Source organism: Mya arenaria, chromosome 14 (genome assembly GCF_026914265.1).
Source record: "Mya arenaria isolate MELC-2E11 chromosome 14, ASM2691426v1".
NCBI classification, from domain to species: domain Eukaryota; kingdom Metazoa; phylum Mollusca; class Bivalvia; order Myida; family Myidae; genus Mya; species Mya arenaria.
In genome coordinates, this window is record NC_069135.1 from 30,471,241 (window position 1) to 30,533,719 (window position 62,479).

At 34.8% G+C, this 62,479-nt stretch overlaps 4 protein-coding genes across 5 annotated transcripts in view; 1 reads left to right on the top strand and 3 right to left on the bottom strand.

Annotated features, from left to right (window-relative positions):
• Positions 1-19,825: 19,825 nt before the first annotated feature.
• Positions 19,826-31,178, bottom strand: LOC128218604 (pre-mRNA-splicing factor 18-like). Its single transcript, XM_052926315.1, has 10 exons — positions 31,043-31,178; positions 28,629-28,739; positions 28,041-28,106; positions 27,423-27,536; positions 24,946-25,104; positions 23,696-23,764; positions 23,233-23,376; positions 22,160-22,231; positions 21,472-21,627; positions 19,826-20,913 (listed from the first exon to the last, which is right to left on the bottom strand). Exons 1-10 carry the CDS (start codon positions 31,106-31,108, stop codon positions 20,827-20,829), a joined length of 1,044 nt encoding a protein of 347 aa, XP_052782275.1. The 5' UTR covers positions 31,109-31,178; the 3' UTR covers positions 19,826-20,826.
• A 101-nt stretch (positions 31,179-31,279) lies between these two features.
• Positions 31,280-38,193, top strand: LOC128217670 (uncharacterized). 2 transcript variants are annotated; one of them, XM_052924974.1, is made up of 5 exons: positions 31,280-31,441; positions 33,575-33,758; positions 34,065-34,277; positions 35,606-35,826; positions 37,296-38,193. In XM_052924974.1, exons 1-5 carry the CDS (start codon positions 31,310-31,312, stop codon positions 37,980-37,982), a joined length of 1,437 nt encoding a protein of 478 aa, XP_052780934.1. In that variant the 5' UTR covers positions 31,280-31,309; the 3' UTR covers positions 37,983-38,193. The 2 variants fall into 2 exon arrangements, with proteins under 2 accessions (XP_052780934.1, XP_052780935.1); XM_052924975.1 differs by lacking the exon at positions 35,606-35,826 and having other exon boundaries at positions 37,296-37,419.
• Positions 38,194-40,682: 2,489 nt separating this feature from the next.
• LOC128218599 (uncharacterized) lies at positions 40,683-50,642 on the bottom strand. The gene is made up of 5 exons (XM_052926307.1): positions 50,432-50,642; positions 47,463-47,621; positions 45,148-46,121; positions 44,387-44,490; positions 40,683-43,332 (listed from the first exon to the last, which is right to left on the bottom strand). Exons 1-5 carry the CDS (start codon positions 50,539-50,541, stop codon positions 42,340-42,342), a joined length of 2,340 nt encoding a protein of 779 aa, XP_052782267.1. The 5' UTR covers positions 50,542-50,642; the 3' UTR covers positions 40,683-42,339.
• Positions 50,643-60,167: 9,525 nt separating this feature from the next.
• LOC128217765 (protein starmaker-like) overlaps positions 60,168-62,479 on the bottom strand; it is a 4,617-nt gene continuing 2,305 nt past the window's right edge. Inside the window, exon 3 of the mRNA XM_052925136.1 lies at positions 60,168-62,387. Within this exon, the coding sequence (XP_052781096.1) occupies positions 60,334-62,387 (2,054 nt within the window). The 3' untranslated portion in view covers positions 60,168-60,333. The remainder of the gene's footprint in view (positions 62,388-62,479) is intronic.

The following is a 62,479-nucleotide window of genomic DNA, read 5'->3' on the forward strand; positions in this document are numbered from 1 at the left end:
TTTGATATTTCATTACATGGAGATTTCGATAGTTTTATAAACACGTGCAGACTTCGATTCGTACTAATTTGAAAAGGGATCGAAGCCAACATGTAGTAAAAGAGTTCTTACACGGTACCAAATTCTCCGATTTTTGAATTATGTCCATTTAATAAAACTAAATCAGATAAAATATATGTGATACTCACGTGTGTACAAATAAACAAAAGGCATAGCTGCAGCTCGGAAGGTTTGACAGCTCATTTTCTTTGCACAACCGTTCAGTGGTGGGGCTGGCGTTTTGTAGGCGTATAAAAATTAAGCATGGTTTAACATATACATGAAATGTAGTACAGATATTTTTATCACATACTTTTGTTCTTAAAAAACAATTATGCTACACATATGCGCTGTGTCACTATATAGTCATTAATCTGTGAAAGTTTGGTAGAAATTGCATGAAAAACGTAAGAGGAGTTGCGAAGAAACCAATTTTAAATGTAAAAAAGGGCAATAACTCTTTCAAAAATGGCCGAATCGCAAAAGCCCGACAATATGCGCTGCGTCACTATATAGTCATCAATCTGTGAAAGTTTGGTAGAAATCGCATGAAAAACGTAAGAGGAGTTGCGAAGAAACCAATTTTAAATGTAAAATAAACAATGGGCTATAACTCTTTCAAAAATGGTCGAATCGCAAAAGCCCGACAATATGCGCTGCGTCACTTTATGATCATCAATCTGTGAAAGTTTGGTAGAAATCGCATGAGAAATGTAAGAGGAGATGCAAAGAAATGAATGTGGGACGGACGGACGCACACACGCACGTACACACGCACACACGCACGGAATCGCACCTACTATTACTATATCCCCTCACCTTTTCAAGGCGGGGATGATAACCAAACGTTCTAAAAAGGTGAATGCCCGAAGTCAATGTACAATGAAAATAATTTTTCATTATTTTTTTGCTTTTGTGTATTTTGAAAATACTGTTCAGCGCTCATAAATGCAGTACATCATACAGATATCCGCTTTTGTGTGTAATCATTCATTTGGGTATGGTTAGTACAACACTGTCAACGAATATATGACACAGGCAATCAGGAATATATAGACGATATACATAATTCCACATAAGGAGTTTCATATGCCAAACTGCAATAACAAACTGCAATAAAAATGAGTGGGAAAATATGGATTTTATTTTTAACAAGTATTGTAAATTGATTGGGCCTATGCAAAAGGTAAACTACCACAAAAAGGTAAATCCATACCAGAATGCCCGCATCATTTAGTGTAAATTCCTTCAGATGCATTAAAGGGACTCGCTCATGTTTTGATAAATACATTTTACATGACAAAAAAGTGTAAAAAAATACAAGAATTGTTAAAACGGATAAACATGGGCGACTGGAACCTTTCAACAAATGATGATATATGCTCAAGTTGGCGACCGTTTTTTAATGTACCAGCGTGGGTTCTCTCCCCCCCCCCCTTCCCATAAATCAGGTGTGTGTTTTTGGAAATTAAATTGTATATTTTTTTGCAAATTCGGTTTCAAAGAGTTAGTAGTTATAATATTAGTGTGTCAGATGCATTGCCGTGATAATGGTTCAAAAACTTGATCGAGTACCTTTAAAGGGCCTTCGTTATCGGTTCGTTTTGTTCTTGTTGTTACGATTCGAAAATGTTAAGTCTGTTCAGGAAATAAAGACGTATTGTATAATGTTTCAAAATGGGCGTAAACGCCTCTACATGCGAGAATCAAGTATGTGAAGCCTTAACATTCTGGACGCTATGTGTTCAATACAAAATAAACAAAGTAAGAACGGGTCTTTCTTTATCGACTATTAAACTATCTGTCGGATGCTATCAGTAGAATGGGTATTCTTTTGTGCGATTGTTGAATGTATCAATATGAAATCGTCGTTTACAACGCGTCTACCGTAATTTCCTTTAGGTGTTCTGTCTTCTTTATAAACACTAAATAAACCTCCAACGGTATGGTATAACAAAGGCTAAATTATAGTTGATTTATTTCAAAAGTACATGCAAATAAACCAAGAAAAATGGGATGAACATTCGTTTGTATCATGTATTATTCGATATTTTTATCAGTATTGCCTCGCATTCACCGGCTACCAGGCATACTGGATATATTAAGTGCAGATAGTTTGTATATATACAATGGGGTCTTCAGGAGCAAGCCAGAAAGCAAAGTTTCAACGTTGTTGTTAATAGGGGCTTGTTCACGCTTTTTATGAGGTCATACATCAACAAATTAATTCAGTGACACGGTGTGAAAAGTGAAGGAAATCATTGATTCAAAACTAAGAGTTCAAAATAAAACTCTATCGACTATACTTACATTGTATATATAAATTAACGTGATTGAAAATGCTCTTTAGTAACGCTATTGAAATCTCATGCATTTTTGGCTTAGATTTATAAAATGATGTTCGAACGAGTATCTACCAGTTTGCTGGTTGGTGGTTTTATTCCTAAACAGTTAAAATAACTTTATTTCGACAAAGTGTAAAAACAATAGTTGTCTAGACGCACAACGTCACAATAACAACAACTACACTAAATAATCAGCGTCAATAAATGTTTGGGTTACGCCTTTGCAATTGGAGAAAACATAATTATTATAGTTTCAGACTCAGACTCAGAAAGCGTAATTCTTAAAGTGAAACTCTTATTCAAAATCATTACATACACATGTATAACAAACATACATTATGAGGGATATACCTTTAACTACTTACTAAATAATGCATTTATGAATAATAAAAATTACAAGATTGTAACCGTGTATTTAACAGCTGCAAACGCAAATGATTTGTGAATGCTAAAAGATGTACTATGGTCTCATAAGGTAGAACTACTGTGTTCTCTGCACCATTCTTTCAAATTAAATTCGGTATCCTTCATAAGAACCATTGTTTTCGACATTTATTCATCTTTTTTGGTATGTTAAAACAAGTGTGTTAATTGTTGTAAATCTTATAAGGGAGTAAGAGTGCATCTTTAAATGTTCAATAGAATGAAAGTAATTTTGACAAAATATGTTGGCTGGATTGTAGAACAGTTCATTTGTTACACAGCAATGTTTACCATATTTGCTTCTATGAATGCTATTAAACATCAACATTGACATTTTGCTTCTCTGAGTCTGAATTTTAAACTCTGAATCTAAAACTCAGACTCAAGACGTAAGTAAAAACGGGCACAGGGATTAGGGAGATCCCATCGTAACAAGTTTCCAAACATTAGGAACTTTAAGGGTTGTTATAAGACTTTAATTAAGGGTTCATGATTTGAGCTATTTTTCACGGTTATGCATCTGAAAACACTAGTATTTTACTCTCTGATACCGAAATTTCAGAAACAATACTTAGAAAAATAACAACAAAACATGTCGCCCACAAGGATAAGTACATCAGCTGAGGAATAATTTAACCTTTAAGCCTTTTTAACATTTGTTGAAAAGCGTAATTAACGCTATAACAGATCGTTTACTACACTATTTGAGGATTTATCAACATATATTGAAGAGTTCCAGCCGTAGGTATCTTAGTTTTTTGTGCGAGTCCCTATAAAAATAACTAACAGAAAAGTAAAAAATTAAGGTAAAACAAGTACCCAAGTAAACCAATTCGAATGACTTGACGTTATTTGTGGATGTAGTGGCTTACAATCGGAAGGTTATCGTTATGAGGGTCATGTTAAATAACAAATAGGTCAATCGTAAAATACTAAACAAATCACTTGCTAACATATGCGTTTTATTTTTTGTGGGCCAATGATAATGGAGAATTTTTCAAAATTCCTGTTCATTTATCTTCTTACATCGATTCTGACGAATTCAACAAAAAACGTTTCATAGAGATTTGTTCAGGCAGTTAAATTTTCCACCAAGGCTTACTGCATTTGCTTAGTGCTAGCATTTTTGTGTGGAACAATGACAAACCAGGGCTTGGCAAAGGTTCTGTTTATTAATTTAACGCATAATTTATGACGAATGCACCAGCAACACCAACTAAGTAAGAATCCAATTTCGACGATCTGTAGAAAATAGAACGGGCTACCTCGGCCTGCAGTGGGGTGGCCATAACAAACAGAGCCATTGGCAAAAACATCATATAAACATCAATACAAACACAAGAGTCAAGTGGTTTACTATATAGTATATATAATTGCGAAAATGTTCAAGTTAGTATTTAAAAGAAGAAACAGTTTAATTTCCAGGGAAGAGTTGTTGTTTTTTAAATTCCTTAAGACCAATTCATAAGACAAATTAACACGGTTATATTTATAGAAGTCCAGGTTGTATAACCTATACAGTTAGATCTTTGTCTATTGTAAAGTGTACGACACATCATAAAGTGAAACTCATCTTCTAGCACAGTTAAAAAAACAACGTTTACATTTAATATCGACTCTTCAATGTTACATACTAGTTGTTATAAACGTATGCCATTCATGGTTTTCAATAAAAAAAGAAAATCTTTTAAAATTGAGGTGTCAAATAACTCCTATTGAACATGATAGAAATTTATAAATATATATTAGTGTAAAATTGATGTCCTATTGAAACCCATTATTCGATCTTGCATTAAATGCAAAGTTAAAGTTTCAAAAAATAGTCTGGCAAATTATGTTCATTACTTCATATTGTATGCATATCATTCGTTTGTTGCCATAGTATTGTGATTTTAGTATATCGTCTCATAGTACTCATGCTATGAGTGGCAATACATTTTATTATTTTATCGTGAAATGTATATATATATGTTGTTTTGGTGAGACTTTTTATAAACTATAAAATTATCTTATTTCTTACACTCACTAGCTGTTGGAATTTTTGACGCCCTTTCTACTGATAATCTTTGTAATTGATAAATACTGAGTCATGTTTTTCAAATTGTGTTTATCTAGGGTGAGCGGTGGGCATACGGAGGACTTCAGACAGGTGGGGAAATCCCGATTGTTTACGTAACTCATCCATCATAAATACAAAACATGCTATCAGAAAAGTTCCATTTTTAAGAACAAATTGTTAAGTTTGAATGTTTTTAAAGTGTTCACCGATACTTTTATATAAAAGCATTACCTTGTTCAAGAAACACATCATTCATAAATACAAAACATGCTATTAGAAAAGTTACATTTTAAGAACAAATTGTTCAGTTTGAATATTTTTCACCGATACGTTTTATATAAGCATTATGCTGTTTAAAACACAGTAATAAAAATGGCTTATACTTATAGTAATCTATGCAAAAATAATGTACTGGTTTATCATTATAAATTAAACATAGAAATAATTTCGATGTCAATATCTAAAATGCATTAACACCTTTTTTCATGCTTACCTTAGCTCGAACAGTCCCGTTCTGTTTCAGTTTTGGCACGGCACGAACTGATCTGAATACGGAAACAATTCCTCTTTATTATTGCATGTTATTATTATTATATGCATACCATCAATAAAAGCGAATGCATTATAAAAATATGTTGTAATTTGAAAAAAAAAAAATGTCAGATTCAGACATTTAGAATCTGGCTTCACTAAAATAAAAATGTCATTCTGCAACCAATTGTATGGAGCAGGTTAACTCTTTGGTTTGATGTAAGTTAGCCCAAATATAATATATTGGTCAAATATATTCAATTATAACTGAAGATCAATCAAATTGCTTTTTTTGTGAAACAATCCAAAAGATTACAGCCGGATAACTTATCCATCTTATGTGTAATTTGTATAATTGGCTGTTGAACCATTTGTTTATCGTTTTTACGGAAACTCATTTCTTATTTTTTCAGCGGTTATGGATCACTATTTGATTCCACTCGTAAACGTTCGCGTTAATCTCTCTTGTCAGTCATAATTATTAACGCTTTAAATGACAAAAACATGTTGTTGTTTTTATAGATTATATTTAGTCCGCTCATCGCCATCTTCAAAAATATGAATTTGCACGCGTCGCAAGTTTAAGTGAAATAAATCGTTATATACGGGATTGCGAATTGTGATAGCAACTCTGCAGCACATGACATCATTGACGAGGCCCAATATGTAAGGTACCAGGCCATTTTGGCCTTCATTTTAAGAGGTTAATAAATGATGCTGGTGTGTCCCTAAAATAATCCCTTATCGAAAATGACCCTAGGGCTCTAGCCATTACTATCACCCCGCAGTGTCATAATGGACAAAGACCAAACCTTTTCTGTGTTTAAACCTTTTTATTGCGTATGTGAGTTATTTACCTTGTCGCTATGTAAACATTTTAGCAAACACATTTCTTCACAAATTGTCTTAACGCATACATTTAAAGTATCTTTCAGCTGACAGTATCCACGAAAAAAATCATTTTAACAAACGATGGAATTGAATGCTTATGCTTTACTACCGGAATACCATTTAGAGTGAAAATGATGCGTTCTAAAATTTAATTATTTGCGTCCCTGGTCAATTTCGTATATTAATAATTAAGATATATAACAGACGCATAGCGAAAGGAAACTAGTCTTTGTCCGGCAAGAATACCATAAAGAGTGTGTCCGGCATAATTGCAAAAACAAGTATTACATTTCCTGTTCTTTATTCCCTTCCCACCGAAAGCAAGAATTAAGAATTATTATATACGTAATTTTAACCATGAACAATGTGAAAGTGCTTAATACACTGTATACATCACAAGCGAGTGGAGCGAGCGAGCAGAACAAATCGGATGCGCTAGTAGCTTTTTATCAAGCGTTTGTGTATATTACACGTACCAATTATTGGATTTTAAAGATTTTTTTATAAACTTAGCCTTGTTATTTCTCAGAATTTGGTGTCTGTTTACTTATGAACGTTGTTAACGTGACCTTTGTTTCCTTTCAAATCTTTTCGGATCTCGACGTATATAATGAACACACTTGTGATCTGCACGTTTTGAGACAAAAGTTCCAGCTTATTTTATTTGTTTAAAATGAGTACATTATCAAAAAGTTCACGATTAAAGATTAACAACGATCTTGTTCATCAGGTTTTAACAAATCTTAACAATCGGCCCATGATCAAACGGGGAAGGGAACTTTAACTCTTGCGGATTTAGAGGGGCACGCCTACGCTAAAATTGTCCAAGTGAACTGGTTTATATAAATGTCAATATCGGAGGAAAATATATCGATAAAATATACTAAATCGCACCATGTCAAACTAAAAATAACTAAAATGTTCTTAGGTATGAGCATCCAATTACACTTGCAATTTCCTCCTCAGGAAATTTCTGTATGTTTTCTTAGAAATTGGTTTCAGTGTAAAAAAGCTTTTTTGCTACTATCAATTACGTTTTTTTTGTTCTCGAATGCAATCCGTTTCAAGTTTGCTTTATTAGTGGAATCCGCTTTGAGTGCTACATATGTGCCGTTTGAATTAGTTAATGCAGTTCGTGAAACGTACTGTAAGCTTTAATATGGAACACACTGTTCTCTAGTAAAGATATACTGCGTGCAACAAACGTCATAGTTGACATTTTTGACAAAGAACAGATTTGATAAAAAAGAGGAAACAAACTCAACTAATGCACTAGAGTTCCCAGTTTCATTCATTAAACCGCATCAATATATCAGCAATAAACTGTACTTTTCACAGCATAGACATCTCAGCATATGTATTTATTGGTTCTAACAACCATCACAGTCTTAAAGGCCAAGGTTTTTTTTATATATTTGTTTTAGTCCGGCAATTTTAGTTCAAACAGATTATCATTAGTATATCAAGTTGAGCCACGAATCCCATCTTCAACAAATTGTTGGAAACCAAAGATCGATACATGAAAGGGAAATGCAGTATATCGATTTGGGCACTATTGGGATAAGGGCTTAAAGACGGAACCCTGAGTCTTAAGTATTCATTCTCGTACACCAGAGCGATGAAGTTACGCGTACTACAATCGCCCCGATTCTGAGTGCAAACAGGGAACAATTCAGCCATTTAGAGACCTTTCACCGTTTTATATTAATAGACACGCTTGGTGCCACCAGACCGTGCTGGTGGACTATAACCTGTTTTAGCATAACCAATGAAAAGAGTCTTAAAAACGCATTTTGTATTAGAAGTCTAGTCAATAACCGACCTGAGAAAAGAGTCAAGCTTTTTATACCTCTCGTATGATGATTAACTTGCACGTATACCGCATATTTTGTTCTTATATCTTCAATCCTCAATTGGAATGTAAGTACTATTTAGGCTTAGAATAATATCAGTCAATGTACTGGAATGTCTAGATCCCAGACACAGAAGGCATCGTCGTTTTGATACGTTCCGGAAACAAAGCAAACATGCAAAAATAATTTCAAAAAATGTTTTAAAAAGGTGATCAAAGGTAGCCAGTACTAGCCACTCACATGCAGAAACTTTAAGATCTTTGAAACTTGTAAAGGAAGATAAACACAAACCTTAAATCTATTTTTCTAAAGTTGTCCTCAATGCCTTTGATTATCTATCAGAAATGAAGATTGATAGCAAACGTGGCCTAGAAGCCACTCGGAGCAGCACCATCAATTCATTTCGGCTCGTGAAATCTAGACATAAATATTTAAACCCCGGGGTACATCGGTATATATCAAACTCAATTATTTGTATACAATTGGGTTTTACGGCAAATTTATGTGGTTCATATCCATTCGCACCAAAGGACCTTGGACGATGTATATCTTCTATCTTTATTCAAACAAGTGCGTTATGTTTTCGAACTCGAGGAGTACGACACATTTATGCATATTTTATAGTCTTGAACAGGCAGTTGTCAGACTTTATAGATCCAAGGTTAATAACTCAGGTTCCCATGCTAGTCTGCACAAAAACTGTTCGAATATTCTCTGGTAAATTGTTATCGCACAAATGGCATTCAGAACAAAGCGTAGTGTTTCTATGGAAATACCTAACAAAGCGTAGTGTTTCTATGGAAATACCTAACAAAGCGTAGTGTTTCTATGGAAATACCTAACAAAGCGTAGTGTTTCTATGGAAATACCTAACAAAGCGTAGTGTTTCTATGGAAATACCTAACAAAGCGTAGTGTTTCTATGGAAATACCTAACAAAGCGTAGTGTTTCTATGGAAATACCTAACAAAGCGTAGTGTTTCTATGGAAATACCTAACAAAGCGTAGTGTTTCTATGGAAATACCTAACAAAGCGTAGTGTTTCTATGGAAATACCTAACAAAGCGTAGTGTTTCTATGGAAATACCTCGGAATCAAAACGGCATCTTATGATCGTTCTAGTTTTTCCAACTATTGTTTCGAGTCGTGTTTTGTTGTCTATTTACAGTGCCAATAGACGCATTAATTAGATAATTTCTTATTTTATAATATTTTGACATTCTTATATATGGCTATGTACGTTACTTGAAATATATATTTCCATTTCACCAAATATATTATTTCACTATTCTAATTTTATGTTCATGAACACATATCGTGCTTTTAAAATATTAACTTCGATATTTTGGTATTTTGAGTACTCAGTATTTCTATTACATGCGAACCCTAAATAACAAATTGTTGAATTTATGACAGCCAATTTGGGTCGGGTCCCTTTTTATAGATATATTTTTTCAACTCCATATATTTCATATATAATAGCATATGCATATAAATTAAATAATCAATACGATTTAAACGTATATCTCCTATTGCCCAATTGTTCAAAGACACCGACCGATCTTTATATAGTAAGACGGGTCACAATTGCATTTTTTTGTACTTTGAATTCAATCAAATGAATCCCCATGCAAGCCATTTCATATTCTGTGCTCTGTACGCTTTTTACCTGAGGATAAATTAAGACCACACTTAATACAATTTTATCTGAAAATATATCACGGTTGTCAGCTCACAGTTGAGCATCATCTAAAACAGATAAACAATCACTAAAAATACCCAGAAGCACCAGATAGTCAACCTTTCATCGCTGTAATCGGAATACGCTCGCCAGAAACGACTTTTTCAAACCTATATTTATGTCTGTAAATCAATGTTAAGTTGACGTTTACTTATCTTTATTCTTGAAAAAACAAAAATGTTATTTTTCTGATGTATAATATTGTCTGTACTTTGTGAACTGTTCAGAAAGTAAGTAGGTATAGCAGCATATAAACTGGCATACACTTTTGAATTAGTTGGTACGACGGGGTATTCAGTATGCATTAGAAATGTAACTAACTAGTTGAGTTGAAATTGTCTTAAAGGGACACTCTTATTCAAAATCAATACATTCACATGTATAACAAACATAAATTTTGACTGATAAACCTTCAACTTTTTACTAAATAATGCATTTATGGAAAATATTCATTACTGATAACTAGTTTGTAACCGGGTATTTAATAGCTGAAAACGCAAAAATATTAAATAATTGGTGAATGCTAAAAGATTTATTGCGATTTACTATAGTCTCATAAGGTAGAAATACCGTGTTTTCTGCACCTTTCTTTCAAATTAAACTCAGTATCCTTCATAAGAACCATTGTTTTAGACAGTAATTTATCCTTTTTGGTAAATTAAAACAATTGCATTAAATATGGTTACTCTTAGTTAGGAGTAATAGTGCATCTTAAGTTTCTTTAGGACTAGGTTCCCGTGGTCTGATTATAGTGGGTATATAAATATATTGTCATACTTCTGTTATGTGCTATTTGTTCCTATTACGTAATTGTAACTTAATAGTGGCTTTACAAGAACAAATTCAATAGTTTTTATTCAACAGTTTCCACAGCAAGTATACTATTGCTTAATTGCATTACATACGGAATGATCGTCGTGTTTTCCTAAAAATATTAAAATTCTTACAGTTGGTTTATTTTCAACAAAGCAATACCGAAAACATATAGTACTTCGTGTGACAGTTCTTTCTATCTGCGATAGCATTCATTGCGGAATACAAATACTAGGCCATGGAAAAAAAGTCATTAAAATTTTAAAACCTTTTGAATGAGGTCTGGGGTAGGATTTGTTATTGGTCCCAGATGAGGTGTTCTATCATACCATTCAAAACTTTTTAAATCATTCGTTTCATGGTAAATGATTAGTTCATTCCAGATTCAATAAAACAACTAATAAAATGGCTATTATAAGAACATAAATAATACAAAAGCACAGCTTTAATTCACACTTTTAAAAAATTACAGCAACTATGAAAGCCATCGGAACGTTAAATATTGGCACAATCTTAAATATTAAAATGCCATAAAATAATATAAATCTTCCTTCAGGCGAAGGAACTAATAGCCATTATTTTTTACTAATTACACTTTAAAGTACAACTGAACCTTTTTTTGACACCCATTATTTTCAATAGATTGATAATCTTCGATTAAATACAATTTATCAATAAATATACATTATTTTCAAAGGCCGTTGGGTTTTTTAAAAGTCCCTGTTCCGCAGCGTTTTCCGACATGTACTACTAACTTGCCTCCCTTGGCGTTGAATTACGCGCTGTAGTTATCCCCCTTCGTACTGGCGCTCGGTTTTGCGATATAAAATGTGTGTGAAATGCCAGTCAATTGACATATCAACATCTGCGTATGCACATTTCAGAACAATTTAATAATAAAGGTTGTTCGTCCCCAAACTTTTATAACAAGTAAAACATAAGAATTCGGATTGTTCAATAGAAGTATAAATGCATGTAGATGCCATGTGAATTGACTCTTTCCAAAAAGTCAAACTGACGTTGTTAAATCCTGCCTTCCTAAGCCCACTGAAGACTTGATCAATTATTAAGTGTTTCACAGTTCGAGAATTTTATGTAGGGCTAGGGTGTTAGGAAAAGAACAACCCCACTACAATATTAGCCGGGAACAGCTTTGCCTTTGACAAGACGTGATGTGGGTGCTTGGAGACCTATAAAGAATTACACATCTGCTTTCAAAAGTCATGGTATTTATATACCTATGATACCCCAACGTGTACGGGACCCGTACACGAATACGTATACGGAACACCACGTGTACGGAGTTCTGTTATGAAGAAACGATGACATTGAACGAACTGAGTGGCACCTTGTTACCGCCACAAAAGGAACGTCTATGTAAACAAACATGGTAGCTTATAAAAACCTAGATGTATTCAGCAGTTAAACATTGGAATGTCTTACAAATGGAATACTGAATCTTCAAAATGGTCAAAGAAACAAAGGCTGTTACTAACTTTCAGCTTACCAACCGAGTAACTCCCCTTAGATGTAAACAAGCCAAGTATTTACTTCATTTATTTTTTATTTATTTCAAGTAAAAGTTATCGACGTCAACGTGACCCATTTTTAATCAAGGTTTGGGGGAGAAAACCTGTACAAAAATGTTAGTTCATTTAGCAGAAATATATAACGTAGTGTATGCATCTTAACAATATATGCAAAATAAGCGTTTATCGCGCATTTCGCAAAGAAATAACTTAGCTCATATCTTGATAATCTTCTAAAAGATTGTGGCGAATAAAGGTTTTTTGTTTCCACTAATATCTCCAAAAATTAGCTTATGTAGGTAGGTCATTCTATATAAATCTAATGTATTACATATTCACTCAGATAATGACCCGGTGCCCCCCCCCCCCCCTAAAATTTTCCAAGTATATGCAAAATTATTAATATCGTTCCATCATTGTAGATAGCTTTTAAGGTTATGATTTGCTCCACACAAAAAAATAGATCTCGATTTACCGCGGTTGTATCGAACATCTATTTGGCCACATTGGACTCTTACGAAACATATTTGGTCCGAGACGTTGTGGAACGCTCTTATCGATTAAATTATCTATTATGACGTATTCAGTAGAATGTATTAGCGTTTGGCTATCCTCCGTTTTTACGGCTATACGAAGGAAGTAAAACGCCGTTCAATCGGACACATGCGTATTTTTGTAGTGAATATCGGACGGCTGAAATACATGCGGGGAATATCGGACACAACAGTTATCTTAATAAAATATGTTCTGGTTTTATTCGACATTGTGTTGAATGTATTAACCCTGAGAAGTCAGTGAAACAGACGTTTGCTCGTCTGTTTCACTTTTCGGATCGTTCGTCATAATGACTAAATACAATGTACAGAATAGCACCCAGCAGACTACGTTCTGTGCAAACATTTTTTTTTTTATTTGTCTTCACATTTCTATGACTTTGGAAGTATTTTAAAGTTTATTACTATAAGCGACTGTCTTATGCTAAACAAATCTGTTCGAAAGATTGATATGGCGGGAGTGTCAAACAGCTTTGAATCATATCAGACGCCGAGTAGCTTGTCGTCTTATATGGATCCAAGCTGTTTCCGTATTAATTATATCATCAGCCGGAAAGGAGTTAATATTTCTCTGAATATATTCGCAGAAGTCAGTATAAAGCGACTTAAAACAATAAACTAGAAATGAATGGCAGTAAATTTAGAATAAGATCAGACGCTGCTTTGGATGTACGGCATATGATCTGACTCTGCACTGTTAACAACTCAAAATAACCACATGCCGTCTACATTGATAAGTTAAGACCCTGCTCAGATCAGACGACACGTAACGTAAAACCTCGATTATTCAAATTGTGGGGCCTATTTTTACAAGCCTGAATCACCCAAATTCGCACCTTGGATGATTCGGACATTTAAAAAGTGAGCTCAAACCTTGATGGGAATACATAAAGCAATAAAAACTTAATTTTTGGTTCCGCTTATAAATTTAAATTGTCTGGAATTCGAGTAATCCGAGTTCGAATAATCAAGGTTGGATTTTTCATGATTATGTTATCTATACAAATAACTATGTACTTGATTTGGATCCAAGCTTTTAAAACTCAAACTACATGAAAATTTAAAAAAAGGAAACATGTATTTTGAGCAGGCGACACTTTTCGATGTAGACTACGGGAAACAGTTGGGAATTGGAACTGATTCGACTGCTATTTTCAAAGGATGTGCTCGAAGAGATATGCCGTTAGATTTAAAGCCTGAACACGGTAATGTCGTTTTTTTTGTGCTCGATTCAGATCCGATTCCGGTTTCCATAGCTCCCAAACTGTAATGGTTTAACCCTCATCCTGCCTTCAAAGAAATAGTCCGCTGAATTATCATGTGTTTGGTCATTAAAACTTGTTTGGTCCGTCTGAAAACTGGTAAAACAGTTGACTGAGTGTAAAACAGCTTGGATCCAGATCAGACGCCGAGTTAGTTCGTCCAAGCTGGTTAACTTTAAAATTACTATGGTCGCGATCGGTATGATAAGGGTCAACACTGTTTATAGCGGTAAGGGACAATTTACGAGAGGCAATTCATTTAAACTCATAAAAAAACCAATTTCCCACTATGGCGTCAATTTCTATCTGCTCGAGATGCTAATACATGCGTATATATGAATTAATGGGTAATTTCGATAAAGTTTTGTTTGTAACCCTAAGCATGCCGATAGCGACCGTAGTGATGTCGTCAACCAGATTGGATCCGGATCAGACGCCGAGTAACTCGGCGTCTAATCCGGATCCAAACCGTTTAGCAATCCAGTAACATTTTCACCAAATCCGATAATATGAAACAAGATTAACTTAAAAGATCAAATACACGAGAATTCAGCGGACTACTTGCTTAAAGCAGACACTTTCACTCGGTGTCACTGAACAAACATTAAAGTTTGCCCAATAACTGTATGAATTACTTTTTCAATTTTACCAAGGTCTTTCAATTTATGCGGGGAAAAAAACTTGATCTATAGGGAGGTGACGATCAGCTTAACGGCGTTACTACGTTACAAAGTGTCTCTCGCAGTTCAAGCTTTGTAAAAACAGTGTAAACTATGGAACGCCGGGACGCAATGCTTCTTGCGAAATGCGAAATACTTCATGCTTTTTGCATAATGCTTAATGCTTTTGCAAAACGCTTAATGCTTTATGCGAAATGCTTTTTGCGAATTGCTTAATGCGAAATTCTTTTTGCGAAATGCGAAATGCGAAAAGCTTCGATTCAATATATTTTACCGTTGTTAGCATAAATTGAGCAGAATCATTTTGTATGAAATGAAAAAAGGAACACATTAATTTGAAAAATACTTTTATCTGCATGTAATAGAGGTGAAATATAATACGTTTGTTGTGTCTATTCATTAGAATAACATATATAAACACACCAATACAATATAATATTCAGAAACGGTAAAGTAAAGAGGTGTCCTAGAGAAAATATGCCAGAAAGTCAGTTAGATTGCGAATAGCAAGATGTGCAACTCTGTATGTTGCTGTAAACGCGTTAGGTTAGAAAGAGTATCGTTTCTTCCACCGTATAATAATATTTCTGTAGCAGTATCTTTAGCCTATGTCTTACATCCCCTTCACTGCCGGGAGCAGTTCGGAACGTGCACAATATTTCGTCCGATTCAATTTGATTGTGTTATGCCATATGCGAAATGCTTTTTGGGAAATGATTTTTGTGCAAAATGCGAGATGCTATATCCTTTTAAAATGCTTCATGCACAATGCGAAGGAAATCCGTTATTCAGGAGGTGTTACTATATTTAGATTTCACATAGTACGAGCTTCCGTAATTCCGTACATGGCCATTCGATTGGTCGAAAATGAAACTATTGTTCTATATATAGCATTTGCATAACGCATTTCGCAAGAAGCATTGAGCCCCGGCGTTCCATAGTAAACACATGCAATAGTTTAAGAGCTTGAGGCCGTCGTGAAGGCCTCCGACCCCCTGAATTACTATGAAAACACATGGGGGGGGGGGGGGCCTTAGCGGCCAACAGAAGTCAATTTCAGAAGTTACGCCCCCCCCCCCTAACTGAGAAACCTGGATCCGCCACTGTGAACACAATGTAGGAATTAAAGAAACAAATCCACACTATCACCTGTGCACACTATGGCAAATAAAGAGTCGAGTTGGGTGGAACAAATAGGGTCGGTCGATATAGTAGAAACAATCATGTGTTTTTTGTTTACGGCTGAGACAACTTTCAATTTCACTTAGTCACTCTGACTCAACAGTTCAGTAATTAAAACATTTAATTAAATTAATTAACAAAAGTGAGAAATACTTCAAAAGTAATGAACGTGACCTGTATTCAATGAAATTACCATGCACTGGAAGATTTTCTGAGCCATTGCACTTGTAGTCTATGGTACAGTATAGCAATGTAATCTTTAAGTTAAAAACAGTTTCATCTGTCAAAAGTTTGTCTGCTTAATGCACCTCTCCACTTTTATCTGTCCAACGTGGAGTGCGATGCAACATTCCATTAATTATACTGACTAAAAACAGCCAAATGCAAAGCAATTTTATGGCATGCTGGTTGTTACAATTCCCTGTTTAAAACACATTTCCCATGTCTGATTTTTCAATCTGTGCAAGTTCGTAAAAATTACAATTGAATGACACTTTAATTTTCCCATTGGGAATTCCATCCAATTCAAACAATTGCTTTAAACATACATTCACTGCCGTAGAAGTTTAAGAGTGTCTTACTTTCATACTCACTTCCTTATTTTGTGTGACATACTCTGTCTTTGACGGTGTCTGCAAGTTCTGTTACAATTACTAGGCTCCATTTTACATGGTATATTTTCACCAAAGGGAAGTAACACGTGTTTGGTTATCGCAAGGAAACAGACTGTCTTTAGTTCAGACAATTCGTATCGCCATTCGAAAACATCCATTGGATGTTGACGATATCAGAAACAAAAACATTTTCGAGAAATTAAAGCAATGTATTATGGTAACAGAGGGTGTTAATACTGTGTCCCATCATTTTAGGGGTGGTTAATTTATCCATTCTGCAAATAATAAGTAAGAAGATTTCACTAGATTTAAGTTAATAAAATACAATTTTATTCAAAATTTTCACGCAAACGAACTAAAACGACATGGTTTGTTTTTGGGCTCAAAATGTTGAAACTGTTTGCTGTGCCCGTGAGTGTCAGCTTTTGTTCAGAAAATATCACGATTTCTAAAGCTGCGTAACATTGCGTGACAGAATTTGCTTTGATTATTTTTAAGATGACCATAAGATGTATGCATGACGATGTGCTTGTATTTAAATAAATGATCTGTACGTGACATCACTACCGACGACTTATGAAAACGGTGACATCACACTATTCAGTCATTATTGTGGCAATTGAATTGTCAAAAGTTGACCAAATGCACCTCCCAGACTCAAACATTTCTTTTTCAATCAATGATTGTTTTTTAGTAAACAAGCAGATCACATTGTTCATACCAGAGCTATGACCCGTGAAATCGTCGAAACTTATTTCGTTGATTAAAGCGTATGTTGGTAGGCAACGCCGTGCCATCAGAATCGATCAAGTAATGCGTGGGTCACGCGAATGATATTTCAAAGGTATAAAAGGTGTGTTTTTTACTTTCTTAATTATTTCCCATGCTGCTATAAATGGACCAATATACATTTAATCATTGATTTGAAGTGATGCCATACAGTTTTAAGCCTTTTTTATGAAAAGGTATGGAATTAATATGAAAATATCTTCATTCACTATGACGCGTAACTTGTTACGATTGATTTTGTTTCAACCATTATGGCGATATATTCGTTCAAATTTTAGTCGTTACAATTACCAGAAAGTGCTGTTCTCTTTAGACCATCTGGATCATTTTAACATATTCACATAAATTGAAATATCTAAAGATTTTGGGTGCATAGATCGACGTTTTACATTTTTTAAATATTATTCTTTATTTCCTATTCTAATACATATATATCAGCCGCTCTTTATAATGATAAGATCGATCATTAATGCAAACTTTGGTATTTAAATACGATTAAATAAAGACCATGCAAGCCATGTTATAATTAAATGCACTAGACCTACCTAAAATCTTTTGGAAGACTCCTTCACATGGGGATATCTTTAATCAAAAATAAATACAATCTAATCTTAAAATATACAATGATTGTCAGATCACAGTAAGGTTTCATAAAAAAAGATAAAACAACGACTGGAGTACCCATTACCATTAGATAGTGGATTTTTTCATCGCTGAAATCCCAACACTCCCGCCGAAATCGACTGTTCTGAAACTATATTTATGTCTGTATATCAATGTTAAGTTGACGTTTAGTAATCTATATTGTTGATAAAACTAGATCGTGATTGTTCGTAGTGTCATGGAAGTACTCCGTAAACTCACAACAAAGCATTTATCAAATCGTAATTATATCTGGCGTCCGCTGACGGAAAGATTTTAAATGTTCAGATCGAAAAATCCAAATCGTTTTATATGATCAGCGATATTGCCGAATATCTTTTATTTCCTATAATATATAATTTTCTTTTACCATAATTTCGGCTTCATAACACAACTGTTATCAATATGCTTCCTACTTTTAACAGTATTCGTGGCTTTTGATATTAAATGGTGCATTAGAGTGTGATTCCCATGAATTCATTTTGCAGTGGAAACCTCTGTAACAATGATAAATACCAGAAATCGGGCTCTGGCGTCTCTATTCTACATTGATTATCACTTATTTAGTATGCATTTGTTTGTCGTTTGATTTTCAGAATAGCTAAATAGGTTTTCGTGCAAAGGGTTGCCGCTATAAAAGATAAAAACAGTTTGCTATGGTGTGCTATGGCCTGTTACAAGCAGATAGGTAAAGCCCTGCGTTCAGTAAAGACTAACAGTCGCTCTCGTGAGGAAACTGTTGTGTGTGTATCCCTGTATATTACAAAAGGAGAAGGAATCGCACGCGTTAGCAATCGTGGGAGTCTGTTGGCGTTTACGGAATTCTGGGCCGGAATGGAACTGTAAAAACATGCAAATCCAGATTACGTAGGGAGGGACGTCACACGGGGGCCCATGTGATAGGAGTTTTACACTGATCTACGTTAAAAAAGAATAGTAGCTCTAAACTTACCAGGGTTACATCTTGTTTGAGCTCCATAGCTTTTAATCTTATAAGACTTATCTGTCACTCGGTCCGACGCCGATGGCTGAATTTCCCGGTGGCGTCGTGAAATATACGCAGATACCCCCATATCTTATGCAGTGTTACACAAAATGTAACTGCAATTTATTAGACAAAGTGTTTATACAATTTTGATATATTTAGCAACTTTTTTAAAATGTGTATTTACATAGGTAAACATTGGGCCGATTGTTCTGAATATTGTTAAAGTTAACAACATGATTAACGACGCCGGCTGAACTTTACTGTAGAGGTGAAATATGTTATGGTGTGCTTAAACATTTGAATAAAATAAGTACAGCTTAAATTCTTGTCTCATATCTTGTTAGAAATATTCCAGAAGTGTATCCATGAAAATTCTGCAAAAGCAGTAAATATTACTTGAACGTTAAAAACAATGATATCAACAACATTGTTTACTCTATGTTCTGAACAATCGGCACATTTAACATACACACACGAACAGTCGCGATAATACGAGTTGAGGTCAACAGTAAGGCAAAAACACTTATCACCTTTCCTGAGCTGTACATGCATGCAACGTAGGTTATTTCGTGGAACCATGAATATTCAATTATATTTAGAAGTCACGCTACTGCATGGTACCAGAAAGATAGATTTTGATAATAGAGCAATCAATGTTTTTGTAAATTTGAAGAAAAAAATATGTTTCTAAATAAAAAAACGATAAAAAAAATCAAATATGATATTATCTTAACTAGATGTCCTAAATGTTTTTTTTATGAAAATTTGATTTTCAATTTTAAGTGGAGCTGACAATACGAGTCACTGTATCTGAGGTTCTGCAAGTCAGTGTGCATTGCAGGGTCGATAAAACTTTGTATGTACATAATTAAAAAAAATCCCAACAATATAACATTTTTACACATTTATTATAAATAATTGAGTGACCATGCACCAACAATTCGACAGCTTTATTACACTAAAAAAGAAGCCCATTTTCATGGAACAAGAGAAAGTATGAAAAAACAATCAAAACAGAGAAGCATACCTGTTTCTACCTTTTTCTAAATGTTTACCCCAAAACGTTTTGTTTCTAATAATAAATCGTACAGAAAATAGAATCCAATCGTATAAAGGGTAATCCCGTTGCGCCTGCGCAATGATTGCATGGAAATTTTCCCTCGGTTCGATGTGATCACATACACAAGTAATAATACCATTTTTATACATGTTTTAGCCAATTATTTTATTTGATTCGATCACATACATAAGAAATAATATCATTTTATACGTGTTATTCCCGAAGTCTAGAGAAATAAATATTAAGGTTTAAAATAAAATGTCAGGCTAAGATACAAGCAGCGTGGACATAGCCTGCCAACCTCCTGGTTTTGCGATTGAGGCTATTGAACTTTGATAAGGCTTACACAGCTATATTAATGTCATAACAAAACATAGGTCATCTGTTAAATGAAAACAATGGGATTAAGAGATCAGTGCATTATTATAATACACAGCTATGAATCCATTTCTGAAGTTGAATGATTTATTTTCAAAAAAAATCTTTGATTCCTTCCCAAGTGTTTTTACCTGACACAAGGACTTACAATATCAGTCTATTTGCTGGATCTCATCATTTATTACCAGCTACAGCCCAGGACTGGCAGACTTGATTATAATATTAATAGGAAATGCCCTATGATCCAAATAGACTTACAAGCAAGATTTTGAAACATTTGTATTTACATGTATCTAAAAACCGTTAAGGTCATATGATGTGTGGCAAGGTTTTAACTTTAATATTTCAGCCAAAGTTGATAACATATGAATGGCAAACAACAATGGGTTTTTCACCCAAAATCATAGTTGTACAGTATTTTGGTTGTATGTAGCTTTTTGCATAGTATAATGGTTCAATGGTGAATTGGTTCAAAGTTAACACTTCTGGAGGGGTCAGTTGGGAAAAATATCTGTGCCTGGGTCATGATCCTTTTCAAACCCTGAAAATAGAAAACATCGAACAATTACCCCGTTCAGAACTAACATTACAAATGAATATAGTTTTTCTAGCACCTGGAATCATAAATAAATGATTTTCTAGCCAAATATTGCCTAAAACTGCCCCTTTTTTCAAAAAGTATGATACAACCTTTTTTTCTCATCAACTATTCATTCAACTGCAAAGAGTATTCACTAATTGAGACAATTTCAACAATGAATATCTGAGGAAAGCAAGTGTCTTTTCAGTCATCATTTCAAAGATAGATTCTAAACTGGCTGCTTAATGGATAATTATCTCCTATGCAGTAACATCCCTTTGAAATTTAAAGGATATAGAAACTCAATGGCAATGAAGTTTAAAAAAAATAATTGCCAACATGAAATCTGTGAGTGGGTCCTTTAAAGTTTAATAAATAGGGGGAGCACATGATTTATTATTTTAAACCTAATGATATGGTTAAGCCTATCAACAATGTTACATTTTCTTGAAAATAACTAAAGAAAAATGAAACCAAGAACAATTATTTTACTATTACCTGAATATATTTTAAAATTACCTGAATATATTTTCTCTGTGTTTCATCATTGAGCACATGTGCTACATATCTTGAAGAAATCTTTTCTCGTCCTGTTCTGGCATGAATGCCAACCATAGTGACCCCAATAGGCCATGGGGCATTGCCAATAGCCATTTCCAAATAGGCATCGTTGGCCTGTTGAAAGAAGATTATTATGATAAATTTTTTTAAAAGTGCACCATGATGTGGCTTTGCTTACCTCAGAGGTACTTCAAAATAAATATACAAGCACCCTGGGTAAGAATTTGACACACACTTTTGGATTTAATGTGTCCTTGTGACCAAGGTTTCAAATCAAGCGCCCCAACGACGAAGCTCTATAACGGATCAGGGAGGACCCGAATATCAAGAAAGCTTAAAAGGTCATCATGGTCCCATATTGCCCATTGCTCATCTAATAATTGCTCTTGTCTTAACTCAAAACATGTTGTTTTACAATCAGTTTGAATGCAAACACAAATAACAGGAGGTATAAAAGATATTAAACATGGCAGTGGAAATACACTAACTACCTTGACATTGCAGTTATTTCTTATCACATAGATGAATTGAGGCCCTTTCATTTAAAAAAATTCAACCAGGATACTACATCCCAAATCATTTAAATGTTTACCACACACCTTTGACTTTTCAATTTTTCGAACAATATAAAAATTCTGTTGCTCACTTTAATGTAATGTCGATCCAGCTGGTGTCCAATAATCTGCACCAAACACTCTAGAATGTCTGCCTGCATTGACTGAAAGAAAATACAAGTTTTTTCCATAACTTTAAATAACAGTACTTTTTATAATAAATAACTATTCTAGCCATAAGGGACCTTCTTAAAAACGATCAAATAGTATTATCATTTCTGAGCAATGTTAGATCCAAGAAGAAATATAGTTTAAAAATTACAGGGATGCAAATGAACTAGCAGCTAAAGGGCCAAAACCATTTTAGAAAGGAGGCTGCTCTAACAGGAAGATGATCCTGGAGCCATCAGATCATCAAGTTTATATGCTGACAAATCAAATCCCTGTTTAATCAATCATGTTAGACACTGCTAATTCGAAATGAAAATTTAACCAAAAAAAATCATTGAAATGATAACCCTTCCTTGAATAGGTCATGTAAATAGCACGGAAATCACATGTTGGTGAAATTTTCAAACTGAAACATGCAATATGGCTGCAGAGTGATTGTCTCTTATAAACATTGGATATGAGGTATGAGTTAGCTTGCAAATGTTTGAAGTCAAAGAATATTGTATACATTGTATTAAGGGCAAAATTATTGCACAAATTTAAGATTGAAGCAAATATATTGCCTCTGTTTGTTCTCAAGATATCCTAAGAATTGACCTAATGATCTAGTTTTTGACCCTGATGTGACCAACCATTTCAAGTCTACCAAGACTACATCAAGGGGAACACACATATTGTTTATGTCCCAAGGAAGAATTTGTAAAATGTGATTCTATAATCAAGTGATTTTGGTCTCCTAAATATAGCAAAATATGTCATTTTAAGTCTGATTTAAATCACATAAAAATTACCACATTTTTGCTAAAAACACGAGTAATTCACACTATATTGCACAAAACATGGTTTAATCACCCTATCTTTGCTCAAAACAAGTGTAAATCACCCTATATTTGCACAAAACATGGGTTAATTAATCTTTGCTAAAACATGGGAAAATCACTCATTATTGCTTGTGATGGTGCCTTATTACTAAGTATTACTTTTTTGTATTTACTTTAGTTTTAAGTTTTCTAAACATTGGTTTCATGTAGACGACTGTTTGCTGGTGCATGGCGGCGTTCAGTTTACCCTTGAAGCTGCGTTTTTCTGACTCTGTCTTAACGTGGTTTATGTCATTACCCCAGGTTTTTAAAACAAACTGAAATAGAAAGTTGTACAAGATATATGTTTGTCCTACTATTATCATATGTTGACAAAATTGGTTGTTATTTATAAAAAAAAATCAGGACAAGAGAATCAATTATGCTGGGGATTAGAATTTAACTTTTTTTTATGTTTGACCTTTTGTATTGATTAATTTTCCTAAGGAAAACAATTCTATATGTTTTGATGTATTCACCTGGCTTTGAAATTCTAGCATTTATTTAAATCCATGAAACCACTAAATTGACAAATTATTGACATTCCAGCAAATATCTACAGTTATCTACAATAACTTAGAATTATGATTACTGTACCTTTAAATATCGTAATATAATTTCCTGGTCCTTATTGCTGTCCCCTTTTCCAAGTTCCTGCTTCCATTTCTGTAAGAAAGAAATACAGGTTCCAAACTTTACAGTAGAAGATATGGTAGAATAGATAATACACGGATGAACAAGTGTGCCGCCGAGCGAATAACAGTTGAAGTTGTGTTTTCGCAGTCAAACAAGAGGCTTGACTAGAAAATTATAAAAGCCCTAGTTATTGGCAGTATCACAGTGGCATGAATTTGGGAAATCAAATAATATTATGAACAAAATTTGTGTTGTTACCATAAGTCAATATTCATTATTCCATCTACAAATTAATCATTATATATGCAATGTATAAATGTGTACCTGATACTAGTAACTATACATGTCTAGCTTCTAATGCACATTTATGTTCTATATTATTATTCTATTTCTAAACCTCGAGCCACTTTGGGTACTATGCGTGTGTGTATTGTTACTGGCAATATGGGTACCAAGTTTAATTGAAAATCTTGAACAGAGTTTTGGCAAAGTTTTTATACTACAAGACGATGATGCCATCGCAAACGAGGACACCCTGGCCATTATTATAGTTTGACTGTTTTTGTTAAAATAAAACAGGCGAGCTAAACAATTATCTTGTTAAAACTCTTAATACGATGTACATAGGCTTTGGCATTTCAAAGAAGTAGAAAAAATAGCAAATAAATAGCCTTACATATATATACACTGTAAATATTAAATAAAATATTAAATTAAGCTAAGGGAACTGCGTTAAAAAAAATATGATTACATTATACATGTAATGTGACAATTCTTAGCAAGTACATTGGTGTGAAGTTAGATCCTAGAGTGCTGAAATGTCAATGCAAATTTAATATCCACAAACCAATCAGTAAAATAGGATGTTGTTCATAAATGTTATAAAGCCTTGATGTTGGAAAAATCAACCTTAAAGGAGATGAACTCAAATACTGGAGTGTTAAGTATTAACTGCATATCCAAGCAAAACAGTATGGGATTGGATGATGTACTTCATATTAAAAGTAATAAAGCTTTGAGAGGATGGACAAATCATCCTCAAAGTTGATCACGTGTTTACCGGTCAATGGCCCCTCTCTAACTTTGAACTCTTTAATTTAATCACAATGTCTCAATCACACAATCCTGAATGTAATGCAAACATGTTCTGTCCAAACCGTCTAGGCCTTGATATGTTTCTTCCCTCATTTTCTATATTTGATCCAACAAACCTCAATATCCTCCAGTGTGGTGCCATCATCCTTCACGGAGACAATCTGTTTACCACCCGCTGACCCCTCTCCATCCGCAGACTTCATAATCTCCTCCATATACTCCTGGTCCACTCGATCCATAGCAGCCTTGAAGTCATTCGACCCTGCACCCATACCCTGAAGAAATTTCCAAAACACGTCATTAATGACCAAACAGTATTGTATACCACACTGTGAGAGATTGGGAAGGGGCAAGTCTATTTTCTATTGTTTGGAGTCACCAGGCCCAAATTTCTCAGAAGTTCTGAAGTCCTGTATATAAGGATCAAGCTAAAGCTTACTATTTTTTTCTTTCTTAAATCTGAGTCATATTTACTTCTTTAAGAGTTTTTAGATCTTAAATAGAAATAATCCTTCCGATATTCACAATAATCCATTTTTCATTTATTAAAATCAAATTTAAGTATTTATTTTGGCTTATTAAGCTAGTTAAGCTTTAAGTTGTGATGAATTTGGGCCAGGTCTTTCAGAATCCTGTCAATCTTCGTGCCACCAGCCCCAATTATGAGGCAAACAGTTAATAAGTTCAAATGGAAGTACCACTACTCAGTATTTCATGCCAGATATTTATGGCCTATGCCTAATTTTCAGACAAGGTTTATGAAGTACATAACCTGTATAAACACAGGCCAGTGATTCATTCTGAAATCTACTTAAATGGGTCTTTATAGGACTAACAAATGGTTTCTGCCAGACCTTAATGGCTTGTTGGGCCCAACATGCCATCCGCTGGCAACGGTTACTACCAACATGCGCTAATTGTGCAGACATGCTATAATCTGCACAGTAACAAGCTTTATCAAAAACAATCATCAATTATAGATATTTTGCAACGATTGCAATGGCTGACTGACAGCCTTAAGGTATATCAGGAGTACTACGATATATGTATCAGCCAATCAGGATTAACGACAGCCAGAAGGCGTGTTGGTATGGATCGATGGTGCTGTTAAAAACACCACTCATTGCGACCTTCATCCTTATAATAGCCTATGATTACAGCAGTCTCAAGTCTGATATCAGACTGTAAATCATCATTTAATTGTAATTTCTTTCTAGTTGAATTTGATGATAAAATTTGCTGAATTTTATAACTGTTCTAATTATTCACATTTATTTTTGAAGAACAAATGGAATAAACATAATAAAAGTGCTTTTTTGAGTGTGAGTCTGGACTTGGACTTGAGACTGTTTATAATCATAGTCTGGACTTGGACTTGAGACTGTTTATAATCATAGTCTGGACTTGGACTTGAGACTGTTTATAATCATAGTCTGGACTTGGACTTGAGACTGTTTATAATCATAGTCTGGACTTGGACTTGAGACTGTTTATAATCATAGTCTGGACTTGGACTTGAGACTGTTTATAAACATAGTCTGGACTTGGACTTGAGACTGTTTATAATCATAGCCTGGACTTGGACTTGAGACTGTTTATAATCATAGTCAGGACTTGGACTTGAGACTGTTTATAATCATAGTCTGGACTTGGACTTGAGACTGTTTATAATCATAGCCTGGACTTGGACTTGAGACTGTTTATAATCATAGTCTGGACTTGGACTTGAGACTGTTTATAATCATAGTCTGGACTTAAGACTGTTTATAATCATAGCCTGGACTTGGACTTGAGACTGTTTATAATCATAGTCTGGACTTGGACTTGAGACTGTTTATAATCATAGCCTGGACTTGGAATTGAGACTGTTTATAATCATAGCCTGGACTTGGACTTGAGACTGTTTATAATCATAGTCTGGACTTGGACTTGAGACTGTTTATAATCATAGTCTGGACTTGGACTTGAGACTGTTTATAATCATAGCCCAAGCAGAACAAATTTAGAGTCACAGGCATAGTAGCTTTATGCACAGAGTACATACTTTATACTGTAATTTATATGATATAGGATGTGCATCAAAATGAATCACGAAGCACCTCTGACCAGAGGAACATGATTTGAACATAAGTGGTAGAGGACCACTATTCAAAGCTACAAAACTTTCTGAATTACAGAAGCAAATTAAATGAGGTCTCTATTTAAGCAAAATGTATTAGTAACATTATCACAAAGGGCAAAAGCTCAAAAAATATTGCAACCAGAGTTATGGTTTCTCTACAATGTCTTTCTCTGAAGTGTATTGTAAATAACTCAAAGACTCAAAACAAAAAAAATGTTTTGAAAATGAAAATAACTACTAATATCTTGTAGCCAGAGTTCATGTGCAGTGCACTTTCCTTCAATAACATCTATCTGTATATAAGACTAAAGTAAATACATCAAAGGCTTTTGGTGTAATGCTCTGGACAAAAATGCATGAAATACACACGCCTACCATTTCAATATCCCCTTCGCCTTTAAAAATGTACTTGTATTCTTTCTATATTATTGTAGAAAAATACTTATTTTCCTTCATTCATGTATCCATTACCTTACTAAAATCTGGTTCCATTGATTCTAGTTTTTTCAGACGGACAAATGCATCATACTCAGACTCCCCGAACAGCAGAATCGGCTCATTTATTTCTCTTAATCGTCTGATCACCTGAGATAAAGGAAACACATGAAAACATTTTTAAAATCATTTATTTATCTTAGTCTTTTTATTTGAATACAACTCACAATAGATTAAAGCCACGATACAAACTAATAAATCCAGTTCATGAGTTTTAAATCTGAACCTTTTTCTGTGAAATAATCAATTTTCTTGCTTTTCAGAATTAGAGAAAAGACACTTTAGTACATTTTCAGGTAATATTTACATCCATGCCATATTTCTTAAAGGCTTCTCAGTGGTTTTGCTTAGAAAACCCGGTACTATGCCCTTGTCTTAGGAATTTTCATAGATGGTCATTATATATATACATATATACCGGTATATACTGACAATGTTTGGTGTGTTCTACTTTTAATTGCATTTTATACAAGCAATCAATTCTCTTTAACTGAAAAACACTTTATGAAGTATTTTTGTGGTATGGATTTATGTATTTCCATGGAAGTTAAGCAGTTTCTTAAAATACAAAACTCTTAACAATTCAGTACCTACCTCCTTCCTATGTAACATGACCTGCTCCTGTGTTTTCTCATCAGTCTTTTGTTCTGTCTTTGAGTCCTATAGGGAAAAAGTATCAAAAATTAAATATTATATGGCCCTCTGCTTTAAATGTTATATACTTGCTCAACTATTCCAATGCTCTTGGTGTTTGTTGTATATTATACTGCATATTTATAAAAATGAATATTAACAGAAACTGGGGGATGATAAAAAGCAAAAAACAACTCTTTGTAAATATCTGAAGTTTTCAATTCCATGAATGTGACAAGGGATATGAAAGGTTTATCTGAGGCAGGAGATAGGGTTCTATGTAGAATAAAAATAAGAAAAAATTCTGTTTAATTATCTGTACAGGTATAGGGGCAGGCTGTATCACACCTCTATGACTAGTATACGAAATCATGAAGTACAATGAAAGTAAAAATCTAACGGTTCAAATTAGCTTACTACCATTATTGTATATGTATTTGCTAATAATAATAGAAAGAGGGTGTGGTCATTATAGAGGTTGTTTATAACCAGTCCATGCACCTGATACCTGTAAACTTATTTAAATATTTGACTCAATATCAAACTCACCTCTACTGCCTCCTCACTGTCTACACTGATATGACGTTTATGTTTGCTCCAGTATGCTTCCTCTTGCTTTGCTGCCAGGTCACCTCGCTTGAAGTACTTTTTGTTTGGAGCCTGATTGGAAAAGAGTACATTTTTCAATCAAATAATGATTTAATAAAACATGCTGCTTAAACAAGATACAGTAGTTTCAAGCCTTGTCAACTCAATATGGTGTAGGTTTCCAAACTGTAGCAGAAATCCAATTAAAAATAAACACACTATCGCCAAAATGTCGCCATACACAGGTCTTTTCGACTAATTCTACTGCTGTTATGAGCGCCTGAATGATCCGATTATACCATCAGGATCATTTCATGCGCTCATAACAGCACAATTTGGAATAACCGATAAGATTGTCGCTTCATTTCGATGTAAAAATGATTATTCTTTGCGCAAAACGCAGTGATATGCTTAGGATTGGTAAATTACAGTACACTCCACGCGGAACTACCACTTTCCGTTTTCCTCGGCGGATTTTGGTCATCGCGGACACGACATCCAATTGATCATAATCCTCTTTCCTCGGCGTTTTTACTCGTTCACCCACCGAGGCTGATCAGTGGACCTTATAATTACAATCGCCGCGTTACTCGGAGGTAAAAACACCGCGAAACTCGGAGGAAAACCGATAAGAATCTCCCACTGTATCTAATTTTGTTTAATTTATTTGATAATTTTTGCTACACCCGTAATTGTTTATAAAAATAATTTATTTCGCGTACCTAATTTTCGGACACCCAAAGGACATCAATCGTAACTTTCACACTTACCAAGTTTCACAGACGAAGATTATTGATTTTCATCTTTTATCCTGGCTAGATTACCTAACCGTATAGTACACCACTGTGACAAGTTAATTAGTAAATACCCATCTTAAACGATGTATTGCATGTAGAAAGAGAAAGTGTGAAATATTTATTGGAGGATTAAATAAACAACAAGGGCAATCAAGGGATTAAGAAAACAAAGACATGACATTTTTGTAAAACAATCTGCCAATAAACTTTAAAACTTATACCACACTTATAGACTGTATGAAGCAATTATGTACAGTTATACTTATTGAATCATCAATAAAAGTCAACACATTCAATGATATAGGTAACTAATTAATGTGATGAATTAAAGTTGGAAATGCAATACTCCAGTTATATTCGAAAACACCACTCAGACACGTTAATCCTGCATAACAATATACATGCTCTCCATGAGATCCTCGTGGGTAAAACTGTGAGTTATGTGACGTCACACAGAGTGACTGTTTGATCTAAAGCCGACAGAATGTGTTATTCATTTCAATGCATGTATAAAATGGTGTTTAATGGGATTTTAATTAACTTGATGAAGGATTAACACTTATATGCGTTATAAATAAGTTTAGAACCATTGATAAGTACGGATAAATTAATAAGTCAGGTAAAATGCAAATTAGGAAAGAATATTCACACTTACAAAGTTCTCAACACCTTCATTACTCCAATCTAATCAAGTTCTCAACACCTTAATATAGTAAGAGAAAGATGAAAATAACAAACACAAACGCACGCTATGGTATACCTTTCAATTACATAATGTGAAAAACAACAGTTGTTAGACGATGCTGATGAAAATTGATATGGAAATTTTCAATAATTGTTTTTAAAAAGAAACTTACTGTACTTTGAAAAATTAATTATCTAATTTTCAATACTGTTTTAACAGAAGCAATGTCTGTAGTAGCTATGCACAACACGCGGAGTTCCGCGATTAGGTCAATAAATCGATTCGATCACCGGCGCTACCGGCAATAAAACCCTCCATAAAGAACGATTAACTCGGTGCAACTCGGCGAAATTTAGCGAGGAAAAAGGTTGCATACTCGGCGGAAATCCGCGATAATTTAAAAACACCTCCGAGTCACCGAGGAAAGTGGTAGTTCCGCGTGGAGTGTACTGTAGGTACAAAATTTGTCTAACTGGACGTTTACATTTTCATAACAAACTGTGTCTGGGAAAATTTCTTCTCTTGTCAATTATCTAACCGTAGTGGATATTTAGATTTTATAGAATGTTGAAATATCGACCGACAAATCATGATTAATAGTTGTATTGTGTCCTATGACGTTATAGCAGCATGTTGTACTTAGCTGAAAATGTTGTATTTTTTTCATTTTCAGGATCAAGACTGATTTTACCCAGCTGAGGCCACAGGCAACTATTTAAAGTAAGCCAGGGGCAGCTGTTGGGATCTGCAGCAAACATTCAAGTCTCTGTGTTTGTAACATGTCTATCCGAAAGTTTTGTCCGAAGTTCATAGCCTTCATTCATTTAAAGATCTATTGTAGTTTTAAGAAAGAATTTTAGAATCGTTATGCAAGAATGAAAGCATCGTCTTACTACAATGTCGCTATTTTCCTTTATTTGGCGTTTCTTTCTTTCTAATTCAGCCTTTAAAAAATCCATTTTGTTGAGTTTATTTACTTCTTTATTTACGTTTTTACTAAAATCTCAGACAACAGGTGCTTGAATGTAATCAATTTTGATTGGGGATTTATGACGTCCCTCTATCATTTTGTCCAATCATATTTAGTGTTACAGATTTGCTTTGGCTGTCTTACATTTGGAGTCCCCGGATGACAACATCTATCAAAATATGAAACAATCATGCAGTTGCTTCCTACTTTAATTGCTGTATCGATAGCTATTGGCAATGTCAGCTGTTTGAAGATAGCAACGTACAATATTTGGAACTTGATGTTTAATTGGGAGATAAGAAAGCACCACATTTCTGAACTGGTATTTTGTATATTCAATTATAAAGCATTTAGTAAAGGACAAGTATTTCAGGTTTCCAGACCAATCATTATTTCATCCAACCCTGATTTATTTTATTGCCACGTAACATTTTTTTGCCTTATCAATCAACGTCTAATGATTTTTCTCGACTTTTAGGGAATAGGGCTGTTATGTTATGAAGAACGACTGCATGTGTTCTAACTATTTATTATTGATATGATATTAGTGAGGAGGGTACAGCTCTGACTGCTAGAGATAAACTAATGACTCCATGCCGAGTAACTCATCCTTGACATTTTCTTGTAATGCTATAGGGACCTTTCTTGGGGGATGCACCACAGGCTGGACAATGGGATTAATGTGAATCTTGCATTCACCGGCTAGCAGACCAATGCCATCAAATACTTTCTTGTATTCCTTTAATACCATGTCCTTAGTGAGGGGGTTGACCTGGGAACCTGACATAACTGTGTATGTGAGATTTATGAGTTCAAAGTCAAGGGATGATTGGAGACTTAGCAAAGGACTTGAATGTGTGTCAACTACATGAAAGTAAACATCCTTTGTTTGGCCAGTTCCAGGATGATTACGCCTTAAAGTAATGCATCCCTTTACATTTAACGTACTTCCGTCATAAGCTGAAAGCTTTGCATGTGAAGCTTCCAGAACTAACTTTATGCCCATGCTTCTAAAGGTTTTGTATGGCAATATATTCACTTGACTACCAGTATCAATCTTGAACTGTACGGACAAATTGGAAGGACCTACCTTGAACTCTGCAAACACCTGCCCATTCCTAACAGTGGACTCCACATTGTCAATCACTAAATCCTTGAAATCGTTAGTACAAGAATTGTCATTGTCAATAATTTCATTTACACTTCTACACACTGATGCAAAGTGGTTCCATTTTTGACATTTGTGACATTGTTTTCCTTTTGCGGGACACTGGTGTTGATTTTGGTGTTTCCGCCCACAGTTTTGGCAGGTCCGGGTAACGTCTTCTCCCAATGTGACGTGCTGTTGTCTTCTCTGCTCCCACTGGCCTGAGGTGTTATGACCAGGCTGGCCTGAGGTGTTATGACCAGTAACCCTTCTTGAACGAACCACATTAACGGCTGCTCCTTGCGATGGTGCCTGCATTTCCCGCAGTTGTGCTTGAGCGTATTCAAAGATTTGACATATTTGAATAGCCTTGCTCAAGGTCAAATTTTCTCCCAAATTAATCAGTTTTTCTCGGATTTTTTGTGATACTATTCCAAACACAATCCTATCCCTGATCATGTCTTCACTGTACTTATAATTGCAATCCTTCACCATTACTCTCAATTTGGTCAAGAATTCTTCGAAAGAAAGTTCTCCCTGTGTTATATTGTTGAAACGATACCGTGCAAAAACGGGTAGGTGTAGGTGTTTTGTAATCGCTTCACAAATTGCTGACAAATGTTCTCTGTCGGACGCTGACAGTTCTAGTGTTTTGTACAGGTCCCGACCCTTTTCACCCATCCAAAGTTGCAAATAAGTGATGTGTACATCCTTATCCTTCCCTTTAAGTGGACCCTTAAAAATAACCTCACAGTGCTCTGTGAATTTCTTCCAAGCTTCCGGAAGATTTGAGCTATTCCAATCCATGCACGGTGTTGGAACACCACTTAACTCCATTCTCACAGTGAACAGATTATTAGATGCTTAAACTATTAAGTAACGATCCAATGTTAAAATAATCCACATTTAATACTATATGAGCGATGAGTTCTTTTCTGACACCATGTTATGTTATGAAGAATGACTGCATGTGTTCTAACTATTTATTATTGATACATATGATATAAGTGAGGATGGTACAGCTCTGACTGCTAGAGATAAACTGACCGCCTGTGTTGGCTGGCTGGCCTTATCATACAAGGTGAACTATAAATAGCGGGAAGAATTAATTCATTGCCGTATAATGTTACAAGGGCCAGGGTGCTTTCATTTCAAAAATAATTTGAAAAAGCCAATTTTTTAATGTTATTTATATGAAGTATTCAGAAAGGGTATACATATTTATGTTTGGAATTTAGAATGGGGTTAATTTCAGCCCAAATTTAGTTAAAGAAAAAACCCACCAACATCTTGTACATCCCTTTTCAGATTGTGCAAACAGATGCAGATGTAATTGCCTTGCAAGAGGTTAGAAGTAAAAATGGCTCATCAAGAAATCAGTTGTTAGAGCTTAAAGCATTACTTCCTGCTCAATATAGATGGCACTTTTTCAGAGCTGCCAACATTGTTTCATTTCCAAAAGAGATGATAGATACATTCTTTGATGGTGAAGGTATGATATTTAGATGATAAACTTGCATTAATTAGATTTCATTTATGGTAGATCTTTTCTTCTCGTAAGGCAGTAGTCACTAGGATTTTTTTGTACAAACAGTTTGCTAAAACGGATATACCGTAAAAAAAAATGTTGTGGGGAATTAACCAGAGTTCCCAAAGAAAACCAACTGGTCTGCCTTGGTAATCAGCAAACAAACTCACTGCTCAGGCTGGGAATCAAACCATGGCAGTGCACCGTGGTGAGAAGAAAATACCCTAACAGGACAATCTTGCAAGAGAGTTATCTTTTGTTTTATTTCAGGAATTGGTATAATCAGTAGGCTGCCAATCACTGGTAGTTCTGTCACCTACCTTCTGCCAAGCCCTCAAGATCCTGATAAAAACAAGCGCATAATTCTTCATGTTAAGATTGAAGATGGACGTGGAAAGGTGTACAACGTAGTGGCCCTTCATTTTTCATACTACCGGCAGCAACAGTGCAGCAACATTGCTGAGGTTGTTTCGTATGTAAAAAGTAAGTACAAAGACTATAAAGTTATGAACCGTATATCTGTATATCCTACGCTCATATTCATGAAGCGTCTTACATGTAGGAATATAAGTTTTTATCTTAAGTTCTCATAATTGTTCATTTCTTTAACATAATAATTACTATTATTTATCTACCCTGACATGAGTTTTTAATCATTTATATGTATCTTATAGCTCTCATTTGTTTAAAAAAAGAATTTTATACCTTTCTTAAGTTGCTAAATGTGAATACTAGATTAGATATTCAAGTTTTTGAGCCTTCATGTACATAAAAGAATTTAGAACTTTTTTAGAATCTTTATACTACCTACCTACCCACTACTATTGTCTTATACCCAGCCATTTACAGTATTTTGGAGTTTATGTTCTTATATTATGTTATCCTATCTGGATGAGGCACTTTTTCACAGATTTAATGTTGCAGATTAACATGTATGTGTTGTTGTTTTTTTTCAATTTTACAAATTTAGTTATTTTACTCGAAATTGAAATAATTATCATTAGGTCTAACAAAATATGTTTGTTTCTGGTTTTGGTTTAAACCCCCCCCCCCCCCCCCCCCCATAAAAAAAGAAGAAAATAAATAAATAGGGTAGGTAAATCAGATTTCATATTTTCTGTTACCCAAAACTATAAATTACGGTTATATGCTAAAGAACATAATATATACAATTACTATCAGTATAAGCATCGCTGGTATTGCTTATAGCCTAAAACATATCATTTTTAAATTTTAAACGAATAAAATCAAACAAATGATAACAAATATTTCTCAGGGCAATAAAAAGGTTTTGAGGCAAAAAAAATGGGTAGATCAGGAAATCGGAAACAAACATTTTTTTACGCTTTAACAAACAAACAATTAATAACTGACACTTATTTGAACAGAAATTCGTAAATTCAAGATTAAATTTCAATAGCGTTTCTGAAGCTTGTTGGCAACAAAAGTATTTTTTATAATCTTTTAAAAACATACACATTAAAACACTAGTGTTAACAATGAGTTGTAACTGTTGTTATATACTGTGAGTTTGTTCACATTGGATATATGAAATAAAATATTTTTTTGTCTGACCCCTTTTCTTTTAAACATGTGTTGAGAGAGCTTATATATATATATATATATATATCTGAATACAGGTTAATAAGGTTGAATTTGTGAAAATTGAAGTTACAGTTTTTAATTCTAAGCTTCATTGTTTTAATAAATTTGATAATATCTAATAAATACACATTAATTGATAGCTGTAGTTAGTTTTGTTATCATGAAAGTGAATTTTGGACCTTATAAAACATACTTGTTAATTTCAGAAAAACAAATGGAAAATGTCGTGCTAATAGGCGATTTTAATACTTACAATGATTATGAATGGCCAATAAATCTGGTTACCAGTGACAGGTGGAGTTCTAAGAATCCCTGCTACAGGTACGCTAATAAGCCTGACATTCTGATTCACCATGGCAAGACTTCGTACAAAGATGCCTGGATTGCGGTTCACCCACATGCCGATGGATTGACATTTAGTAACATGGTACCTATAGAAACATTAATTATTTATATTTATAATGTACTGATTACGAAATTTCGTGACCTCCTATTTGATTGGTTGTCATCATTGACATTTAGTATCAACACTATTTATATTTATATTTTAATTGTATGATATTAAAGTTAATTTATCATAACATTATAATGTTATTCTGATAAAAAGATAGTTCTGCTGGCAAGATTCTTGACATTAAACAAACTAATTATATTTACAAGTGTACTCATTTATTTCACAAAAAATAGCAAGATGTCTTTAAATACATGAAATTTATGAATAAAAAGGTTAACTTGACATTTCATAATGAGAACACTAATAATGGTTTTATGCCTCATAGTACTTCAAACAATATTTATATAGGTTGGGGAAGATGAAAACTAGAGTTATCACTGGATGTGTTTATATCCACACAACCCCACCTTCTAGTAATATGAAGTATCACTGGGAGTGATGAATACTCTATGAATGATACCCTGTCGTTGAGAATGGCATCAATTCAGTTAATGGTCATAATGTTTCTTTTATACATCACCTCTTATCAACACAGTCAGTATGTGTATGAAGTTTGAAGACAATACCTCAAAAACATATTAAGTTTTGGAGAGAAGTAAAAAAATAGTATAAAAATAATCAAAGGGCAATAACTCTAAAAATAACATACACAAACTATTGTTTTTCTTGCATATCACTTCTCCTTCAAACAATCAAGATTTGTATGAGTTTTGGAATCAATACCTCAAAAAGATATTGAAGATATGTCCTAATAAAAAAAATAGTGTAAAAAAATCAAAGTGCAATCACTCTAAAAATACCATACACTAAACAATATTTGTTTTACACATTACTTCGCCCAACCCAGTCAATATGTGTTTCTAGTCAATACCTCAAAAAATATGGAGTATTCTTTTAAAATCATATCCTAAGGCCAGTATAAATTAATTTCTAGCTTTCATGAAATTTATTTAAATGGGGGCTAGGGCTAACATTTTATTTTCCTTAGATGACTGTTTTACTTTTGAATATGTGTTTATGTCTTTTATTATTGCATAAGGGACCAGATACTTGTGTTTCTAGAGAAACCACGAACACCATTGTAACAATTCTCCATTTTTACATGTGAAAATTTACATTGACACTGGCTGGTATGCATAATTGCTGTTCTTGGACATTACTGCACCAAAAGCAAATACAGACTTGGCTCAACACTTATTTAAGTCAATAACATCGGGGGGGGGGGGGGGTTGCCAGGGTCTAGTACTTTAGTCAGACTGAACTGTAACCTTCGTAAATTTTTAAAATTTGGTTATTAATAGTATTTTTTTAGCCCTATTTTCCCTAAAAGTTTCTTATTTTATCTCATGTCTGCTTAAATGCCAGTATTTGTAAAGTGATATACTAGAAGGAATCACACCATTAGTTTTTTAGCATTAGTTTTAAAGAAGTTATATTTCCAGCCTTCTCCAGGACTGGAAAGTCGTCCAGACAGAATTCTTGTCAACAGCAATCTTCAAGTCACTGCGGTTAACGTGATCGGAAATGGATCAGATTACAAGCAGAAATATAACAGCTCCATCTATTGGCACAGACTTTTGACTGTCGTCCAATCATCTTGGCTGTCTTATAAAGGAGTGAAAGGGTATCCATGTAAACATGACTGTGGTCCTCAAGGTTCTTGTAAATGTGGAATCTGTGTTGCTATTGGCAACAAAAATGGCTGCAATCTTCCAGACTGCAAACAGTGTGACTCTGAAGTATTTGTAGGACTGTTATTACATTTAATACCATTTATGATTTGTCTGGTACACCTGATTTACTCTGTTATTGTGATATTGACAATCGGCGCAGGATCTTATGGTGAAACTGTGCATTCAATATTTGGACTCAAGTGCTGTCTTTTTAATGCTGATTTGTTTAAAAGCCCATCATTTCGTCGAAAAGGACGCTGTTTACGGATATGTCAGAAATGGCCTTTATTTAAATTGCCTCCGTATTGTCAACTTCTAGTCAGTTTAGTATTTATTGTAGCTTTTACATATTATTTTACTCACAAATTTTTATTTTTGTTTGAAATGGCACAAACTGTTTTACCTGAGGAATCGTTTCCCTCCGATCATTTAATGCTTTATGCTGAAATATCTTGATAATAAATATAAATGTAAGTATTGTATTTGCTCATTTTGTTATCTGATAAAATTCTGCATTTCCATTAGGCTAAATGTTAAGAACTTTGATAATGTTCACAACATTGTTAACATAGTCGCTGTTAACTTTCAAATCTTTACTGCTGTATAAGTAATGAAAACTTTGTTGAAGCTTAATAAATACACTTGTGATTTGCAATATTACATGAAATGAAACAACTGTTTTCCCACAACTTGTTTTATTTAAAGATAAGAGCAGATTACCAAATATTTCTGGTTAACAAATTGCTGGATTATCCCTAGTATGTAATAAAAAAAGTTCCAAAGGCCAGAAGAGCTTATGCGATGGTAATGTGTACGTAGTATATGCGTCCGTAAACAATTCCTTGTTAACCCGATACAGCCTTCTGAGTTTTGATTGTATCTCGATGAAACTTGTACAGTATCTACATATCCATTAGAGCTTGGTTCCTTTCGAAAACCAGCCAGATCCGCCCATGCATTGTATCGTGTTCACAACCAATTGTTTACACAATAGAATTTTTTTATACTATCAAGGGCCATAATCTAGGCATGCATTATGGGCCTTGAAATGATAAGATTATGGACCTTGATAATATAAAAAATGCTTGTGAACATGATACAGTCTTCAGTTTTGAGTGTATCTCGATGAAACTTGTACAGTATTCAGATATCCATAAGAGGTTGGTTCTTTTCTAAAACAGTGATGTTGACCACACAAACCCAGCCAGTAGAGCATAGGCCCTTTTAGGGCCTCTTGTTTTAGTTGTCACCAAAGTTGAAGTTTTGCCCCAAAATGAGACAAAGGCTATAAAGAACAGCCAATTGTATAAATTCTTAAAAAATGTTCCTTAGGCCACACCAAATTAATGTTTCGCTCCTCGGATTTTTGCCGATAAAAACCGCAGCGAGCAAAGAGCGAAAAATACATTTTTCCTTATATTCAATATAAATAAGGAAAATTGTTCAATATAATTGCCCTTAAACCCGTTTTAATGCCATCTTGAACTGAACCTCTAATGGACATTGGGAAAATGTCGGAATACATACTATTTATTCATCCGTGTTTAGTACAAACATTATATGGATAAATCTAATTTCTTATATAATTAAAACGTACTTTACTATGACGATCATTCATAATAAGAAATAACCCTGCTTTAAGTAAAAAGTTTGAAACAACTGATTATGATAATAAATCTACCTGAATCATTTTAACATCATATGCAACTGTATTAAGACATACTAAGATTGATTTTGGATTTGTAAAAAATGATCACTTACACAGGCATCATCAAACATCAGACTCCATATAACATAGACTAAATTTTGTTTTTATTATCACAGGAAATGCAATGAGATGTGCTTATTAAAACAAAAAGAACAAGGGTATTTTTCAGAGTACTTTTTTTGGTTATTTAGATTTTTTTATGCACCAGCCAATTTGTATATGCCCCCCCCCCCCCCCCCCCCCCCCCCAAGTCCGGAATAGCAGGGACTTTGACTTCCGATCTCTCAAAACCCGGGTAAAATACCGGACCTGCAGGGACACTGCTGGTAAAATCCCCGCCAAATGGCCCCACAACCCCGGATACCTATGTGAGGCCCATTCCCGACTATTTTTAATATGAAGACAAAACCACATTCACTAGGCACTGCGGGGCCACCTAAAAGGTAAAAACACAGCCCGTTGCCCCCGGAATACCCCTGGAACGAGGGTGAGGGGTGGGTGGGGCAGTGGTTACAATTGACAAGTGCATTAGTATGATTACAATCCCGGATTATGCTGCAAATAAAAACAAAATAAAAGATGATAAACTTACTTATGTTGAGGCATATCCAGACCATTGTTTATATCGTTATTTGTTCAAAACTGTTGTTTTGTCAGAATTTGATCAAAACTGAGCTTGATACATCAATTTGGACCAAACAATGACTCATGTTCCAGTTAAGTTGACCTGTCATCTTCAGCATCGTCGTAACAAGGTAAAATGTTGGTCCCTTGTATTATGCCTTGAATAAAATAGTACTAAGTTGATTATTCCGATTTCCATTCAAAACGAGTCACTAATTATGCAATATAATTGCTACCAGTCTCAGATACACATGCTTTATTGCATAATGATTGCTTTAATTAATGATCCTTTAGTGCATGAGACGATCAACAATGACTTCAAGCATGCTCAAAACATATTTATTGTCAAAAATAAGATTTAATTTTCAAACTTCGAGCCACATAGTTTATATCGCAAGCCGCCATTTTGATTGAATTTATTGAAACCCATGCTAAACCGATCAATATACAGTATAAAACACTACGCATCGGTAACTTCCCTTTACGAAAACTAGCGTTGAAAAATTATAACTGATTATTTTTAGCCTTTTAATAAATTACTACCTGAAAAAAATCTGCTTTGCGATCAAAACGGAGGTGCGGGCGCACAAAAAAAATAAAATATTTTTTTTTTACAATTTCAAATAAATAGGAGCGGTAAATCTGCGGAACGAAATATCATTTGGCCTTATTTGTTTTTGGCTGGTTTTCATTAATTTGAATTTTTATCTTCATCCTAACCAAAGAATTAACCAGTTTTATACATTTGGCTCAGCTGTCAACTTTTGCAGTTAAATACAACTTCCAGATAACAATACTTCAATTATTTATTCAATATTGCCATACAGTGAAAGAGACCATTATTTATTCAATATTGCCATACAGTGAAAGAGACCATCAAAAGTTGGTACATAAAGTAACCTGAATACATACAGTAAATAATGTGTAAGAAGATATTTTAGATTATTAATTGCAAAATTGTATTATAGTATCTTTATTTTCAAATATGACAAATTGGATGTAACATCATACAATAGCTTCAGAAAGTCCTTCAACAATATATCTTTAAAATGTAATACTATAGCAATAAAATGTTGATCTAGTAGTGTTTATATTTTGATCGCATAGGAGGTCATCATAATTGATCACAAAATCTCGGAAACAATTATTGCCATGCTATAAAAATTCTCTTAAAGTGACACTCTTATTCAAAATCAATACATACACATGTATAACAAACATAGATTTTGAGTGATACACCCTTAAATACTTTCTAAATAATGCATTTATGGAAAATATTTATTACTGCTAACAATTTTATAACCGTGTATTCAATAGCTGAAAACGCAAAAATATTAAATGATTGGTGAATGCTAAAAGATTTACTGCGATCTACTATCGCCTCATAAGGTAGCAATACCGGATTTTCTGCACATTTCTTTCAAATTAAACTCGGTATCCTTAATGAGCACCATTTTTTTCAACATTTGTTCATCCATTTTGGTATGTTAAAACGATTATATTAAATCTTATTTGGGAGTAATAGTGCATCTTTAAAAAATTGAGAAAAACAGTATATATCTTTAATGAATTTGGCCAGTTTTCAATCCCTTATCAAATCAACTTTTTTTAACTTAGCCTTCATGCAGATTTGCGATCTGCATATCATGAGAACGCAAATATGAGTCACTTGTAGAAGTGTTTTTGTCAGAGGTGTTCAGAGCAATACATTTGATTATATTACCATACTAAGTGCCAAAGATTAAAAATTGGCACATGCCTGCAAACCCAGCTAGTTTAAAATTCAAGGTTTCATTGTTTATAAATTTGATCAGGTTTGTTCGTTAAAATCTTATTATATTTATGAACAAATAGCATTCAGGCTTGTCAAGGAAATGACGACTTATTTACGAAACAAAATTTCTTTTACTCGTCAATAATATGCTAGAACGACAACATTTTATTAATTGCAGTAAATATGTGAAGCAAATAAAATTTCAAGGAGGCCCAAGTCATTGAAATGCTAACATCACTATTTCGCATGAAATTGTAAGTAACCATTTCCCAGTTCTATTTATATGGAAAATCTGAATCAATTACCATTTCACCACTGCGTTGTTGTTCAAACAAGTTTGAAGGGCACTTTATTTATCTTTTAGAACAGAATGTAGTGTATGTAACTACATATTAAAATATTTAAATATGTTTTCATATTTATATATGATGTAAGATTAAAACCAGTAAAGGCCTTGCTAAGGAATAAAATTCTTTAAACTTTTGTAAAAAATAACATATTTTTAATATTTCAATCTTATGATATCTATCTTGATAAGTGTAGAAGATGCAGAGAAATAACATTCAAGTACTGTGCATTTATTAATGATTAAAACAACATGACATTCCTAATTTATGTACAACTGAATTCATCTCTCTATTAAATAGAAGGCACATATATACATATATATATATATGGACAATCACACTTAATGCCATCAACCTAATTCATACTGAATCTTTGGCCCGTTTGTAGAACAGCAGATACGCATTTTCTCGTATTTCCCGCGTTGTCATCTCGTACTCGATATTCACTTCCCAAACGAGTTCATCATCAAACTTATACCAAGTGCCATTCCCTGCCAGACAGTAGCAGATATAATGTCCAAAATGTGTCGTTTCTGCACCGAGATGCACACAAATACCGTACAAGTCATATTTCTTCACCTTCTGTTCTGCAGACATGTCCTCTCTATTTGTCACATTGTCGAACACAATGTCGGTGAGATCAAGACCTTTAATGGGAATACTAATAGCGGAACTAATTTTCCTACACTGTTGTGAAAACTGGTTATAAGAAAAGCGCATTAGCTGAATAACAAGACACTCGGGCAGTTGCTTCAGTAAGCATCTTCTCTCTGTTTCTCTGATGTGACGAGATGGGAACAAGAATCTCGACATTTCATTGTTAACAGGGGTTGATGTTCTGAACACATTGTCCTGAAAACCACTGTCATTGACGCCCTCCTGACGGGGTATGGGCGACATACACGATGATGGGGATAATACGGTTGATTGGAATGCTGAATCAACACTCCCATGTGAATTCATTGGTCTACCTTTCAAAGCAGACCTAGTGTTTCTCTGAGCTGTTGAAAGTGGTCCCTGAATGTTTGAGTTTTTCTGGCACTGACTACACTGAAAGCCATCTGTGACAGCTAAATGTTCTATGTTACAAAACTTTGTAAAACAGTCCTCCAAATGAACAAGGCCAGACACATCTCGTGGACTTACTATAGGAACGGGGAGAATATTGAAAGTCTGAGTACTAACAGTGAGGTGATTGTCAACTAGACAATGATATGCTTCGACAAGCTGTCCAGTAAACAGGTTATCCACTACAGAATTGTTCACTTGCTTGTGTGTAAGCCACTCCAGGTCAGACAGACGCTGTATTGGCTCTGCATAGCTTTCAATATTCAGCCCATTTGCAGCCTCAATCTGAAGTATGAAAATGCATAGATGAATACATAATTTGATAAGCGTACTGAAATGATTTAAAGAATATTATTTTACAATTGTAAAATTAACTATATATATAATATACCCATATTGTATTCCATAATGCAAAATAGGACCATTGTTCAACCTCGCATGCATTTAAACATACCAGTAATTTCTGATTGTCCATGATAAACACTTTTAAATGTATCAAAATGAAAATCAAAAGAAGCTTGAATTCAACTGAAAGATATTACACATGTATCTAAATTCATGTGCAGTGAACAAATTTTCACTCATTTATATGTAACTACATTTGTAGTTGGAAATTTGTTTGAAAAATAAAGTATGATAAAATAAAAACTGCATCTAAATCTCACTCAAGTATTAGCATTTAATACTGTAGCAACCCTCAAAAACAAAACATTGTAAGCCTCGGACAACATTATTTTTTTTAATTTTGGGCTGTGATTTTATACTTTTAGCCTCTGACAGTGAGATGCAATATCTCTGTATTAGTATTACGTTGTTAGCACTTGGGAGAGATCTTTAAATTTACTAAATTGGTAAGAACGTTCATATAAAGTCTAATTTAAAATTAAAATGATTACTAGTTACCCCTTTAATATCAACACAATAAGCTGAATGTAATACATGGACTATCTAGGGTTTTAGCTGAAGAGTTATGGAAGATAGCTGCACCCTGTCCTATTTGGTAGTACATTTTCACCCTCCAAAGTCAAGCATTGGCAATCTTCTGCCTTCAAAGACTTAATGCTTAAGACTGTCAATTTTTGTTTTTGATTTCATTAAAACTTACAATGCAATTATGAATACAAAAAAACTTAAAACTTTAGCAGTTGAAACTAATTCTCTCATGAGTCATTTTTTTTTTTTTAATGTTTGTTCATGTTCTGATACAATATGCCCTTTTGCTCCATAAGCACCCTGTCCCTTTTCTGCCGCACCCTCTCCTTTGTAAAACCTGGCTATGAGTCATAGCCTATGACACTAGTATATCATTTACATAATAGACATCCTCTATTCTCTTTACCTCTCTTCTGCATCCCTGCTTGAGGTCATTAACTCTCTTCTCATTAAGATCACCGTAGATAAACTTCAGCGTCTCCATACTAGAACCCTTTTCAACTGTCATTTCTGAAATATTAGTTTAACATGAATACCATCAAATACAAGTAAACGACTTTAAGTATTTCAATAAGGTTTCTTAAACTGTAATTTTACACATGTGTATTAATTGACATATTGGAAAAGACGAAAAACATGATCTGTTAGATTATATTTTTTTTTTTTACTGGATTTTAACATTTATACTATAAATTATAGTTTGACACTAGTGTTAAATACTGATTCATTGTATCAATGAATATAATATGATAAAGCAAGTATAAAGAATATTCTATGGAGTATTTCCTGTCCATGACCTTATTGACATTGTCAAAAGAAAGTTCAAAAATTGTTTTTATTGTTTTTGAAAATCACTTAGTGAACGTATGACTGGATTCAATTTTTGAAATTTACCAAAAAATGACAATAATCGTGAGATTTAATAACGCATAATTTATATAATAATCAAGCCATTCGAAGTCTCAGTTGTTTTCTTCTTTTAGCTTATATTTAGAAGAAAATATGTTTTTTCATACTACACATACTTTTAACATACATGTTTAAACCCAAAATGATGGCCATAACAGACAATTCAGGGTTCTCTGAATTGGAAATGCATGGCAACCAAAACGGACAGCTCAAATCAGATTTTAGCCAGTTAGAATTTTTTTTGGTATGTTTTATTACCAGTGCAACTTTTCTTGTTCAGTGCTCCGTGCAGGGACTCCATCAACCACATGAAGAACTCTGCCGTATCCTGCTGATGTTGTTTCTCTGTTGGAGGACAGACCAATCGACCATCCAGCGTGGCCACTGACTCACGGAACAGAGTTGGGTCTAGTACACCGTCAGTTTTAGTCTTTTGACACTGCGCTAATATCTCCGCTAGCGAAGCAATCATGGTACTCTCTGCTTCTGAACAATCTAGGTCTTTGTTTATTTCCGCATAAAGTTGATCTACTAGATGTGGGGTATTTGCAAGGCACTGAAGTATACAGTTCAGAAAGCACAGGTTCTGTCCCTCGTTTCTTAACCCTGCTGGCTTGTCTTCCCTTTCGTTAAATCCGAAAGCTGACATAAACCTTTGTCGAATTCCTGTCCTGGTACTAGAAAATGTATAAGGGGAGTTGTTTCTGCTATCATATGTGCCAAGGGGTCGTCTCTTCAAGTCTGTTTTTGTAAACCAGTTTGTAACGGGGCGAATCGGGGATGAATCAGCTTGAAAAACCGACTGTTTAGAATTCTGTGTACTAGTGAAAACAGGTGCATTAGTTGGAGCAAAGCTCTGCTGTGATGACTGAACCTGTCTAGTAGCAAACCCTGGCATTTCAGATGGTGGAGCAACACTCGTAACTATATTATTAGTCGTGCTAACTGTGGCATAAGAGTTAACAGCATTTGCATGTGGCTGTTGGCCCTGTTGTGGCATGTACATCTTATTAAGAGAAAACACCGGTGTTTGTTGAATTGGAGTCATATTTGTCTCAGCCTTCCTTGTTATAAAGTCTGATAAGCGACTAAGAACAGGTTTACTGACAGGCGTTTGCATGCTGAATTTTCTCCACAGTTCCATGCGCTTTTGTTTCTCATTTATGAGCTGTATATTTTCTGTGTGCTGTTGGTGTTCTTCCCATCTTTCAAACAAATATCGCCACCAGTACCTGTAAAACCGAATGAACATGTTATCAATATATGAAACTGTAAAAAAGTGCTGTATACATGTGTATACTTTGACATGAAGTTAATCAACCTTGCTGTGACCAACAAACAAGACTGTTTTTTGTCATTTAAAAGAACAATAAGATAACAACTGTTCAATATCTTTCTCCACGTTACCAAGAATCAGTTTTGATTATGAATTTGGTGATAAATCTTGAACGTCTATCATATTATTTTGAGCAACTGTATATGGTTCTTGTCTGGCTTTCAATCCCTGCATTGCCAAAATAAAAAGTTTGGTTATGGTTACAACCCATTCAAAAACAGGTAGTGTAGGTAGGCTTTTTATTTTTTATAACAAGGCTTTATATATAAGAACATAATTGACATTACTGGAAAATGGTATAAAAGAAATCTTATGTATAAAGCTTTAAAGATTTTTAACTACAAATATTAAAACACACTTTTTTTCTTTTTTAATCAACTTACTATAAATAAGATAGGGTCAGCACCTATTTTGTAGGTAGGGTCAGGTAACCGAACCAGATGTATTTTTTAGGCCTAACTATAACCTTTGGAGATGATGCTTTGTGCATGAATAACAACACCAGATCAATGCTATTTTAAATGCTTGTCCTAATCCATGTGTAAATGACAATGTGTCGTGTTTTGGAAGTTAGCATTTACAAATTTCTGTTAAACTAAAATCATTGGCCACGATCCACAAAATCCTCTGTGTCATGTGTTGTAACTTTTGAGTGATGGCAATAGCGATTTCTACTTATTCATTATATATGTGACCTTGAGGTCGATACAAATGACTGATATAGGTTTTTTAATTGGATTGATAGTGAAAATATTGGTAGACACTAGACAGAATGCTCAATTTCAGCACTGACTATCGATACGGACAGACTGTTATGCAAGTCGTCATTTATTCAAATGTATCTTTTACAACAAATCAAAGAAACAGGCTTAAAGTAAAACACGAGTTGTAGTTCATTCAAAGACAATGAGTTATGGCTAACTCTTGTATGTACAGGCCATTGGAATATAATTAACCACATGATTTTGCTTTATATGTCCATTGTACATATTTTAAAAAATCGGTAAATGTAGGAGCATTGCTTTCCAGTTAATCAAGGTACACATTATTCAAAATGGTATTTCTAAATGCATGAAAAAAGATTATTTATGGATCATTGATCATGTTTTTCAATTTTATACAGTCATCTGAATCCCATTACTCTCAGAAGTTCCAGTATTACAGTTACTCCAGTGAGGTAACATATACTGCACATGTACATATATATATACCGGTATATTAATTCTTCATACTATACCTGATGTCTAATCTGTTCAGTAACTGTGTATACAAAAGTGTTGCGAAGGTCAAGGCCAAGCCCACATATGGCGTGTGGTCAAGTGCATAGATCATCAGGCACACGAACCCCAATATGAGGCTCTCCCATAGCCAGATCCTCCGTTTCTCTTCAGGGGACCTATTAAAAAATTCAAACATTATCAATTCTAAAGGTGATATTAAAATCAGATGATTATATGCAAAACACATATAGACATTTAAAATTAAAGCAAATTATTATTGGATTATATATCTGTATGAGCTCAGAATCCAGTTATGGCTTACATAAGCTAACAAGAGCAAACTTTTTGTTTCCCTGTTGCATCATAGCGCAAACACTGCAAGTGGGAAACCAAATGGTTCCAAAAGGTTTACTCAGGCTGGATGTGTACAACCAATGGCCACTTTGGCATACAACGCTATTGTTGGAGCCACCTACATGTAACCAGGTGTTGTTGGAGCCACCTACATGTAACCAGGTGTTGTTGGAGCCACCTACATGTAACCAGGTGTTGTTGGAGCCACCTACATGTAACCAGGTATTGTTGGAGCCACCTACATGTAACCAGGTGTTGTTGGAGCCACCTACATGTAACCAGGTGTTGTTGGAGCCACCTACATGTAACCAGGTATTGTTGGAGCCACCTACATGTAACCAGTTGTTGTTGGAGCCACCTACATGTAACCAGGTGTTGTTGGGCGATAAGCCACAGGATATCAAAGGTTGGACTTTCAAGAGGCTGATGAAACTGTTTTGTGTTAGTGTAGAGGCAAACAAAGTGCAAGAACATGCGTTCATAAGGGTCTAGTGACAATGTCTAGTACTTAATTTCGAATAAAATTTAAAATTTACCTACCAAAGAAAAACACTCGACCGGTCGGGCTAGTGACTTAGAATATTTACTCAATAAACCAGCAAACAAGTTTAGCTCATCAATGATTAAGTGTGATACATCAAGTTAAGTATTTTTAAGTAGGGAGATCTTAATAATTTTAATTCTTCTAGGTCAGGTTTATATAGTTTTAAAAGGCTAATATAACCACTTTTCATGCCTTCCCAATCCTATTGTTTGATCATCTATCTGGCAATAAATTTAATGTATGGATTAAGTTTCAGCAGCCTGTTCAATATGGTTTCCAGAAAAGATGTGGAATAATTGGGATTAGGTTGCATTAGGTTGGTCCTTTCCAATAATATTTTGGTTATTTTTCTCTGATTTATTTTGGAGGTTTCAAATGGTGCATTCTATTCAAAATGTTCTCTGATAATTTTACTTGGGACAATTTATGGGGGAGGGGCATCAGGCTTCCCTCTGACAAAATCGCAAAAGTGGTCACAATTTTTCAAATTTGGCAAATTTATGGTGGCAACAATTTTTTCCAAAATATGACGTTAGCGGCGTCCATGCATTGCGGCCTGCATGATAATCAATTCAGTCACTGCAAGAAAACAAGCACACCCGCTGTGGTGACAACAAATACGAAAATGGGGCATGCAGACACAACTGAGTTAATTACTTCGGAATTTTATGGCTTTTGCGGATAACAATGACATCCTTTAATTATAATGGCTCATAGTAGCATATTAGTGTGACAATTGTTACCATCTATTAGCCAGATCAGATTCTTCCTATCAGCGCTATTTACTAGTTACAAGGTAATTTCACGGTTATAATGCAAAGAGAAAAAATTATTCTCCAATTATTATCAGTTTGTTATGTAGGTATGAAGCAAATATGTTACATATATTTTACATTTTCAGAACATGCATTCATGGTCAAAATGGCATATTCAGAAGTTAGTCTAAAATAATAGATGTGTTATATGGGATTCTTCCAATCCCTAACGTCTAAACAGGTTTGTGCAAAAACAGGGTTTCTTTGAAAAATATTGAAATTAGGGCAAAGCTATTTCGCACAAAACAAGCATTAAATGCATTAAAACACATGATTTACCTTTCCAATAAAACGAAACTTGAGTGACACAGACAACAATTATGCCAAGCGGAACAACTCGACCCGATCGTAATAACTCGGCCACCTCCGACAAGCTTCGAGATAGACCTCGTTAATACAATCGTAATAATTCGGCCATGGCCAAAGTGTTACGATTGTTGTAAAACTGTGAATTGCAGCCTTGCAGGTGCCCTTCATGTATATATCGTTGTTTTGACAGAATGAAATAAGGAAAAAACTCATAAAACTCATAATTATTTGTTGGATATTTATTTTTTGTGTACGGAACTTATATAAAATAACATTATCTGGTAATATTTCTTGTTTTATAGACACAATATGCCTTAACCTGGAATCCCGATCGGAATAACTACCTACTTTTGGTACAAAACAATTTGTACGTGAAGGATTTGCCATATCAAAAATCGTAAAAAAGATCCGTCAAAGTACAACTATTTGGACCAATTCAGAAGTCAGTAAGCCTAGAGTAAATCAATTTTGTTAGAGACCGATGCTGTCCAATCTCCTGCAAATATCCAGAACTCTATTTACAGAAATTTCAAAGACTCTTGGACATCAGAATTCCCTTTAATAAAATATGATTAAAAAACAAAATTTATGTATGCTGTGATCTCTGTATGGCGTCTAAAATGAACACTACATTTACGACTGGTTGTGCCATTTTTCAGAATGAAACCATTCAGGTGCATATCAAGAGGAAAGGTGAATGATATTCCTACTGTTTGTCTGTCTTATATCAACATGTACAGGTATGTTTAAATGCAATCTAAGGTTCTTAAAAAGCTTACAGTTACACTCAAGGAGCTGCAGATAAAACCATAGGGAACCCTGGACATGCCTCTTAACCCAGTGCACTAGTGTTTTTCTTTATTTACGACTCTGATTTCTGTTAACATACTAATATTCTGGCGAATAACAATGCAATGAAATACACAGTCTTAGCGCTTAGATAATAGATGTTAGAATACCATACCTCGCTTCTTTGATAGGGTTTTTAGCGACAGCATCAATGAGGATAAAGAAGATAAAGTCAATGATGGAATCGGCTATCAGCCGATAGGCAAGTCCTATTAGCCACCACATATTGTATTATACTATACAAACTACAGATAAATGCAGGGAAAAGACTGTATTTTGGTTATAGCTAAACAAAACTATATTTTTCGAATTTTACGCGTCTCACGCGCATGCCCAAGCTTATTTGTTAGTTTCGAATTTTAAAATAAATAAAAAAAAATCATCTGAAAAATTAAAGATGAAATCACATAACCGTGAAATTCTGCATAGGAGTTAAACCACGAATATTTGATCCACTACAGACTGAATCTAAGAGTTTTTATGATTCGAAAGAAATACTTGCATGATAGTGGGCTACATTCTACTATTCATTTCGACATAATATATTTTATCGAAATGGCCGAGGAGCTCCGAATGAATATACACTATTCAGTTAGACTGGTACCCTTATTCTCTTTTCTACAAAAAGAGACCGGTATCAGCTAAACCAGGTACCCGTCGTACAATCGAAAAGTATTCGGAATACGGGAACCAAATCAAAAAGTAACGAAGGGTACCAGTCTACTATTCAGTTAGATAGATTTATTCGTGCATATATATATGTCATAGTAACAAACCTTATATCTCATAAAGTTATAACACAGACTGATTAACAAAGTATTAGTGATGATATCTATACTAAAGCACAACATCATCAAAATGCTTTGGATACACACGTGCGGTAATAAAGATTTAATTCAATGTGACAAATATATAACACAGGATAACCCATTAAAGTTATTCAACTTATTTCCAATGGGGTCCTTATGACAAATATAAATATTTGCCAAGATCTCAGTTGTAAGCTGTTTAAACCAGTTAAAGAATGATTAAATGTTTGTGATCGAACTTCTTTTACAGTTATATAATGCAACCGACTGTTAAAACCATATGACACTTAAGCATAATATGACAAAAATCTTAGAACTGATATGCAAGGTTAAATGAATAACAATTAATAAAAAAGGAAATCTGCCATTTCTGCACAGTTCATACCAACAATGAGATGTGATTTCACTTCCTTTTTAAAAGTATTCTTATTTTTCAATTCTTTTAACTTTATTGGAAGACTGTTCCAGTCCTGGATTGCTTGATAAAAGAAAGTATTTAATATAAAACTGTCAGCCTGTGGCACTTTGAAATTTCCAGCACTATGTTTACTGTTGTAAGAATGTGTGGATGAGACTAAAGTAAAATGTTCATGTAAGTATGATGAGCATTTGCTATTAAAGATTTTATGTACATGGTTTAGTCGTAGTTGCTTTATCCTATTTTCTATATTAAGCCATCCAATATCACTGAAAGCCGAGGCTTTCAGGGAAGTTCTACAATCATAGCCATAAATAAATCTGACAACTTTGTTCTGAGTGACCTGTAATCTGTTCTTGAATTGTTTAGATATACCACTGTACCAAGATGTCGATGCATAGTCAAAATGACATTGTATTAAGGAGTTACATAACAATCTTCTTAGATTCATATCTAAAAAACGATTTTGTCTATATAAAAATTTTAACCTAGAATTAACTTTACTGACAATATTGTTAACAATAGATGCAGCACTGAGAGCATTGTCCAGTATACTTCCAAGATATTTAACAGATTGTTTAGGTTTTATTATATGGCAATTGCAGTTTACATTGAAGCTATCAACTTTGTTAGTTTCCTTTTAGACCCAAATAAAATACATTCTGTTTTTCCAAGATGCAAAGGCAGTTTGTTGTCAACTAACCACTTACTACAGTTTTCAAGTTCCTTGCCGAGTACATTACTAATAACAGACGGATCTTTGTGTGAGAAAAGGATAGCACTATCATCTGCATATAATATTAATTTACATTTTTCACTTATGCTTATACTCATATCATTGACATAGTATAAAAACAGCAACGGTCCAAGTATGCTTCCTTGAGGAACGCCACAAGAGATGTTCATGCATTCAGACGTTGTATTATTTACATTGACAACTTGTTTACGTCCAGATAAATATGATTGAAACCACTCAATTGAATCCACACCAATTTCTTTTAACTTCTGACATAGAAGTTTGTGATCTACGGTAACAAACGCCTTTTGAAGATCCAGCATAATCATTCCTGTATATAGACCTTTGGAATTTTGTTGTTTTATATGGTCAGTCAAATGAATTAGGCAGGAGTCAGTTGAATAGTTACATCTAAAACCACTCTGAAGTTCGTATAATAATCCATGTTTAACAAGAAAAGATTCTAGTTGGTTGTATACAACTCTTTCTAAGATTTTTGAAACTATACATAGTATGCTTACAGGTCGATAGTTTGAAACATCAGATCTGTTGTTTTCTTAAACAATGGTTTAACTTTAGCATTTTTGAGTTCAGATGGTACAATGTTACTTGTGATAGAGCTGTTTATCAGAAATGTTACTGGTATCTTTAAAAATGGTGCAGCATCTTTTAAAAATCTTGCAGGAATGTTCTCTAACCCTGTGCTTTTTGAACAATTTAGTTTACATAGTTCCTTGTAAATGTATTCTTCACTAACAGTGTGAAGTTTAAATTTAACCGAGTCAGGATTTCTATCTTTATAAAATCGTTTAAAACAGTCAGACTCATAGTTAAACAAATTGAAGGGCAAAGGTAGTTTTTTTTTACTAAAGTTGAGGCTACAGTAGTAAAAAAGTATTAAAGTGATTTGCAATCTTACATGGTTCAAAACAATTTTCATCATCAATGTTCAAAACAATATTTGGAGAAGATTTACTTTTACTACTATATCCAAGATTTTTTAAATCTGACCACAGCTTTTTTGGATCATTTTTATTTTCTTCCAGCTTGTTCGACATATATTCTGATTTAGCCTTAATTACTTCTTTCTGAAGAAGGTTTCTGTAAAAACGATATTTATCTAACATCTCCTTCTGTTTGTATTTTTTGAATTTGAAATAAAAAGCATCTCTTTGACTGATGAGTTGCAAAATATTAGAATCTAACCATGGTTCACTTCTTTGTTTTAGTCTGACTTCCTTAACAGGAGCAACAGTGTTCAAAACTGACAGAAATGTTTATTTAAAAGATAGCCATGAATCTTCTTCATTTTTTGCAATAAACATGTTTGACCAATCGCAAAGTTTAAGTTTGTGAATAAAATGATCTACATTGTAATGTTTCAAAGATCTTATAACAACATTCTTACGCATATTATACGTCCCTTTCTGTGTTTTACGCGTACAAAATACAGGTAAATGATCACTGAGACCTATCGGAAGAGTACCAGACTGAACAATATTGTCTTGATGGCTACATAAAATGTGATCTAACACAGAAGAGGACGACTCTGAGATTCTGATAGGGTCATTTATGATCTGTTTTAGATTAAAGATATTTAGAACTTGTTCAAACCTTTTAAAAAGAGCTGATTTCTTTGCAAAAAAAAAAACAAATGTTAAAATCACCAAGGATGTACCATTCTGTGTCAGATCTAACCATAGATAAAACATTTTCAAAAATATCAACAAAATCTGTTTGGTTAGGTGGTCTATAACATGACCCTATTAAAATAGTTTTTTTTGGTAATAAAATATCAGCCCAAACTGCTTCAAGATTGTCCTTTTCTAGGTCCCGTCTTTCGGTGAACGCCAGATCTTGATTAACGTATAAGCATACTCCACCACCTTGTCTGTTCCGGTCCTTTCTGATCACATTATATCATTGAATTTGTATTTTCGAGTCCATAACTGGATTGTCCAGTCAGATCTCTGAAAACGCTATGGCTGCAAATCTATATTTTGACATTAAATGTCTCACTTAGGGCAACTTTGGTAATAGAGATCGTATGTTGAAATGAATAGAATGAAGTCCTTTAAGTTCAAAGCAGTTAAAATTACTACACGATTCAGTAAAACTATTGTCATGTAAATCCGGCAGAATTCTATCATGAATATCGTTTAAATCATCAAAAAGATAAAAAGGTAATAATTTAAAAGAACATATATCCGACAAGTGAAATAGAAAGATCCATTAGATTTGCATACGTTTGAGTAGAAAGAATCACTAATATAACCAGAGCATCTTATATGTGTCCGGATTTCACAAAAATCACAGTCGACAGCTTTACTACGGGCAGTTACACCTTTTCCACAAACTGAACAAGGAAATCTAGGTTGTCTCCCTTTCTTCATATTTGAAGATCCCGAATTATCAGCATACTTGTCCTGTTCAATAGGTCCAGGGTGCGGGTGCACGTCACCACTTAGTAGAAGGAACACGAACAATATATATCTTGGATTAACCTTGGCATAATACTTCTGAAGGGTTTTAATAGTTCTCATGGAGGACACAAAATGGCTGGGTGCCACTTCAACCACTGGGGCGAAAGGTACGAAAGAATTTCAAACGTGAAAATACTTTTTTCTGTAGAGTCGAAACAGTTGACTAGTGTTTTTTCGGCTGGAGAATACTTATATTTTGTTTTAGGCTTGTTGGTATCGTTGTATTCCACTGCTTTTAAATATATTTGAAGAAGCATACAGGCGACTAAAATTCCACGAAAAGCCACCATCTTGAACGACTAGACTGTTAGCTCCTGTATTAAAGCGAAATTAAATGTCTCACCAGTACGCCCAAAAGAAAAGTGACTCTCAACATATGTTAAAAAAATGATCAACTCTTCTTTTTTATTAAGCTTGTAAGTCCCTCTTTGGTAATTTCTACGCCGGGATCCGAACACTATCAAGCGTTTACGTACGTTATATCTCCTGTGGAATTGTTGTTCGATTTTGTTGAATTTGTCATAAACGGTATGGTTGTTGGCAAAATGATTGTTCACCGTTGATTTCCCATCTTTTAAGTTAAAGTTCCGTCTTTTTCCTCTTTGTTACTCTATTTCTTGCGCCGACGTCAAAGCAAATTTGAAGTTTTCCAAAGTTCACACAAACCATCTTGATGAAAATGAAAAAGACGTGAATTTTAATTTGACATCGTTTGATAATATTTTTTTGAATATTGCTTAAGAAATAATGTTAAAATAATTTATTTTTTGTTAAAATATATAAGAGCGTTATTTTTTACAACTTGTTATGATGAAGTTAAATTACAAGGAAGCGGTAACTTCCCTTAAGGTAAAATTAACTATTAATACTGTGACTAACCACATGAAGATGAATTTCGTTGCAGGTGACCTCATATATTTTGTGTTTTCGTTAGAAAGGCTACTGCTCGCTGATCACTTATATAATGATGTCAAATACAATACAATATTAAAGAACTTATAAATTGCAGTTCGAATATTTTTTTCTTTAATTCATCTCAAACTTGCCATTTTGTGTTCTTTCTTGGCCAAAAGAACTCTATTCTTTCTCTACTCATAAACAATCCCTTTGCAATAAGCCAAATTAACATGAGGTAGCCCGGCCTCCAAATTTAAATGATGCCAAGTACTGAATAAACTCAACACTTGATATTACATGTAATGGTACCACTATTGAACCAACTTCAGCTGTTAAATATCTTGGCGCAACTATTGATCCGACCCTATCTTTTGATTCTATGGCTCGTTCCATATTAAAAAAGGCTAATGCAAGGTTAAAATATCTATATCGAAAGAAAGGTTACCTTACAAAACACACCAAGAAACTCCTTGTCATGGCCTTAATTCAATGCCATCTTGATTATGCATGTTCTATAAGGTATCATGGTCTAACCAAGTTACTTAAAACCAAGCTCCAAACCACACAAATAAATTAATAAGGTTTGTTTTGGATCTTGATGCAAGGTCTCACATTGACCCAGAACACTTTAAATCACTCAACTGGTTACCTTTCAACAAACGTGTAGACCAGATTATTTTAGGTCATGTCTTTAGAACAAAAAAATGGCATAGCCCCGGACTACATGGGAGACAATTTTATCTCCCAAGATACTGTACACACACATAGGACAAAATTATGTCAGATAGGGACTTATGCTGTTCCAGAGGTCAAAGATTTTGGGTTAAAGTCCATCTTATTTTCTGGTATTTCCTTATGGAACAAATTGCCATCTAGTATAGCACAGACTAAGAAATTACCTGTTTTTAAATTGCTAGTAAAGATTTTTTTTTAGATAATTTGGCATAATTAGTTATGCTATTAAAAGGCTTTTTTTCATTTATTTATTCAAAGATTTTCAGTAAAGGAACTATTTTAACTTAACCTCGCATTTTATAAGTACTACATACTGTCATATTCATACTATAATGTGATAATTATTATATAACTTTCTCAGCTTATAACTTATTATGTAAAGTGACTGTGATACAACTACGGTAATATTTATTTTAATGCATAAAGACTAATTTTTAGTATATTTGTGAAATTTCGGCTATATTATGACTTAAATATGCAATGCCTCCCTATGCCATGCCACCAAAACAAAGGACCACAATGGAAATAAGAGTTTTCTCATTTTTTGTGTCATCCTTGGTTCGATGTGCCTGTCATGGCTATTGATAATATCATGTATGTATAATGTCATTTACTATACATATTTTTTTTAAATGTCCATGTATGTGCATACCTTACTGAAATAAATCTATCTATCTATAACGAACCACCAATAAGTCAGTTATCTTGTTTTTAATTAACAGGAATATTTAATAGTGATGCCTGGTGATCTCACATAATTTTGATATGTTTTAAATTGTATTGTTTGTTTATCACAATGCAAATAATGTTATCAAATGTATGTGAATTAGAATACCACTTTTTAATATGTTGCCAAATATACAATGATATACGTCAAACTGATAGAATACGTTCAATTTAACTTGGTCTACCCTTGGTCTGAAGGCCTAGTTTAAGGAATGTTTGGCATGATAATCCCGTGCTGTGCATCTCCTGCTAATTCCACTGGTGTCACAGTAGGGGCCAATTTCCTGTGTATTCGTTTATCGGCTCAGGGCCATTTAGGGTCCATTTCTATAATAAAACATCCCAAACTGCACAGCAGGATACTCAGATCGGAGATCTGATAAGACAATTAGGCAAGGTTGTGTACTAATACACGTTTTTTTTTTTGTTTTTTTTTGTTTTTGTTTTTTGGGGGGGGGGGATGGGGGTGGGGGGGGGGCACTTATAGAAGGCTTAAACTAGGTCTTTAATCAGAACATAGAACTATAAAACTATTTAATTGTATAATTTTAACTAGGAGACGATTATTTTAACTGCTTAAATTCATTTTTGATCAATAAAATTTGTAAGAATATCTTTGCGAACTATATAATATTGGCTGTATGCTGTGTTTTCTAGAATATATGTATATATATGTTATTTATATATCATTTCATGTCTTGGTCATAATGTCTGTATGTTTACAATGTTAATGGCCAAAAGCAATATGCTGATTTGTCAATAAACGTCTGAATTGCGAGTCACAGGGTAATATTTATAGTTTATTTTGACCTTATTATACGACACGTAAAGACGGCATGAACCGAGCCCCGCCTAGCTGACAAGTTAATTTTGTTTAGAGAATAAAAAAAGATTATATTTTTAGTGTTTACGCGAATGTCTCTTTACGAGCCAGCGCAGCCTGAGCAGATGATTAACGCACTTAATGAAACCAATTTAGGACTATATTGAACAAAACCATCGTTGTCGGCGAGGGCTTTCTTAATGATTAAATCAGAATCCGTCTGATAATCTCACTCGCGAAAACATAAGCGTAAACACTTATTGAGCAAATAACATCTTACATCTAGCATTTATTTGAAACTGAATACTATTAAAAACACAACAACAACCCTGTTTATCTGAAGACCGTTGCTGCCTATTTTTAATAGAACGCTGTTTCGATGCTCCTATATGTAGTAGCATGAATGTTGCGCCATTACATGAGCTGCACGTGCGTGTAGATCGTTTTTTGTTTTATTTCACTCGACAATACACTCACATTCTATTTCGATCAAACCTAGTCAAATTAGTACACAGTTGATAATATTTTATTATAACAAAAGAAAGGGACATGTATATGAGTTTTAGTGGTGGCTTGTGCGATATTAAATGGTACCATTTTATATGTTATCTAACTAAAACAAATTAATAAATACAACAAAAGCATGAATAATGTTATTATATGACAGTGTCTGCGACTCATTTTTGAGTTACTTCCCTTTGTTCATTTTGTAAGTGACATATGCGTTTTAGTTGTGTCTTGTGCGATATTGAATTTTTTAATTCACATTATATCTAACTTAAACACTTCAATAAATATAACAAAATAATGGCAAGCATATCAAAATGGGCTACGATATCTTTTGAGTTACTGCCCTTTGTTCATATTCATTCTTTGTTGTTGTTTTTTCCGGAATAAAAACTCCAGACGTCTTTGAGGTATTGATTTCGAACATTATACTCATACAGATCATATTGAGGAGAAGTGCAGTGCATAGGAACCATACCTCAGACGGAAGTATTTTTTAGTAATTGTCCATTTCAGTTTCATACTTAGAACTTCAAACTGAGAAACAGTTGAACCCCGTTGGCTTGAACTCCCTTAGCTCGAATTCCTCTTTGGCTCGAACTGGATGTAAAGTACCGATTTTTATCAACTGAAGGTAATCATTCCAGCTTGGCTCGATGTATTTTCACCGGTCCTTGGGAGTTCGAGCCATCAGGGTTCGACTGTATATCATATTGAGGAAAAGTGCAATTCACAGGAACCATAACATTATTTCAGATAACCGCATAAGCGCAACCGAAATAGTACAAAGCCAATAACTAAATTCCTGCATTTCTAAAGTTATTGCCTTCTACTCACTTCCTATCCTCTATCAAGATGCGAAGGATAAACTTTGCTTCCTGCGGCAGTCTGTGACTGAAACTAGTCGCGTACTACTTTGCAATATTTGAAGGCAATAAATTGGCGTTGTATCTCAATTTCGGTAGTTTCATCTTTCAATTGTTTTCTATAAACAAAACTCTCTCAAATGATACCAAAATGACATGTAAGATAACACGCATTCGAAATTCACATTTCTGTTAAAGATAACTATAACTCACGAGAGCTTCACAATTACTCCAAAATCTACCAAACACGATAGTTTGATATTTGTTTATTTAATGTTGTCCAAAAACGTTTTGTCTCTTGTTAAATGGTTTAATTTTTGTTTTGTCTTGATTTTCGTGACCTCGATAAAAGGATCTTGGTACTGGTATCGACCCTGTATTTTCCATAGTTTCATTGATAACGCTTGTTTAATTTAGACATTGTGTGTTTCTCTCGTTCCGGCTTTTGTAATTAACAATGTCATTGCTAAATAAGGTCTGCCTGGCTTGTCCACGTCATTTTCATTTCATTATACAGATTTATCAGCGAAAAATACCATGTATATTTTTACCTTGGCGTGAGGTCCAGGTAGACAAGTACCCTTCGATACTTTTCATAAAAAACAACGGAGTTTTGAGGAAAGAGAATGAGGGTACCAATCTATTTAAAGTCCTAAAAAAGCCGAGAACATGGCGAGGGAACCGCATGACGTAATCAGATATAGAACTGGACACACACATGAACGCACGCACGCACACACCCAAGCACACGCACACGCACACACACACACACACACACACACACACACACATATGTATATATTATAGCAGACTCGCATACAAGTAATAAGAAATGCACTAGACCAGACAGGTTGCTTTTCTATGATTTATTCATTTGAATTTACTAAAGCATACATTATTTGCTAAGTGGTGTTAAACAGTGTTTAATTTTAAAAACAAATGGAATCCATGTGAGTAGAGTAGAGCAAAATAAACAATTTATTTATGTAAAATGAGTTCAAACCCTGGCAGTCGTCTTTAATGATGGACACGGACATGAGTTTCAACTTCAACGCTGACATCAGCATTGTCATGGTGGTCATCATCGTGGCTATGGCTGTCGTCATGGTGCTCATCGTGGTGGTCACCATCGTGGCTGTGGCTGTCGTCATGGTGACTATCGTGGTGGTGGTCATCATCATGGCTGTGGCTGTCGTCATGGTGTCCATCATAGCTGTGGCTGTCGTCATGGTGTCCATCATGGCTGTGGCTGTCGTCATGGTGCTCATCGTGGTGGTCACCATCATGGCTGTGGCTGTCGTCATGGTGACTATCGTGGTGGTGGTCATCATCATGGCTGTGGCTGTCGTCATGGTGTCCATCATGGCTGTGGCTGTCGTCATGGTGTCCATCATGGCTGTGGCTGTCGTCATGGTGTCCATCATGGCTGTGGCTGTCGTCATGGTGCTTATCGTGGTGGTCATCATCATGGCTGTGGCTGTCGTCATGGTGTCCATCATGGCTGTGGCTGTCGTCATGGTGCTCATCATGGCTGTGGCTGTCGTAATGGTGTCCATCATGGCTGTGGCTGTCGTCATGGTGCTTATCGTGGTGGTCATCATCATGGCTGTGGCTGTCATCACTGCTGTGGCTCTCACTACTACTGCTGTGGCTGTCACTACTGCTGTGGCTGCCATGGTGGTCAGCTTGGTGACTATCGTGGTGGTTGTCATCATCATGGCTGTGGCTGTCGTCATGGTGCTTATCGTGGTGGTGGTCATCATCATGGCTGTGGCTGTCGTCATGGTGACTATCGTTGTGGTGGTCATCATCATGGCTGTGGCTGTCGTCATGGTGACTATCGTTGTGGTGGTCATCATCATGGCTGTGGCTGTCGTCATGGTGACTATCGTTGTGGTGGTCATCATCATGGCTGTGGCTGTCGTCATGGTGCTTATTGTGGTGGTGGTCATCATCATGGCTGTGGCTGTCGTCATGGTGCTTATCGTGGTGGTGGTCATCATCATGGCTGTGGCTGTCGTCATGGTGCTTGTCGTGGTGGTCATCATGGCTGTGGCTGTCATCACTGCTGTGGCTGTCACTACTACTGCTGTGACTGTCACTACTGCTGTGGCTGCCATGGTGGTCAGCATGGTGACTATCGTGGTGGTGGTCATCATCATGGCTGTGGCTGTCGTCATGGTGACTATCGTGGTGGTCATCATCGTGGCTGTGGCTGTCGTCATGGTGCTTACCGTGGTGATGGTCATCATCGTGGCTGTGGCTGTCGTCATGGTGCTTATCGTGGTGGTGGTCATCATCGTGGCTGTGGCTGTCGTCATGGTGCTTATCGTGGTGATGGTCATCATCGTGGCTGTGGCTGTCATCACTGCTGTGGCTGTCACTACTACTGCTGTGGCCGTCACTACTGCTGTGGCTGCCATGGTGGTCAGCATGGTGACTATCGTGGTGGTGGTCATCATCATGGCTGTGGCGGTCGTCATGGTGCTTATCGTGGTGGTCATCATCATGGCTGTGGCTGTCGTCATGGTGACTATCGTGGTGGTCATCATCGTGGCTGTGGCTGTCGTCATGGTGCTTATCGTGGTGATGGTCATCATCGTGGCTGTGGCTGTCGTCATGGTGCTTATCGTGGTGGTGGTCATCATCGTGACTGTGGCTGTCGTCATGGTGCATATCGTGGTGATGGTCATCATCGTGGCTGTGGCTGTCATCACTGCTGTGGCTGTCACTACTACTGCTGTGGCTGTCACTACTGCTGTGGCTGCCATGGTGGTCAGCATGGTGACTATCGTGGTGGTGGTCATCATCATGGCTGTGGCTGTCGTCATGGTGCTTATCGTGGTGGTGGTCATCATGGCTGTGGCTGTCGCCATGGTGTTTATCGTAGTGGTGGTCATCATCATGGCTGTCGCCATGGTGCTTATCGTGGTGGTGGTGGTCATCATCATGGCTGTGGCTGTCGTTGTGGTGAGCCTCATCGTGGTGATCATCATCGTGTTGTGTGTCGTTATGGTGCTCATCGCTGTGTCCATCATCGTGGTGTGTGTCGTTATGGTGTTCATCATCACCTGTTAACATGTATGAATATACAGAGTAACTTTCTGAGTATAAGAATGGGTTTATGAAGGAAGGACACGAAAGACAACACTTACACGTTCCA

Bases quoted from the DNA above. Each gene is read 5' to 3' on its own strand.
- LOC128218604 (XM_052926315.1), bottom strand. From the start codon at position 31,108: ATGGATTTTTTAAAGGCTGAATTAGAAAGAAAGAAACGCCAAATAAAG. The intron at 28,107-28,628 runs GTGAGTTTGATA...TTTTCCCTATAG, and splicing joins ACAGTGAGGAGGCAGTAGAG to GACTCAAAGACAGAACAAAA. The intron at 23,377-23,695 runs GTACAGTAATCA...TTTCTATTTCAG, and splicing joins TTATATTACGATATTTAAAG to TTTGTTTTAAAAACCTGGGG.
- LOC128217670 (XM_052924974.1), top strand. From the start codon at position 31,310: ATGCAGTTGCTTCCTACTTTAATTGCTGTATCGATAGCTATTGGCAAT. The intron at 33,759-34,064 runs GTATGATATTTA...GTTTTATTTCAG, and splicing joins TACATTCTTTGATGGTGAAG to GAATTGGTATAATCAGTAGG. The intron at 34,278-35,605 runs GTAAGTACAAAG...TGTTAATTTCAG, and splicing joins GGTTGTTTCGTATGTAAAAA to AAAAACAAATGGAAAATGTC.
- LOC128218599 (XM_052926307.1), bottom strand. From the start codon at position 50,541: ATGTGGTGGCTAATAGGACTTGCCTATCGGCTGATAGCCGATTCCATC. The intron at 46,122-47,462 runs GTATAGTATGAA...TCGGTTTTACAG, and splicing joins CTGAACAGATTAGACATCAG to GTACTGGTGGCGATATTTGT. The intron at 44,491-45,147 runs GTAATAAAACAT...CTAATATTTCAG, and splicing joins GAACAAGAAAAGTTGCACTG to AAATGACAGTTGAAAAGGGT.